The 71349-nt window shown below is 45.1% G+C and overlaps 2 protein-coding genes and 1 long non-coding RNA gene across 6 annotated transcripts; 2 read left to right on the top strand and 1 right to left on the bottom strand.

The window, feature by feature from the left end:
- Nucleotides 1-39311: 39311 nt before the first annotated feature.
- LOC120872833 lies at nt 39312-46144 on the bottom strand. Of its 3 annotated transcripts, none has more exons than XR_005723353.1 (3): nt 45872-46144; nt 43744-43855; nt 39312-39465 (listed from the first exon to the last, which is right to left on the bottom strand). It is a non-coding gene; the product is annotated as an uncharacterized LOC120872833 (long non-coding RNA). The 3 variants fall into 3 exon arrangements; XR_005723354.1 differs by lacking the exon at nt 39312-39465 and adding an exon at nt 40784-41132; XR_005723352.1 differs by lacking the exon at nt 39312-39465 and adding an exon at nt 40784-41054.
- Nucleotides 46145-46374: 230 nt separating this feature from the next.
- Nucleotides 46375-58204, top strand: MON1B (MON1 homolog B, secretory trafficking associated). 2 transcript variants are annotated; one of them, XM_040253488.1, is made up of 6 exons: nt 46375-46536; nt 46952-47109; nt 49418-49747; nt 50298-51117; nt 51490-51637; nt 54244-58204. In XM_040253488.1, exons 2-6 carry the CDS (start codon nt 46962-46964, stop codon nt 54451-54453), a joined length of 1656 nt encoding a protein of 551 aa, XP_040109422.1. In that variant the 5' UTR covers nt 46375-46536; nt 46952-46961; the 3' UTR covers nt 54454-58204. The 2 variants fall into 2 exon arrangements, with proteins under 2 accessions (XP_040109422.1, XP_040109423.1); XM_040253489.1 differs by lacking the exon at nt 46375-46536 and adding an exon at nt 46546-46734.
- A 5426-nt stretch (nt 58205-63630) lies between these two features.
- Nucleotides 63631-67934, top strand: SYCE1L (synaptonemal complex central element protein 1 like). Its single transcript, XM_040254138.1, has 6 exons — nt 63631-63693; nt 63778-63852; nt 64677-64756; nt 67227-67427; nt 67558-67642; nt 67790-67934. Exons 1-6 carry the CDS (start codon nt 63631-63633, stop codon nt 67868-67870), a joined length of 585 nt encoding a protein of 194 aa, XP_040110072.1. The 3' UTR covers nt 67871-67934.
- Nucleotides 67935-71349: the final 3415 nt, after the last annotated feature.

Here is a 71349-nt window from a genome sequence, read left to right as displayed (position 1 = left end):
CATTAAACAATCCTTGGATGAGACCTTTCAACAACACCTAGTTTGACTTTGAAAGGACATCTTTTGCTTTAGTTCAAAATTTTGGATGTTAATTATTCTTGTTATTTAAAATTGCTCTTGTTTTCTCTTTAAAGTCATATGTCCCTATTATATTTTGACTCAAAATCTTTTCACCTATGTCTCTAATTTCCTTTTCATGTCTTTCATTTATATATATATATTCATAATATATTTCATTATATAACTTTTATAAAGAAACAAGATCTTAAATTACCTTTACTTGCTCTTTTTAATCTTATCAATATATAAATGACTACAGTGAGACTGGTCACCAGACTATCTCCCATTCTAGAAGTGATTCCATCAAAACATAGTGATTAGTTAAGATTCCTGTCCTATTGTTACTTTTTGCATATTTCTCTAAATTTCCAGCTTAGAATAAATTCCTCTGAGGCTCTATCCCACCCTCAAGAACACATAAGATTCTCATGTGTCCTAATGCACTTCTCACACTACTGGAATACACTTCCTGGCTACCTGCCACCACCGATACACCTTCCTATTAACTTGCAATCCGAAATGGCAAAGACTGTCTTCGTCCCATTTCCTCAGGCCCTGGCTGATATTAGGCACTCAGTAAATAACGGTAGAATCAAGGAGTGATGTATTGACACTATTTGTATGGTGAATGAAGCAAATGTGAAAATAAAAATGAAAAATTAATTTAAAACTTCCTTCCTCATCTCCCCAACCATAGTTTTGTATTAGTCATTCTACCAAACTATGTCACTGAACTTAAACATAATAAAACTCCATCTTTTAATGTTTTAATTAGTGCTTTTGCCTTTACTCAGATTATTTACTACTCTTTAGGTAACATAGTAAGATGGTCAAATTCTGAGTTTCTCAACTCAAAATTGAGTTCAGTTGTTCAAAATCAGCTTTCCTGAGTGTTAACACAGATTTAACTTTTGCTCCGTAGTCAACAGTTATAAAAAGGATTTTTCCCTTGTAAGAGCTAAAACCATTTAGCACAGCATTTTAATTTTTAGTAAAGAACTAAATCAAAATGAGTTTTCTTATCATAAATATTAGATGCCACAGTAACCAGTTGGGGTGTGTTGTCCAGCCAGTGTGTTCCTGTGTAACCCTGCCCATCTTCACTCCAAAACAAAGCATGGATATAAGAAGTGACAGATCACAGTTAGAGGATACTTGCTACACTGATGAGCTTTTCAAGGACCAAGGATCATTGGTGAGTTAGGAGTAATACTTAAACCACTGGGCAATCTCATACTGCTGTAATGAGAACTGAAGGATGCTAGAGAGCTGAAATAGCAGAAAGCCAGCCTAACCACATTACTAGTATCACTAGCAGGCAACCTAGTGAGCACTCAGTAAATACCTGTTAATGCTGCTGCTCTCTCTTCTGTGAAAGGCCCAGTTCCCAATCCCCATCTTCCAGTTCTTACATACACACTGACCAAGCAAGAAGGAGCATTTTTCCCTAGGTCAGTTCAAGAGATCAGAAGTGAAGTCTCTAATGGAGGAACTGTCCAGTGTTGCAGTCATAAGGAATTAATAACCAACACTTGTGGGTGCACTTGATTTCTAACATTTGCCAGTTTCCATGTTATAAATACTTTCATCATCCCATCACCAATTTCAAGCTACAAACATGATTTCACTTAATCATATTCTATGATATTACATGAATTATATATATTAGATATTTCAGCTCCCCCCTTTGGCTTCCTATAAGTAAAAATAAAAAATGAGTATTTAGAACACATAAGCAATGCTATCAACTAACATGACCTACTGGACAGATTATTCTGCCAAACAACAGCAGAATACTATTTTTTTCCATTTCAAATTAAACATTTTTCAATCCTGATGATATGCTGTGACATAAAATAAATCTTAATTATTTAAAAAGGCTCAGATAAGACAGACTATGCTTTCTGACTGCAGAGGGTTGCATTTACAACAGAAGTTATTCAAAAATCTCCAGATATTTAGGAATTAAACAGGATACTTTCAAACAACCCATGGGTCAAAAGAGAAATCACAGAGGGAATTGAGATATCTTTTGAATTGAATAAAAATTGAACCAAAACATTTCAAATTTTTTAGAACTGAGCTGGAAGGGTGTTTGAAGTATAACTTACATCTTTAAATGCTTATATCAGAAAAAAAAAAAGAAAGAAAAGTCTTATATCAACAACACAGCTTTCACCTTAAGATGTTGGGAGAAGAAGGGCATATTTTACTAAATCTCAAGAGAAGAAAGGAAATACATATGAAAAAAGTAAATATAAAAATAGAGACTATCAATTAAACCAGAGGGTTGTTTTTGTAAAAAGGCAGTCAAATTGACAACCTAGTAAGTATATTAATCAAGGAAAATGAGAAAATGTGTTGATTACCATTATTTGGAATAATAAAGGAATACCACTACAGATCTTACCTTAATAAAAGTAGAATAAGGAAATATTATAAAGAACCTGATGCTAATAAATTTGAAAGCTTAGGTGAACTAGACAAATTCCTTGAAAGATAAAAATATCCAGCATACACACAACAAAATAGTAAACTTCAATAGCACTGTATTTTAACTTTGCATACTGAATTTTTCTTACAATCCAAATAAGCTTTGTTTCACTGGTTAATTCTAACAAACACTAAAGAAAAAATAACACATTTCATTCACAAAGTGCAGTTAACACTGCACACCTCCACCACAGGGGTCACGGTTTGACCTCTGGTTGGGGAACTAAGATCCTGCAAGCCATGTGGCATGACCAAAAAGCAAAATAAAAATGAAGAGGTTATCCCGGCTCATCTGAGTAGAGCCTAAGTAATCACAGAGATCTTTGAAATGTGGGAGAAGAAGGCAGAAGAGTCAGTAACATGTATTGTGATGTGAGAAAGACTTGACTAGCCATTGATGGCTTTGAAGATGGGAAGACATCATGAGCCAAAGAATGGGGGTGACCTCTAGCAGATGGGAAAAAAAGAGAAAACAAAAAATCTTCTTTAGAAGAGTACTGGTGCATTTCAAACATATACAGTTATGCTTTAAGGTCTCCATAACCTGGTACTGATGAAGGAATGGACACATAGATAAACTGAATAGAATAGAAAATTACGTCTCAAATGCCTATGGAAATTTAGTATGTGATAAAGGTGACATCTCAATTAAGTACAGAGGATCTTATCTTTGTAATAAATGTACTAGGTTAATTGGATATATATCCAATAAGGACCAAGGTAAAATTGTGTTCATCTATCATACTCTGAGAAATTCCAAATGGGTTAGAGATCTAAGTATAAAAAGTGAAATTATGTAAAAGATAGAAGAAATCGTGGATAAAAATCCTCTAATCTCCCTTACCAGGGGAAACCATTGCTAACAATGACTCAAATTCCAAAAGCAGTTAATCAAAACATTGTTAAACTGATTATACTAAATAAAATTTTTTAAACTCAAGAGGAGTAAATCATTACATGAGGAAAATTTGCAATCATTCTGTGAAGAGTTAATATGTTTAATACACAGTTTTCAAAAACAGAGGAAAAGTCAGTCAACTCTATAGCAAAAAAAAAAATAGACAAGATATGGAAAAGTCACAGGAAAAAATTCAAATGGCTCTTAATCTCAATTCTATTTTTTTTTAATTTATTTATTTTTTATTTTACTTTACAATTCTGTATTGGTTTGGCAAAACCAAATCAATTCTATTTTTAGAAATCACTTCTAAAGACACATGGTCAAACATAAAATATATTAACATGCCTGTTCACTGAAGTACTATCTGTAAGAGAAAACAACAGGAAACTGTTGAAATGATCAATCATTAGGAACTGGTTGGATAGTTCAGAGCACATCAACGTGGAGTATTATACAACTGTATAAAGAATGAGGAATATGTATCAGTCTGATGTCATCTTAGGATATGCCATATAATAAAAATGACAAGATGACAAAACATACATATTTGTTATATATATATATATATATATACACACACACAATGCTACAATTTTATCTAAGAGAGGGTATAAATGTGCTTACGTCTATGTTTATAAATGTTTCAATTAGAAGAGCAATGGGAGGATAAAGCATAGTACAATGATTTAAAGCCTAAGGGAGTAGGGCAGAGAATAGAGGTGTATGTGAAAACAGAAGTTAGGTGACTGAATAAATCTTGTTTGGTAGATCTGGTATTGGGGCTGATTTTGTCTTTCCAAAATCATAATGCAAATTTAAATTGTAAAAAGGTCCTAAATATAAAACATAGGAGCTTTTTCATTTTCTAGGGCTGCCATAACAAAACAATGCATACTGGGCAGTAGGAGATAAACAGCAGCAGTTTATCTCCTCATGGTTCTGAGCCCACGGGTCTGAGATCAAAGCATGAGCAGGACTGTTTTCTTCTCAGAGTACCTCCTTGGTCTGTGGGTGACCATCTTCTCCTTGTGTCTTCACATGTCTCTCTATGTGAGTCTGTGTCATCTCTTCTTCTTATAAGGATACCATATAGGATTAGGACCCAACCAAATGACCTCATTTCACCTTAATTCTCACTTTAAGGACGCTATCTCTAAACACAGTCATATTCTAAGGACTGGGAGTTAGGACTTCAGCATGTGAATCAGGGTACACAGCTCAGCGCATAATACTGCCCAGGAAAATATGTGGAGTTGGTGGCTTTTTGAACAGCCATACAGAGAAGGATTCCAAATGACAAGGGCACTTGATAATCAGACCGTGCCTACCAGTCTGGTTGATATGGCTGAAGGATGAAAAGGAAATGCAGATGAGAGAGAAAAGGTTCCAAGGGACTAGTACACCCAGTAATCACATTGTACCTCCCTGATGGATACACCCCAGGGTGAAAGGTGCAGGCGACTATTTACGCTTGCGGTGCTGGCCATTCTACAGAAGCTGTGACACACCTCGGCTCAGCCCAACCAAGGTAAGGCGTTCTAGCTGTGGGCCACGGATCTTGTGCCTTCAATCCCCAAGATCACGGGAGCTGGACCAATCTGCTCATGACCCTGGAGGTGAAGGGAGGTAGACAGTCTTCCAAAGCCAGCCTGGTTTCTGTCTAATGGTGGATGGGGGAGCTGGGCCAAAGAAAAAATTCATGGTTTCTTTCATACCCTCTGTTCCCCAGGGACCACCATGGGCCTTGCCTTCCTGCTGGTCTTTCCTTTGCTGCTGGTTCTGTCAACACCCTGCGATGCCTGTGAGTGTAAAGTTCAGCATCCTCAGACATTTTACTGCATATCAGACATCGGTGAGTCAAGGAGACATCAGAGAAGCATCCGTCAAGGAGGGTGGTGGGTCTCACAATGGAGTGTAGAAATGCAGAGGTGGGAGAGCTCTGACGATGGGGAACAGGTCTCCAGGAGATTTAGGATGGGGGACTCTTAAGTCAATGACCCATTTCTTTCTCCTACCAGTTATAATAGGTAATATACTGGAACACAGAAATGACACCGCATTAAAACGAAGCTACAGAATCAACATCACTCAGGTGAGACCCAACACCTCCTTGCTTCTTATCCCCTTCCCTCAAAATCGTAAGCTTTCCAATCTGTGCTTGCTGAGGGAGGTGGTTGTTTTCTGGATACCAGCAACTTCTATGAGAAACTGAGGCCCTGCTCTTTCGATCCCTCCCAACACAGATACTCAAGTTTCCCAAGAAGACCCCCCCCCATCACTTCTATATACACACCCAAGGACTGGGATAGCTGTGGTTACGAGGTGAGGACTTCTCAACAATCACAATTACTTCTTGCAGGTGAGTACCCTGTCCACACTCAGCCCCTCCGCCTTGTGACCCACTCTACTTCTGCAACTCTAGCACCGCCAAGGACCAAGGGCCCCTTCTCCACGATCTGACAGATTTTTTCCAGGGAAGAATGCTGGCTGACTCTGTACCCTGACAGCCTCAGGATTTCCAGACCCTCTGGGGCTGACTACCTGGGGGCCAGAGCGTGACTCTCCCTGGGGACACCCACACATGCTGTGCTGACCCTCAGGGTGTGCTCTCTGATCACTGCAGGCTATCTGAGAAAGGGGGCACTGTACTTCACAAGATGCCACCTGGTATATTTCTGGTACCGTCTCACCAACGAGCAGAGGTTAGGTTTCCAGGAGCTGTACAAAAGGGGGTGCAAATGTCAGGTGAGTGGCCTCCCCAGCCTTTTGGCTCTACTGCCCAGACACTGGTGCATGACTTGCCCCATCGTCTGGTGCCCAGAGTTCCCTCCCACCCACCTCCTTCAGTGGATGACCCCTACTCTCTCACCTTCCTCCTCTTCCCTGGCCTCCTCTCCCAGGTTCCATGCTGTCCCCCACCCCCTCAACACCTTTAGACTCTACCTGTATTCAGATCCCTGTTGCCCTCGTGTTTTCAAGAGTGGGGTTGTGAACAGGAGAAGGCACGGCATTGCGACAAGCCCTGGATCTCCCTCTCTCTCCAGATTCAGCCGTGCCTTCTCTGCTGGCGCCATTGCCCCCAGCCTGATAACCGAGAGTGTGTGTGGGAGCAGAAAGACTGCAATTACAAGATATGGGAAGGAGACCAGTCCCTGTACTCCATGTGTGCCCCCAGGCACGATGGCCAATGTGGATGGACCAGAATCGACACCGTAAATTATCGCCCCGAGACCACTCCTCCTCCAGAAACAACCCCCGAAATGATGCCTATTATATGATAGGACTTTAATATTCTGGGTTTTGACCTGGCTATTCTTAATAGAACTGAGTCAGTTTTGTATATAATACATTAATTGATAGGCACACTTAAGTTTCATTTACTTTCTGCAAGTAGTGTATGGATCAATAAAAGTATAAAAATAAATCCTAAGTTGACAAAACCAACCCTGGTAATAAATTCCTTTTATCTTCTCAAGATTCTCCAATCATCTTTTATTTCTTATTTGTCCAGCAACAGCACACCTGACCCTATTCCTTCTCATTCCAGAGTTTCCAACATTTCCTCATCTGACCAAAAGCAAGAGCCCAATGCCCATACAAAGGGATAAGTCCAGAAATACTCGAATCAGACTCCCCCTGACATGCCCTAATCCTTTCCCACATGACAAGCATGAGCAAGAATTACTGGGAGAGGGAGGAAGAATATTCCTCAATCCCATGAATCAAGACGCCTCTGCAAATACAAACATCTTTCTTTGTCATATTAAAGTCCTGAAAATAAAATATAAAACTCAAACTTCTATAAGGCCACAGAGAGGAATATGTTTCAGAACTTCAAAACCTAAAAGGTACACAATATGAAGGAAAATATTAATAAATTTGACTGTAAAAATAAAATATCCTTCCAAAAGTAAAATAAAGCACCACAAACACTGTAAAAATAGGTAATAAAGTACTAAAAATATAAGATGAAGACATAGATTGGAATTATAGAGGACTTAACAGCATTATGGTAAAAATGAGGTCTGAACAATGAATGTTTTAAGAAATTAATTGAAGTTTGAACTCAAATTTTTCAACTTGAAAATTTTCCATGGTCCTTCTGAAAACAGTGTCTTCTCTCTTTGTTCATTTTATTCAATTAACTGTTTTAATTTTGGAATAATTTGGGGTTTAAAAAAAAGCGGTGCCAAAATGATAACAGAAAACTCATACATATCCTTTACCTAGTTTGCCCTAAAGATAACATCTTCCATAATAATGGTACATTGGTCAAAACTAAGTAATTAATCTGAGCACAATACCATAGACTGAAACCTCAACCCAGATATCCCATCCCCAGTGTCCCTGGCCCAGGGCAGCAATTCTGTAGTCCTCATGCTGGCCTGATTTCAGGATATTCAAAGGTTCTTTCATGTGGTTGAGCTTACTGCTGTTGACACCACTGTACTCATCCTTGGGCCCATATCTCCATTCACTTTCATCTCTTTTCCTACATGAACAGCAATCAGAGGGTGAGGTGAGTCCCTGGGAAAACACATGAACTGGATGTGTATGTATTTGGGGGCATATCTTTTAAAATTAATTTTTAAAATATGTACGACATAATGTACTTTATGCCGTTTTTTCCCTATGATTTCAAGTGTGGAAATATTCTCAGTAGGTCATGTTTGATATACCTACAAGAAGTGCTTTAATGGTGTATAAAAAAAATAAATAATGCCCTATCCTGGTCAAGAGTGTACATTAATTACCTGAGTATAAATTAATTGCCTCAATTTACCAATGGTTTCAATTTGCTCCAGAATATTTATTACTGTGGGCCTAACATCACTGAACTGAAGATTTCTTGAGATGGTAACAAGGTAGAGATGTACTCTCACCTCACGTGACAATGCTATGAACAATGGCTTTCAGGAGCATCTGGAGAAGCTTTAATCATTTCACAATTACTCTAGGCCTTCTCTTTATTCCCAAAAGTAGTGTCTATATTCTTCTCTTTTCCCTTTAGTGCTTATCGTTTGCTAACTTTAGTTTGACTGCTGCTAAAGACGCTTACTCCTTGGAAGAAAAGTTATGACCAACCTAGATAGCATATTGAAAAGCAGAGATATCACTTTGCCAACAAAGGTCCATCTAGTCAAGGCTATGGTTTTTCCAGTGGCCATGTATGGATGTGAGAGTTGGACTGTGAAGAAAGCTGAGCGCCAGAGAATTGATGCTTTTGAACTGTGGTGTTGGAGAAGACTCTTGAGAGTCCCTTGGATTGCAAGGTGATCCAACCAGTCCATTCTAAAGGAGATCAGCCCTGGGATTTCTTTGGAGGGAATGATGCTAAAGCTGAAACTCCAGTACTTTGGCCACCTCATGTGAAGAGTTGACTCATTAGAAAAGACTCTGATGCTGGGAGGGATTGTGGGCAGGAGGAAAAGGGGATGACAGAGAAAGAGATGGCTGGATGGCAGCACTGATTCGATGGATGTGAGTCTAAGTGAACTCCAGGATTTGGTGATGGACAGAGAGGCCTGGCGTGCTGCAATTCATGGGGTCGCAAAGAGTTGGACATGACTGAGCAACTGAAATGAACTGAACTGAACTGAAGTCTCTTCAGTCATGTCCAACTCTGTGCAACCCCAAGACGGCAGCTCACCAGGCTCCCCTGTCCCTGGGATTCTCCAGGCAAGAACACTGGAGTGGGTTGCCATTTCCTTCTCCAATGCATGAAAGTGAAAAGTGAAAGTGAAGTCACGCAGTCATGTCTGACTCTTAGCAACCCCATGGACTGCAGCCTACCAGGCTCCTCCATCCATAGGATTTTCCAGGCAAGAGTACTGGAGTGGGTTGCCATTGCCTTCTCCGAGTTTGACCGTTAGTGGCTCTTAAATATGCCTTTCTCCTTATTCCAAGTCCACGCTTTCTCCCTCAACAGATTTAGCTCTTTTTCACCTTTGCTGTAAACCTCAAACCAGGGTCCAGTGCAGACTTACACAATAATTCTATATGATGAGTTACCATTTCCAGGTCCCTGTTAGGGACAGTGAAGACTCTGAGATTAGGCAGGGGAAAAATTACTTTTAACAAAATACCAAATGCAGAGGAAATGAGTCTGGACAAGAGGTGACTCTGTGAGGTTCGAGTTTACAGTTGTGATGAGGTTCTTAAGAATTGCTGCTTATTACCTGAGGGCTTCTTCCTTCCTATAGATACCTTGCCAGTTTTAAAAGGATTTTCCCATACACTTCATGGTCAGTACTAAAGGCTGTATTTTCGGGGTGAGAGGGGATGGCAGCCTTACTCTCATTAGTCAAACACCTTGGTTGTTTCCTTGTTGCACTTTAAAGTGAAGATAAAGATGCTTCTATGGTCCTTGAAGTCTTTTACATTTACCAATTTTAAAAAATTCCATGAAACAAGAAAAATCTGAAATCAACAACCTAATATACCACGTAAAAGAATTAGAAAAACAAAATCCAAAGTCAGCGAAAAGAGGGAATAATTAAGGTCAGACAGGAAATAAAATAGAGATCAGAAAAATAACATGGAAGATAAATATAACCAAGACCTGTTTTCTTTTTTTTTTTTTTGAAAAGATAAAGAAAATCAACAAACTTCTAGCCAGGCTCACTGAGAAGAAAAGAGAAAGGCCCCAGATAAACAAAAGACATGAAAGAGAAGCAATAACAAATGATAGCCCAGAAATACAAACTTCAAAAACAAACTTATGGAAAAGGAAAAGGTAGCAGGGAGGGATAAATCAGGAGTTTGGAATTAACATATACATACTACTATATACAAAATACACAATCAACAAGGACCTACGGTATAGCACTGGGAACTCTGTTCAATATTCTGTAATAATCTATATGGGAAAAGAATCTGGACAGGAATAGATATATGTGTGTGTATAATCAATCACTTTGCTGTACACCTGAAACGGATACGACATTGTAAATCAACTAAACTCCAATATAAAATTTAAAATTTTAATCATAATAAAATACTATGAAGGGTTATATGCCAACAAATTGGAAAATCTAGAAGAAATGGACAAGCCGCTAGAAACACACTGTGCCAAAACTAAGTCAAGAAGAAACAGATCATTTGAACAGATGCCCCCTACGTCTTCCTGTTGGTAACCATAAGTTTGTTTTTGAAGTTTGTATTTCTGGGGTATCACTTATTATTGCTTCTCTTTCATTTCTTTTGTTTATTTGGATCTTCTCTCTTTTCTCTGATTGCTAGAAAGGAATAGAATCTGTAATAGATAAACAAAAAACTCCCTGCAAACAGAAGTCTAGGACCAGATGGCTTCACTGGGGAATTCTACCAAACACACAAGGAATATACCTGTCCTTCTCAAATTATTCAAAAAGATGGAAGCGGAGGCAACACTCCCAAAGTCATTCTATGAAGCCACCAGCACCCTATACTAAAACCAGACAAAGACACTTAAAAAAAAAAAAAGATTACAGGTCAATATCTTTGATGAAATTAGATGCAAAAATCTTCAACAAAATATTAGCAAGCTGAACCGAACAATACACAAGAGGGATCACACGCCATGATCAAGTTGGATTCATCCCAGGGTCACAAGCCTCATTCAACATATGCAAATCAATCAGTGTGATACACCACATTAACAACAACAAAAACAAAAGCCATACAATCATCTCAATAGATGCAGAAAAAAAACGATCATTTCAATAGATGCATAAAAAAGTATTTGGTAAAACTCAATATCCATTCATGATAAAAACTCTCACCGAAGTGAGTATACAGAGAATATATATCAGCATAATAAAAGCCACTTGTGACAAACCCACAGCCAACATAATACACAATGGTGAAAAGCTGAGAGCCTTTAGGCTAAATTCTGGAAAAAGAGGCTGATGCCCCATCTCATCACTTCTATTGAACATAGTATTGGAAATCCTAGCTACAGCAACCAGACAAGAAAAAGAAATAAGAGGTATCCAAATTGAAAGGGAAGAGGGAAAGCTGCCACTATATGCAGATGACATGATACTATATATGGAAAAACCCTAAAGACTCCACACAAAAACTATTAGAATAAATGAATTCAGCATGACAGCAGGATACAAGATTAATATACAGAAATATGCTGAATTTCTTTTATTAACAGTGAAGTATGAGAAAGAAACAGTTTTTAAAAGAGAGAGAGAGAGAGTCCCATTTAAAGTCATATCAAAAAATAAAATACCTAGGAATAAACCTGACCAAGGAGGTAAATGGCATATACGCTAAAAATCATAAAACAGTGATAAAGGAAACTGAACATGAGTCAAAGAAATGGAAAGGAGTCTTAACGCTCTTGGACTGAAAGAATTAATATGGTTTAAATGGCCATACTACTCAAAGTAATCTACAGATTTAATGCTGCTGCTGCTGTTGCTAAGTCGCTTCAGCCCTGTCTGACTCTGTACGACCCCATAGACGGCAGGCCATCAGGTTCCCCCTTCCCTGGGATTCTCCAGGCAAGAACACTGGAGTGGGTTGCCATTTCCTTCTCCAATGCATGAAAGTGAAGAGTAAAAGTGAAGTCGCTCAGTCGTGTCTGACTCTTAGCAACCCCATGGACTGCAGCCCACCAGGCTCCTCCATCCATGGGATTTCCAGGCAAGAGTACTGGAGTGGGGTGCCATGCCCTCCTCCATGTGACCTTCCCAACTAGGGACCGGATCCACAACCTCTGCAACTCCTGCATTCACAGGCAGGTTCTTTACCAATAGCGCCACCTGCAAAGTCCTCAGACATAAATTGCGGCAATATTTTCTTAGATTCAACTCCTAAGGCAAAAGAAATAAAAGGAACCTATTCCAACTTACAATCTTTTGCACAGCAAAGGAAACAATCAACAAAAGGAAAAGACAACCCTTTAAAGGTGAAAATATTTACAAATGACGTGAACAACAAGGGCTTAATTTCCAAAATTTACCAAAAAACTCATATAACTCAATATCAGAAAAACAAACAGCCAGTCAAAAAAGAGGGGGGCAGAAGACCTAAATAGATATTTCTCCAAAGAAGAAGTACAGATGGGCAACAGGTGCAGGAAAAGATGCTCAATATTGCTAATTATTAGAGAAATGCAAATCAAAACCAGACTGAGATATCACCTCATAACAAACAGAAGGTTTAGCATCAAAAAAGTCCAAAAATAATAAATGCTGGAGAGGGTGTGAAGAAAAAGGAACTCTCCTACACTGATGAATGTAGGTGGGAATGTAAATGGGTGCAGCCTCTATGGAGAACAGCATGGAGGTCCCTTAAAACCTAAAAATAGAGCTATCTTATGATCCAGAAATCCTACTCTTGAACATATACCTGGAAAAGGTTAAAGCTCTAATTCAAACAGATGCATGCACCCCAATGTTTATAGCAGCACTACTTATAATAGCCATGGAAACAATTAGAACTATTTATAAAAGACATGGAAATGATCGAAGTGCCCATCAACAGACAACTGGCTTAAGAAGATATGGCATGTACATACATAGACAATGGATTATTACTCAGCCATAAAAAGTGAAATATTGTCATTTGTAGCAATATGGACAGACCTAGAGATTATCATACTAACTGAAGTAGTTTAGTTCAGTTCAGTCACTCAGTCTTGTCTGATTCTTTGTGACCCCACGAACTTCAGCACACCAGGCCTCCCTCTCCATCACCAACTCCCAGAGTTTACCCAAACCCATGTGCATTGAGTCGGTGATGCCAACCAAACATCTCATCCTCTGTCATCCCCTTCTCCTCCTGCCCTTTATCTTTCCCAGCATCAGGGTCTTTTCAAATGAGGCAGCTCTTTGCATCAAGTGGCCAAAGTATTGGAGCTTCAGCTTCAACATCAGTCCTTCCAATGAACACTCAGGACTGATTTCCTTTAGGATGGACTGGTTGGAACTCCTTGCTATCCAAGGGACTCTCAAGAGTCTTCTCCAATACCACAGTTCAAACGCATCAGTTCTTTGGCAATCAGCTTTCTTTATACTCCAACTCTCACATCCATCTAGCCTTGACTAGACAGACCTTTGTTGGGAAAGCAAATTCTCTGCTTTTTAATATGCTGTTTAGCTTGGTCATAATTTTCCTTCCAAGGAGTAAGAGTCTTTTAATCTCTTGGCTGCCATCACCATCTGCAGTGATTTTGGAGCCCAAGAAAATAAAGTCTGACACTGTTTCTACTGTTTCCCCATCTATTTCCCATGAAGTGATGGGGCCAGGTGCCATGATCTTAGTTTTCTGAATGTTGAGCTTTAAGCCAACTTTTTCACTCTCCTCTTTCACTTTCATCAAGAGGCTTTTTAGTTCTTCTTCACTTTCTGCCATAAGGATGGTGTCATCTGCATATCTGAGGTTACTGATATCTGGCAATCTTGATTCCAGCTTGTGCTTCTTCCAGCCCAGCGTTTCTCATGATGTACTCTGCATATAAGTTAAATAAGCAGGGTGATCATATACAACCTTGACGTACTTCTTTTTCTATTTGGAACCAGTCTGTTATTCTATGTCCAGTTCTAACTGTTGCTTTCTGACCTGTATACAGGTTTCTCAAGAGGTAGGACAGGTGCTCTGGTATTCCCATCTCTTTCCAAATTTCCCACAGTTTATCGTGATCCACACAAAGGCTTTGGCATAGTCAATAGAGCAGAAATAGATATTCTACTGGAACTCTCTCACTTTTTTGATAATTCAGTGGATGTTGGCAATATGATCTCTGATTCTTTTGCCTTTTCTAAAACCAGCTTGAACATCTAAAAGTTCATGGTTCACGTATTGCTGAAGCCTGGCTTGGAGAATTTTGAGCATTACTTTACTAGAGTGTGAGATGAGTGCAATTGTGTGGTAGTTTGAGCATTCTTTGGCATTGCCTTTCTTTGGGATTGGAATGAAAACGGACCTTTTCCAGTCCTGTGGCCACTGCTGAGTTTTCCAAATTTGCTGACATATTGAGTACAGCACTTTCACAGCATCATCTTTTAGGATTTGAAATAGCTCAACTGGAATTCCATTACCTCTACTAGCTTTGTGTAGTGATGCTTCTTAAGGCCCACTTGACTTCACATTCCAGGATGTCTGGCTCTAGGTGAGTGATCACACCTTGTGATTATCTGGGTCTTTTTTGTAGAGTTCTTCTGTGTATTCTTGACGCCTCTTCTTAATATCTTCTGCTTCTGATAGGTTCATACCATTTCTGTCCTTTACTGAGCCCATCTTTGCATGAAATGTTCCCTTGGTATCTCTAACTTTCTTGAAGAGATCTTTAGTCTTTCCCATTCTGTTGTTTTCCTCTATTTCTTTGCATTCATCACTGAGGAAGGCTTTCTTATCTCTCCTTGCTATTCCTTAGAACTCTGCATTCAAATGGGTATATCTTTCCTTTTCTCTTTTGCTTTTCACTTGTCTTCTTTTCATAGCTATTTATAAGGCCTCCCCAGATAGCCATTTTGCTTTTTTGCATTTCTATTTCTTGGGGATGGTCTTGATCCTTGTCTCCTGTACAATGTCACAAACCTCCGTCCATAGTTCATCAGGCACTCTGTCTATCAGATCTAGTCCCTTAAATCTATTTGTTCCTTCCACTATATAATCTTAGGGATTTGATTTAGGTCATGCCTGAATGGCCTAGTGGTTTTCCCTACTTCCGTCAATTTAAGTCTAAATTTGGCAATAAGGAGTTCATGATCTGAGCCATAGTCAGCTCCTGGTCTTGTTTTTGCTGACTGTATAGAACATCTCCATCTTTGGCTGCAAATACAATCAATCTGATTTTGGTGTTGACCATCTGGTGATGTCCACGTATAGAGTCTTCTCTTGTGTTGTTGGAAGAGGGTGTTTGCTATGACCAGTGCATTCTCTTGGCAAAACTCTATTAGCCTTTGCCCTGCTTCATTCTGTACTCCAAGGCCAAATTTGCCTGTTACTCCAGGTGTTTCTTGACTTCCTACTTTTTCATTCCAGTTCCCTATAATGAAAAGGACATCTTTTTTGGGTGTTAGTTCTAAAAGGTCTTATAGGTTTTCATAGAACCATTCAACTTCAGCTTCTTCAGCATTACTGGTCGGGGCATAGACTTGGATTACTGTGATATTGAATGGCTTGCCTTGGAAATGAACAGAGATCATTCTGTCATTTTTGGACTACATCCAAGTACTGCATTTCAGACTCTTTTGTTGACTATGATGGCTACTCCATTTCTTTTAAGGGATTCTTGCCCACAGTAGTAGATACAATGGTCATCTGAGTTAAATTCACCCATTCCAGTCCATTTTAGTTCACTGATTCCTAAAATGTTGACGTTCACTCTTGCCATCTCCTGTTTGACCACTTCCAATTTGCGTTGATTCATGGACCTAACGTTCCAGGTTCCTAGGCAATATTGCTCTTTACAGCATCAGACTTTACTTCCATCACCAGTCACACCCACAACTGGGCGTTGTTTTTGCTTTGGATCCACATCTTCATTCTTCCTGGAATTATTTCTCCATTGATCTCCAGTAGCATATTGGGCACCTATCAACCTGGGGCGTTCATCTTTCAGTGTCCTATCTTTTTTCCTTTTCATACTGTTTATGGGGTTCTCCAGGAAAGAATACTGAAGTGGTTTGCCATTCCCTTTTCCAGTGGACCACATTTCGTCAGAACTCTCCACTATGACCCATCTGTCTTGGGTGGCCCTACACAACATGGCTTAGTTTCACTGCATTAGACAAGGTCCATATGATTAGACTGGTAGTTTTCCGTGACTGTGGTTTCAGTCTGTCTGCCCTCTGATGCCCTCTCTTAGTGCCTACCATCTTACTGGGGTTTCTCTTAGTGTGGACGTGGGATATCTCTTCACAGCTGCTCCATCAAAGCATAGCCGCTGCGCCTTATCTTGAATGTGGGGTATCTCCTCTCGGCTACTCACCGCTCCAGCACCACGCAACCACCACTCACCGCTCCCCTCTGCCACGTAAGTCAAAGACAAAATATCATGATATCAGTTATATGCAGAATCACAGACATAGAAAACAAATGTATAGTACCAAATGGGGAAAGGAATAGAGGGAGAGATAAATTAGGAGTATGGGACTAACAGGTACACACTATTATGCATAAAATATATAAGTATCAAGGATTTGCTTTATAGTTCCAGGGTCTATATTCAATATCTTATACTAACCTACACTGGAAAATAATCTGAAAACACATATATATGTAACTGAATCACTTTACTGTACACCTGAAACTAACACAATATTGTAAATCAACTCTACTTCAATTAAAAACAGACTCCATGGAGGAATGTGTGTGTGTGTGCATTTCCTAAGGCCACAGTTCTATCAAATTCGACAGCTCCAAGTATTCCTATTACAAGAATCCAGATCAAGAAAGAAAATACACACTTCAGTGCTACTAGATCTGAGGAGGTTGGCATGGCATCTATAAGGGTCTTATTCAAGTTATTTAAGAACTGACTGTTCACAGAGTTGAGACAGCTGCTGCATTTCATACATTGGACTCCCTAAACACAGGGCAGGAGAAACCCTGCCTGTACGACTGTGTGAGTATGTGTAAGCAGTGACCACCATCCCTATGGAAATCTCTCTGGAGAGCACAGAAACCAAAGCAAAGTTTACCACATCTTTTAAAAAATATTTTGTTGTATTTATTTGGCTGCACCAGGTCTTAGTTGCAGCACATAAACTCTTAGCTGTGGCATGTAGGATCTAGTTTCCTGACCAGGGACTGAACCCGGGCCCCCTGCATTGCGAGCATGGAGTCTTAGCCACTGGACCACCGGGAAAGTCTCTACCACATCTTAATTCTGTGTCCTGTTCCAGGAAGACAATAGAAGCAAGATGGAGCAGAAGATGGACTGGCAGAGTCCTGGGAGCAGAGGCAAGGAATAAACAAGACAGTGTGTGGAACAACAGTAGCAAGTAAAGCAGGAGGCAGTGACAGAGAAAGGGGAAGATCAGGAGCTCACGGAATAAAAATAAAGGACAAAAACACATGAAAACATGGGGTTGAGGAAAGGCCAAGGGTACAGAGAGGAGAGGAGAAAAGGAAGAAGGAGGGGGAGGCAGCAAGGCACACAGAGAGTGAGTGCCAGGTCCTGGGTTGAAGGAACAGCAGGTGGGTCATTCATGGTAGAATGACCTGTCCTGCAGACATCAAGAAGGCATTTGAGTTACACTCTTTTCAGCATTTCATGCTATATCTATTTGATTCTGATCTATTGTTACTCAAAACTGCTCATGAAGACAGAAGCCAAACTTGGAAGGTGAGCATGGTGTCTCCACCCTGGGGTTTAAGTGAATCTAGCCCTGAGGGCCCCCAGAAGCCCTGGGCAGGAAAGCAAACCACCATGGATAAGCAGTCCCAGGAGGGAGCACAGTGTTCCAAGTTACTACAGAGACACCACGGCTGTATTTCTGGTCTGTTGGCCAAAGTCGAGGGTTCCATGCCAGGGAAGTCAGAGAAGGCAAAGGGCTCAGAGTGTGTGAGCTCCTCCTAAAGGAGGTATTTTTGCTGGAAAGTCCTCTCAGGAATGTAACCATGGTATTTTTCCTCATCACTTGCCGAGACAAATTTGGATTTCCCCTCAAGAGATCTGACCATTTTCAGAGGAAAGAGAAAGGATGGTATGGCACTTGGGAGTATGTATGCGGTGGGGGAATGGGTTTTCATATTGAATGAGGACCTGTCCGACTCCAGACACCCTGCATGTTCTCTCAGACAGAGGAGGGTGGAGAACCTTCCATTTTCTAAGGGAGATATACATGGGGCCAAGTTGGTAGGGCTTCCCTGGACAGGTGCTCTCACAGGGTCGAATTCTAGAATAAAGCAGTAATAGCTGAGTGGAAAGAGACGCATGCACCCCTCATGTCTAGGAACTCAAGATCCCACTCGTGTACCTCCAGCCACGTCTCAAAATCACAAAATGTGCAGTCCCAATGCACCCACACCCAGGATCTGTCCCTCAACCACCTGACCTGGGTGAATTCTCACCCCTGAGAACCCAATGTTGAAACACCAGAGCAAAGCACCCTGCATTCTTAACAGACCCCTCCCCACAACTTCTAAGTAACAATCCAGTGGTGTAACAGTGCACAAGAGCAGGCCTGCCCCAGCAGGGTGATGAGGCACAGGGAGGTGCACAGACCACCAGGAAACGCGGGAGGCGGGAGCATGGGGGACTTGGAAGGGTTTAGGAAAAGACCTTCCTGCAGTTTTCCTGTCTTTAATGATGCAATAGTGACAGAATGCAGATAAATAATTCTAGTGACTTATATTGCTTTAGACTCCTCAACCATGAGATGCAGATAATCACAGAACTTCTTTTACAGGATTATTGACAAGGTTACAACATACTTAATGCACAGAATTCAGTTGAGGTTACACCTGAAACCAAGCAAACATTCAATAAATTTGGATTTGTACTGTATACTCCATGGTTAATAGTTTTTGTTACTAACATTGCTCCAAGAAATAAGGATCAATCTCTTTTACACCTCACAATACTCATAGAAATATATATTTCCCCCCAAATTTACAAGTATCTTTTCATTCCTAATTATAGTGTTAATTTCAATTATACTGCTAGTATAAAAGTAAAAAAATAATATCAATGCATCATGGTGGTGGTGGTTCAGTTGCTAAGTCGTGTCCAACTCTTGTGACCCCATGCTGGTAGCCCACCAGGCTCCTCTGTCCATGCGATTTTCCAGCCAAGAATATCGGAGTGGGTTGCCATTTCATAACTATCCCAATTTTGTACATATTAAAAGCCAACAACAGGATTCACCAGGGTATACAGTATTAATCATGGTTATATTGTTATTTAATGCAAATTAACAATGTACTGAAATCATCCCATGGGCTTCCCAGGTGGCGCTAGCAGTAAAGAACCCATCTGCCAACGCAGGAAAGGTAAGAAACTTGGGTTCGATCCCTGGGTCAGAAAGATCCCCTGGAAGAGGAAACAGCAACTCACTCCAGTATTCTTGCCTGGAGAATCCCGTGGACAGAGGAGCCTGGCGGGCTATGGTCCATAGGGTTGCAGAAAGCTGCACATAACTGAAGCAACTTAGTGCGTGCGCACACACACACACACACACACACACACACATGCATAAATCATCCCCATTTCCTAAAGGGAAACCAATATTCCCAAAGAGAATGCCAGCATTCTTATGACTACTTTCTTGGCCCTGGTTATGAGGGTCCCAGGATAAGGAAGAACTCTGTAGGATGTCACAAATTGCAGAGATTAATCCCCACAGTCATTATTCCCCATTTTCCTTCACAGTTGGCCATACATTTTCTTGGACATAGGACTTCTCCCTACACCCTTATCTCATGCTGGCCTCTCTGCAGACTGAGGCCACACCCTGGTCTTTCCCCTTCCTCTGAGAATGCCCAAGTCCAGGCAAGCACAGAGCCAAAACATACCCCTAACAAACAACATGCAATCATTTTTAGGTTATAACCACACACCCTGCCTTTGGCCTCAGGAGAAAGCCACAGTTAGGTTAAGGATCAGCTGCTTGTCCCCATGCTCTCTTCCAGGGCCTCTCAGTGCCACCAATGAACTCATCTGACCTCACCTGCATAAGCCAGGGGTTAGAAATGGTACACTGTATTCCGTGGTGACGTAATAGTCAGAGATATCAGTGCAGTGACAATTCATGTCTATTTCACTATATACTCAGATACACAGATGCAGCAATAATTATAGTTATGCTTATATACAAAGTTAGCTACATATATAATCTACTTATTAAATAGAAATTTGCTGAATACTTATTTATTCATTTGTTTGTTTCTTGGCTCTGTTTCCTGAGCAAACCTAGAAGCACTGACACCCTGAAAACAATGAGCACATTTAGTGCCCAGATTGTGGTTTCCAAACACCATAATGCATTAAAAAGAAACCAGAGCCCTTTAGAAAAAGGGTTGAATACAGGGCTGGGGCAGGTAAAACAGGACATGAACTCATCTATGTTAAAAGGACACACAAATCAATATGAAAGGGCTCCCAGTGTTCAAGGCTGGAAAAATTTTCCTAGAAAACTACAGAACAACTGGAACAATTAAAATATGGGACAATTTTCTAGAAAACTAAATTTATAATATTGAATTATACCTCAAAGAGCAAAACAAACATCCATCAGCCCATACCAATATTAATAAAATATTGAATAAGCTAAATAAATGGGAAGAGGGGGAAAATATTCCGTTTAGAAGAATTCCAAATAACATGTTGAGACACCTGCCTTCTAAGAAGTGGAAATTCATTTACTTCCCCTTAAGTATGAGGTGGACTTGCCATATCCCAAAGAATAGAATATAGAAAGAAGAAAATAGCAATTTTATAACAGAGAAATAGAGAAGAAACCATCTTAACCAAGCAATCAAGACTAATTTCAGCAGTGATAATTTTTACTGATATCACACATCCCCTGACATAATGCAATGAGAAAATAACTCTAACTTTGAGTATACTTTAGAAATATACTTTTCCTCTTTTCAAAGTGAAATTTACTTAAATATGTAATGAATACATTATATTTAAATTACAATTCTTTGTAAACCTGTTATAACACTGTAGTTGTCGTTCTTGTTTAATCTCTTAAGTTGTGTCTGACTCTTTTGTGACCCCATAGCCCACCAGGTTCCTCAGCTCATGGGTTTTCCAGGCCAGGATACTGGAGCGGGTGGCCATTTCCTTCTCCAGGGGATCTTCCTGACCCAGGGCTCAAATCTACATCTCCTGCACTGGCAGGCAGATTCTTTACCACTGAGCCCCCAGGGAAGCCCCTGTTATACTAAACTTATATGACTATATCTATAATCTCTAACTTTAACGCAATAAATAAATAAATAAATGCTGACAGTTACAGATTTGCCCTCATTTTGTTGTTGAAGTTTCTCTTCTAGTATCCACTAAGTTAATGCAAAAAAATTAATCTCGAAATTTGACTACTAGAGTGTAGGGGGTCTTGCCTTCTGGTCTTTCAGGATGTTTGATGAGAATGTGACCAAATGAGGTTCTTCCCTATGAGACTGCAATTCACACTGTTAATGACAGGAGACGAAGAGGTCTAAACCTTCATGATGCATATACATGTTGAAAAATATTCTTAGTTATTTCCAGATTTTCTTATAAGCATGTTCCAAATTTCCTTCACACACTCCGAGCTCAGTTTTCATTTTTGCAAGCTAAGGCAGGAGTCCCTAACCTTTGGGCCACAACTGGTACCTCCTGTCAGATCAGCAGCAGCATGAGATTAGAAATAAAGTGCACCGGGGGCTTCCCTGGTGGCTCAGCAATGAAGAAGCTGCCTGCCAGTGCAGGAGATGTGAGTTTTCGCTCCCTGGGTTGGGAAGAGCCCCTGGAGAAGGAAATGACAACCCATTCCAGTATTCTTGAAATCCCAAGGACAGAGGAGCCTGGCGGGCTACAGTCCATAAGGTTGCAAAGAGTCAGACATGACTTAGCAACTAGACAACAATAACAAAGTGCACAATAAATATAATGCACTTGAGTCATCCTGAACCACTCCTCTTCTTCCTGGTCTGTGGAAAAACTGTCTTCCATGGAACCGGTCCCTGGTGCCAAAAAGGTTGGGGACCTCAGGGTGAAGGAGATTTTAGGAATCTGTGTCACACTTGGTTCATATCACCACTGCTTGTCAGGGAGGTGAGTAAGGCACACAAAGGATAGGGATCAGATCTAACTTAAGTGATCTGGGGGTACGGCTAACTCCTGCTCCTGTCAGCACAACACTTCCGTGTGGATGTAACTATTCCTGTTTCCACCTATGGTTCTGTATTTATGCTTTAGGAATGACTCAAAGAGTGAAGAAAATTTAGTGGACTTTCCCCTCAAGCTAGGCAATTGCCTTTCTAAATATTATTTCATGATCTTGGCCCTAAATGATTCGCTTAAGAGAAAACAGACAGCAAGATAGCATCACTAAACCTGTGAATTCATCCATGATGCCGCACCAAATGTTACTAGTCCCAGCACCAGATGTGCGGCTACTTTGAAGGGTGATGAAGGGTGACGTTCTGGGGCTCTGTGGCTGGTGAGTTGGATGCTCTTCTTTGAAGATCTTTACAGATAAAATAAACAACTATTAATGAAATGATTAAATAGGGCCCGTGAAGATCCTCAGAGCCTGGGGTCTGGGTTTAGGCAAACAAACCGATCCATTAGATTCTAAGTGACAGAAAACTAACTCGATGTAACTTAAGCAAAAGAGGAAGAATTTATGGGATCTCCCAATTGGGAAATCCAACACTGTCTCTGGCTTGAGACCTGGTTTGATGCAGAGACTCAGCAGCTTCAGGGCTCCGGTCCACCTCTCCACCTCACACTCTTTTTGAGTCTTCTGGTATCTTTCCTTAGATGGGCTCCCCTCTGTCAGCTCAGCCACCCCACTGACAGAAGGCAGTCTTTGCTCTCTGCTGGCATAGAAAGTTCCAAGGAGACTGTCTGCCAGGGTCACGTGCCCTTCACTGATCAATCACTAAGGTCTGGGCTGAGATGCTCTGATTGGACTGGCTTGGCCCAAGCCTTGGCTCCTCTGTCCAGGGGAGGGTGGGGCTGGGTGATTCAGGGACCAGAGGGGCCACATGGGTGAGGGAGGAGAAGAGAAAAGGGGAGCACCACCTTCAGAAGACAGGGGATGGAAATCAGAGCCCGGACAGCTCTCTGAAGCAACAGTGTTGTCTGAGCAGAGAAACCCATGACCACAGGATGGCCATCCACCAGAGCTAACAGAAGACCCCAAAGGGGGCCTCCCGTGCCATCCGTGGCCCTGATAACATTCTGAACAAGGTCTCCCCATACACAGCTATGCAGAGACGCCTCTCCGTCTGCTGGAGCCTTGTGGATCTGACCCCTCAATCTGGAGCTCCTCTCTCTCTCTCGGTGGGGACAGGCTTCCAGAAGCAATGCGTGTACATGACCCAGCCCTACCTACAGCTGATCAGTAAGAGACAAGTCTCAGAACTGAACTTGTCAGACATCAGATGGGGAACCTTGAACTGGGGCCACCAAGGCAACTGTTCCTATGTGGCTGAACACAAAACATAGGAATTTGAGAGCTTGCTGTGGCTTGGGTTTTCATTCAGAATCAAGAAAAGCTGGGGACTCAGAAGTAAGTAACAGAGATATAGAGAGAGGTGTGGAGAGAGGTATAAAGACGTTTGTAGAGAGAAGTAGGCAGAGGGAAGAGAAGGAGATCTCAGGATCTTTCCAGTTTCTGATTCCATCCCTCTTGAAGTTCAGCGGCTCTCCATCTGATGTGCCATGAGGTACGCTCTGATTTCTCCCCTCTCTTCCTAATGAGCTCACCAGCGTTCTCTTACTTTCGACCAGCGTCCTAACCACCACAGCAAGTGTGAGGAGACGGGCCAGTGAGCAGGGAGGCTGTCTTCTAGGCACAGGAGTATGATGCTACACATCTCTGACAACACCCGCTCGGTCCCAGGGGTGAGACGGAGCAGTTTCACAAAACCCTTAAGCACCAAGCCAGACCACCACAGAAACATGTCAGGTTGGAAGAACTGAGTGATCTTCTCCTTGCGCAGGTGGGAGAAGATGAACTCAAGACGGTTCTTGGCTGCTGGGATGTGGCACTTATCCACTCCATCATACTAAGAGAGGGCTGAGTAATCTGCAGGCAGCAGGACAGTCCAGGTGGTTTTGCAAATCATCGTGTATTTCTTCAGATCTGTCTGGGGGCTATCTGTAAAACTAATGCAAGTTCCTCATTTCTGTTTCATCTAACTTGGAAGCCAGCACAACAAAGCAGAGCAGAAAAGTAACGGGTATTCCTCAAAACCACTGCAAGGCCTATTAACAACCCTCAGATGCCTGACACAAAAATACTACCTTCAAAACATTCAGTAGATTGCTTAACGCCAGACAGCATTTCTAGGAGCCATCCTAAAGACAGGTTGACACCACCTAAAACAGCTCCTGCCCTGGTCTTAAATCCTGGATCCTTGGGGCTCCCATCCACGTGGAATCTTCAGTACCACCTGGCCAGCAACCTCAGATTCTAGTTCTGTGTCCACTCCCCGGCTCTTGATAGCACATGACATCTAGGCATCTGCCACTGTATTGAGATATTGTCTCTATTTTCCTAGCAGGCTCAACGTGCCCCTAACTGGGATACATTATGACCTTTTCACTGGTATTGACTTAGTAGGAAGGCCTTGGAAGACTCTGGGGTTAGGAAAAATATTTGGTAAAATGTGACAAAAAGCATAGCACCAGGAAGAAATGGCTGATTCCAGGACTGAAGCAGGGAACATGCAAAATGATCCCAGGGCATTGTCCTGTACCACAAATCAAGAATGTAGTTTCTTCCAGCTTTATTGAGGTATAATTGATAAAAATGATATATATTTAATGTGTCTGACATGATGGTTTGATATATGTATATATTGTGAAATGATAACCAAGTCAAACTAAATTAATACATCTATTACCTCACATAGCTGCATTTTCTTTAAACAATGATTCTGGTGCTGTGAGAACACTTAATATGTACTCTCAGCAAGTTTCGAGTATACAATACAGTCACCATGCTGCACACTCTATCCTTAGAACTTATAACTAAAGTTTGTTCTCTTTAATCCAACTCTCCCCCATTTTCTCCACCCCTAGTGACCATGGTTGAAAAGAATATACAATTTTTAAATGAACACATAAAAGTTACAGATGTACTGAGAAGATATAGGAGTTGATCTCAAAGAACACTCAGTGGCTCAGTTCAGTTCAGTCACTCAGTCGTGTCTATTTGTGACCCCATGGACTGCAGCACACCAAGCCTCCTTGTTCATCACCAACTCCTGGAGTTTACTCAAACTCATGTCCATTGACTCAGTGATGCCATCCAACCATCTCATCCTCTGTCGTCCCCTTCTCTTCCCACCTTCAATCTTTCCCAGCATCAGGGTCTTTTCAAATGAGTCAGCTCTTTGAATCAGGTGGCCAAAGTATTATAGTTTCAGCTTCAACATCAGTCCTTCCAGTGAATGCTCAGGACTGATTTCCTTTAGGATGGACTGGTTGGATCTCCCTGCAGTCCAAAGAATTCTCAAGAGTCTTCTCCAAAACCACAGCTCAAAAGCAACAATTCTTCTGCACTCAGCTTTCTTTATAGTCCAACTCTCACATCCATACATGACTACTGGAAAAACCATAGCCTTTACTAGACAGACCTTTGTTGGCAAAGTAATGTCTCTGCTTTCAATACACTGTCTAGGTTGGTCATAACTTTTCTTCAAAGGAGTAAGCATCTTTTAATTTCATGGCTGCAGTCACTATCTGCAGTGATTTTGGAGCCCAAAAAAATAAAGTCTGACACTGTTTCCACTGTTTCTCCATCTATTTCCCATGGAGTGATGGGACCAGATGCCATGATCTTTGTTTTCTGAATGTTGAGCTTTAAGCCAACTTTTTCACTCTCCACTTTCACTTTCATCAAGAGGTTCTTTAGTTCTTCTTCACTTTCTGCCATATGGATGGTATCATCTGCATATCTGAAGTTATGGAATAATTTTCCCAAGATGGGAAGACCAGAGAACCTGACCTGCCTCTTGAGAAACCTATATGCAGGTCAGGAAACAACAGTTAGACCTGGGCATGGAACAACAGACTGGTTCCAAATAGGAAAAGGAGCATGTTAAGGCTGTATATTGTCACCCTGCTTATTTAACTTCTATGCAGAGTACATCATGAGAAACGTTGGACTGGAAGAAACACAAGCTGGAATCAAGATTGCCAGGAGAAATTTCAATAACCTCAGATAAGCAGATGACACCACCCTTATGGCAGAAAGAGAAGAGGAACTAAAAAGCCTCTTGATGAAAGTGAAAGAGGAGAGTGAAAAAGTTGAATTAAAGCTCAACATTCAGAAAACGAAGATCATGGCATCTGGTCCCATCACTTCATGGGAAATAGATGGGGAAACAGTGGAAACAGTGTCAGACTTTATTTTTTTGGGCTCCAAAATCACTGCAGATGGTGACTGCAGCCATGAAATTAAAAGACGCTTACTCCTTGAAAGGAAAGTTATGACCAACCTAGATAGCACATTGAAAAGCAGAGACATTACTTTGCCAATGAAGGTCCATCTAGTCAAGGCTATGGTTTTTCCAGTGGCCATGTATGAATGTGAGAGTTGGACTGTGAAGAAAGCTGAGTGCCAGAGAATTGATGTTTTTGAACTGTGGGTTGGAGAAGACTCTTGAGAGTCCCTTGGACTGCAAGGAGATCCAACCAGTCCATTCTGAAGGAGATCAGCCCTGGGATTTCTTTGGAGGGAATGATGCTGAAGCTGAAACTCCAGTACTTTAGCCACCTCATGTGAAGAGTTGACTCATTGGAAAAGACTCTGATGCTGGGAGGGATTGGGGGCAGGAGGAGAAGGGGACGACAGAGAATGAGATGGCTGGATGGCATCACTGACTCGATGGACGTCTGAGTGAACTCGGAATTGCTGCGATTCATGGGGTCACAAAGAGTCGGACACGACTGACTGAGCAACAGAACTGAACTGAGTATAGGATTATGCTCCAAAAGAACAAAATAAGTATTAATAACTATATGGATATAAAGATTGAATATAAAGAAATAGATGAGGCAAAGAGGCAAATCTTCCCTACAAAAATATTCCACGTAACACATGTAGATACCCATAGAGGATTTCGCTTCCTTCTTAGAGTGCAGGCTGGACTTAGTGACTCACTCATTTTCAAAGAATAAAGTATGGAAAGGTATAAGTAGTGACCTTACAATGCAGAAACCTGGTGACACCTTTGTAACCACGTGATCAAGGTGAATATCACCAGTGATGATGTCAGGTATCACCTGATATGATACAATGAGAAGGGGGAGACACCTCTGTGGTATTCTAAAAAACCTGTTATTACCCAAATCTACACAAGAGAAAACACCAGACAGACAACAATGAGGGACACGCTACAAAATGCCTGACTAGTGCTCTTCAACACTCTCAAGACTATGGAAAACTAGGAAAGGCTGAAAACTGCAACATACCGAGGAAGACTGCCGGCACATAAGGAGACAATGTCACCTGTTATCCAGGATTTGAGCAGGGAAGTGAAAAAGGATGTGGGTGGCAAGACTGAGTAAACATGAATAAAGTTTACAGTTTAGCTCATAAGTACCAGTATTAATTTCACAGTTTTGACAAATGTACCATGGTTAAGTGCCATGTACTTCCCTTGTATTTATGTACTTTCCTTGGGGAAACTGGGTGAAAGGTATACAGGAACTCCATACTGCCAAAACCAATACAGAATTGTAAAGTAAAAATTAAAAATAAATAAATAAATAAATTTAAAAAATAAATAAATAAATTTCCAAAATTAAAGTTCATTTAAAAAGTTAAAGTGTAAAACCAAAATTGTGAAAAAAAAAAAAAAAAGGCCCTTTTTACGGATAACCAAAATAAAGCAAAGGAGTCAGGGCAGGTAGAACTGGTGACGAGTATCAGGTAACCTAAGAATGACTGCAGTTAATTTGTGAACCCATCATCAGTCTTTATTTCTCTCACAGATATGCCCAAAAGACCAAAATAAAATACAGTTGACTATTTATCTCCTAAGGATCTTGAGAGCCCTGCAGAAACTGTGGAATGTCTCAGACATGAACACCAAAGGGGAAGTATTTTAGAAGGGTGGCCTAGGCTAGGTATATCTCGTCCATAGTGTGTAGGAGTAACACTGCTCTGTTTAACCTATTCTGAATTTATTGAACTTCTTAAATACACATATTTTCCTCAAATCGGAGGAGCTTTCAGCCATTAAATTTCTACTTCCTTCCTTCCTCCCTCCCTCTCTCCTTCCCTTCCTCTTCTCTCTGGGATTAGCATTATGTGTTTAATATAATATGTTTAATGGTTTCCCCAGTGTCTCTTAGGATTCACTGATTTTTCTGCATTCTTTTATGTCTATCAATTGGACAATCTGTATTGGTCTAGCAATAGATCTACAGACTCTTCCTTTTACAAGCTCACATTTGCTGTGGAACTTCTCTAGTGAATTATCCATACCAGTTATTGCATTGTACTTATTTACTCCAGATATTCGTATTAGTTTATGTGTATTATTCATATTTATCAATTTCCTGAGTCATATAATTGTATTTTAATTCTTCAGTTTTTAAAGCATATTTATAATATCTGTTTTGATGTCCTTTTCTACTAAGTTCAACACATTAGCCCCCTCAGAGAACACTTTTACTGACCGATTTTTTTCCTATATATGAGAGTCTGATGTGACTGAGCACATGCACGTGTGCACATGCGCCATGCACACACACACGGCTTACTTTCCTATTTCTTTGCATGAATTCTTGAAAACATGGCATTTTAGATAGTCTACTGTACTGACTTTAGATTCTGTTGCTGCCTTGTGGGTGGTTGTAGTTGATGGATTTTTGTCTGTTTAGTGACTTCACTGGACTAATTCTCTAAGGTCCGTTTCTCCTTCAACATGTGTATGATTGCTGTCATCTTGTTGCCCAGAGCTTGAAATTCCATTCCTACATCCTCACTGCTTCCCTACAATAACAAAATGGCATTTCTCCCATCTCAACTAAAGAGTATGGGGAGCTTTATGGAAATGATGGTGCAGGAGAAAGGGATTCAGTAAATCTGCATTTGATGTCCTTAGGAAATGTATGTATGAAAATGGCCAGAATCAACACAGAAGAAGGTTTGAGAAGTGAATTACAATACAGAAACCAAACAGGTTTCAAATTGTTCTCTGGGAGCACACAAGTGAGGCAGAAAAGAATCACACTGCAAAGCCTTTGAAAGCTAAATTCATAGCTGAGCCACAGTGCCTAAAAGTAGGCCAGAAGGTGTGCTCCAAACTCAAACAGGTTGGTCACTTACTACAATGGAAGATTTTCAAAGGAACCATGTCCAAACAGAAAAAACAAACTCATAAAAAGAGAGACCAGATTTATGGTTACCAGAGATAGGCATTGGGGGAAGGGGAAATTGGAAGAAGGCGGTCAAAAGCACAAACTTCCAGTTATAAGACAAACACCTGAGATATGATGTACAATATGAGCAAATATGATTACCACTATTGCCGGGAGCCAGCGTGAGGAACTCCGCCCATGGCAAAGGTCATGAAGAAGGAGGCTTCGGGATATGCAAAGGCGGGATCGAGCCTCAGGAAACCCTCTGTTCTCAAGCATCTACCCCCCAAACCAGAGTCTGTTTTATGCTCTCACCTACACCTCTGACTTTACGGGGGGCTCTCCCCCATCACCATTTCTCTCAGAGAAGGAGTTAACTTGCAGCTCCAGTTAATAAAAATTCCTGGGCGTGACAAGAGTGTTTCAACTTACAAACTCCTCTGAAGTTTCTCTAGCCTGCCTGAGCGGGTTCGTCCGGCCACATGTGATTGTTTACAGCCTCCCAACCGTGAGAGGCATGAGATGCTTTAAAGCTTTCTAAATACAGACTCTTTTGAGAAGTTACAAAATTATTAGTATAGTATAGTGGGTTGATTAGAAATTATATTGGTGAAGGGTTATTCATTTGTTGAGCCAATATTTGCTACTAAATCTCCATATTCCCTGCCCTTATAATGAATATAACTAGCATATAGGAGAAATAAGTGTTAACCTTTAAGATTAATCATGTAAAACTTTAGGCTAAGTAAATTCCTTTCTTAGTTGTAACCCACTACATCCTCACCCTATAGGAATGCAACTTTATCTGGTACCTTCAGAGGGTGGTGCCTGGCTTAAGAAGAAACACCCTTGGAAAAAATAAGTTTCTTGGTTATCAGAAAGAAAGGATCATAAAATGTCAGCAGGCCTCATGGCCAGAAGATGATGTAAAACCCATAAGACCTTTTTGTATACATTTATGTGAAGCACCTGATTTTGATAAAGGTCAGGACTGCTGACCCCCGTGTGACTTTAAAATTTCCATTCATCCCTATGTATAACGAAAAGTATATAAGCAAACCTGAAAAATAAAGAAATGGGATCAGTTTCTGGAAAGACTGATTCCCCCGTGTCATTCTTTCCCCTTCTGGCTGGATTCCCATCTGGAATGTGGGGACTCACCAAGCCTAATTCTGCCTGGGCTTCTAAGATCGGACCGGGGAGGCCTCAGTGCCTCCTCTCCTTCAGGAGAATGGAAAGACTCCTGTGGCCTACGTAGGTGGTGATTGGTATTCCACGTAAACCAAGTTATTCAGCCTCTTTTTCTCCACTAATTTTCCTACTACCCTATCCGTTTCTAATCTCTCTATATATCTGTAATTAAATAAGTTTTTTCCTAGGATGCCGATTCTGTCTCCCCTTCGAATTACCCTGGATCCACCGGGGCTGGACCCTGGCACACTATTAAATACAGTGTTTATATATGTTATATATTAAGGTTGTTGCAAAAGTAAACCTTAAGAATTCTCATCACAAGGGAAATTCTTTTTCTATTTCTTTAATTTTGTCTACATGAAATGATGGATGTTTACTAAAGTCATTTTGGTAATCACTTCATGATGCATGTAAGTCAAATAATTATGCTATACCTCTTAAACTTATACTGTGCATGTGTGCTAAATCACTTGTCATGTCTGACTATTTGCGACCCTATGAACTGTATCCCACCAGGCTCCTCTGTCCATGGGATTCTCCAGGCAAAAATACTGGAGTGGATTGCCATTTCCTCCTCCAGGGGATCTTCCTGACCCAGGGATTAAACCCTCATCTCAGGCATCTCCTGCACTGGCAGGCAGATTCTTTACCACTAGCACCACCTGGGAAGCCTTTATACTGTGCTATGCATCAATTATATCTCAATACGATTGGAAGGAAAAAATAAAGCAAATTCAGCACAGTAAAATAAATAAAACCATGTCATGTAATATTCAACACGTCCATGACACAGTCTAAAATAGCATAGCACAGGAGTGGACATGTGTGTATCTGTGGCTGATTTATGCTGATGTATGGCAGAAACCAATACAATGTTGGAAAGCAATTATCCTGCAATTTAAAATAAATATATTAAAAATAAGTAAATCAATAAACTAGCATAGTCACAATCTCTCTTGATGACCCAGAGTGTGACTTGTTGCTGCTCCCAGCTAGAACACTTTCCCAAAAATTCCTGCTGCATATATTCAGTCTTAATTCCTTATGGTTCAGAAAGGTTTGTGGGAACAGAAGTCCTATCCTGGAGCCACCCTGGTGTGTGCAGATACCCACAGAAAAGAACACACTGTGGTTTCCAGGTAGTCTGTTCCAGAGGCTCAGGGCACCTTGGGGCAGGTTTAGAAGGGATAGGGCTGATCAGTCCTGGGAGGCTCATTAAGAATAATGTGCAGGGAGGGGGACCTTTGGTCCTGGGAAGATGGGTGGGGAACAATTTTGAGGAATTCCAAGGGTTAGCAGTAGGAGTCTGGACAACGGTCAACTTACCCTAGATGAGGAACTAGGGCAAGTGCCTCCTGAGAAGTTCAATTTCTCCTGCAATGTTCACTTTTGGATGTAAAGAGTTAGCCTCCTTAAAAGTCACACAAATGAACTGAAATAGTCTTTCACTTGTCTTGATCATCTGTAATTAAAAAAAAAAAAAACAGGACTGAGGCATGGGCTTGAAGAGTATGGAATGTTTTACATGGCTCGAGGTGCTATAATGAAACAGCACAGACTGGGTGGCTTAAACAGCAGGCATTTATTTCTCACAGTGATGCAGCCTGGGAAGTCCAAAATCAAGGTGATGACAGATTTGGTTTCTGGTGAGGACTCACTTCCTGGCTTGCAGACCACTGCCTTTCTTTCTGTATTCTCACATGGTGGAGAGAGAGCAAGCTCTCTGGTATCCTCTTAGGAGGCCACTAATTCCATCAGGAAGACCCATCCTTATAGCTGTCTAAACCTAATTACTTCCCAAAGGCCCCCATCTCCAAATACCATCATGCTGGGGGTTAAGGCTTCGACAGACAGATTTGGGTGTATGTTATAATTCAATTGATAGCAGGTGGGCAGAATAATGCTCCCTACAAAGATGTCTGTGTTCTAACCCCTGGAATCTGTGAATATGGTACCTTACATAGCAAAAGGGGCTGGCTTTGTTGGTGTGATTAAATTTAATGAGACTGAGTTGGGGAGGTTCTTCTGGATTATCTCTGTAGGCCCAATTTCATTGTGTAGATCTTGAAGAGTAGAGAACCTTTCCTGGTTCTCAGTCAGAAAAGTCAATGTGGCTACAAAGTAGTAGTCAGGGAGATGAAACACTGCCAGCTGTGCAGCTGAAGGCAGGGGATCATGAAGCAAGGATTATAGGAAGATCACAGAAGCTAGGAAAAAAAAAAAAAAACAAGAAAACAGGGTCTCCTCCAAAACCTCCAGAAAAGAACACCAAATGATATCTTGATTTGTAGCCTGATGAATGAAATCCATGTTGAATTTCTAACCTACAGAACTGTAATAAGAAAACTCTGTATTGTTTTAAGCTACGAAAGTTGTGGTAAATTGTTAAAGCAGGAACAGGTGATTAGTACAGGGAATTTGTGGGAGCCCGGAGTCTTACTATTTCAAGAGAATTTGTTCTGCTCCAGGAATTCACCCAAACCCATTCACTCAGAGCTGTTTTTTAAAGCCCTTGTATTTTGGTGGGGGCATGGAGGTGGGATAAGTTCATTTGTTTAAATGTTGAATTCATGAACCATCCAGTCTCATGGAAGGGACTCAGCTACTGATGCAGCCACACATTAGGTCTTGGCAAGGCCCTGGCTAGATCTTGTGGAAGGTCACACAAAGATCTAAGGTCAGTTATGAAACTCTCAGGTCCTCCACTGGGCCAATTATCTGCAACAATAACGGCTTCATTTTCATCCTAAGAATGACCAAGAGCTGTCAGGCCCTCATCGGAAGGTCAAGCACAAGTCAAGGCTTAATACTCATGACTCCTACCCCAAACTACAGGGCTGGCCATACCTGAGCCATTAGCAAGGCCAGTCCACGCCTGGTCATCGGACGGGGAGAGAAGCAGGTTTTCTCTTACCTAAGCCTCTGAGGCCTTGACTAGCTCATCTGGTCTGCACTATGGCTTGCTGGCTTCCTAAAAGGTCTCAGGTCCCCCTGACCCTGAAGACACTATGTGCAGGAGTCACAGGAGAGCACAAGTCCAGCAAGGAGACGAGCAGGTGGAATCAAGGACTGAAGAGCCTAAGCTACTCCATCTTGTAAAAGAGCTCCGTTTTGCAAAGGTATCGGGCAAATAGACTTAGACTTTGGATATTGCCTAAACTTGCCCCATTGTGCACGAGCCAATCAGCCTTTAGGTTAAACCTCCTCACGTTAAGTTCAAGAATTTGTGATTTACCTCGGAACTAATGATTTACCTTTGTGATTTACCTTGGAAGTAATGATTTACCGTGGAAGTAAAAATACCAATCAGAAATCCACACACAACCCTACAGAAGAGGGTAACCAATCAGTAGTCCTTCAGCCTGAACACCCAGTTTGTTACCCTTTCACCTGAATATTCCCTATATAAGCAATGTAACCCAAAACTCGGGGCTCCTCTCCTTAGCCGCTGCGTCGGTAACGGTGGGAGCCCCAGCTCGAGCTTGGTAATAAAAACTCTCTTGCTTTTGCATCGGATACTGGCTCCCTGGTGGTCATTGGGAGATTTCGCGACTTGGGCATAACAGGACTTAGTGAGAGGGCAATTAGGTGTCAGAAAGCAGTTACCACGTCTTCATAAATTGTGGATACACACTGGTCGTAACCAGACCATTAGCTTCTTCCCATAGGAAGGCTCAGGAACAAGCAAGCATTTGGCTGGAGAACACAAGCAGGTCAGGCACTGGTGGCCCTGTTCTCCTCCAGGGCTTTCCTCCTGGGCCGTGACCCCAGGTCATTACCATTCCCAAAGCCCTTCTCTGTACACAGCAGGTTGATCACTCTCTTCAGAATTAAATCCATTTGATCAGGCACACCCCTGGTTCTCTCAAAGTCCCCAGGGTGTTTTGAAGGAGACAGGGCTTGGCAGCCTAGCTCCTCTAGTCTGCCAGTATTACTCCTGAACTCCCAATGTGAGCGCTTCCTGTTTTGAGCAGTGTGGTCCCCACAGAGGTGCTCTGAGAACAGGAAACCAGGAAGAGGGAAATTGGGCCATTCAGAGGAAAGCCAGATTCTAGACTGGAGGAGGAAATAGGCAACACAGGGCATTCTCCCCACGCGTCATGCCCTTCTCTACAGACTTGTCCATTACTCCATAAGCCATAGCCCTGCCCCTGACTTGGATGGGGAGCCAAGCTTACAGGCCCATCAGAGAAAAAGGGTCAAGCTGCCAAAGGCATCTATGAGCCACAACCCTACTATTCACAGACTCACATTCCAAGACCATCTCTGGTATGTGGCTAAGACCTTGTGGGATTTAACAGTCAAACATAACACTCAACACTCCAAACAGGCCAGACACTCCCCCTGCCTCCCTCTCATAGATGATTCCTGGGTTCCACAGTCTTTAAGAGAGGTTCACAAGACATAAGAAGTCTTCTTACCCCAGCGCATTCTGCTTCTGGTGAGGTTTTATATGAGTAGAGACACAAACTGTACTTGAGACTGAGGAAAAAACAGGGCCAGGAGTCTGACTTGTGGGCGAGGAAGAATTCAAACAGTAAAGTAAGTGGAATGAAGAGGGGGAGGGGAGATGACAATCGGGGTACCTATTTACCCTGTCATTGCTGATTTATGAACATTGTAAGCATACAACTCCATGAACTGTAATAAAAGTAGTGCCCAAATGCAGATAGGAATTCATGTGCTTGATGAGCTTTGAGGGCTTTGAGGAGGAGTGATGGGATTAGCAAGAATCTGTCTGGGATGACTGGTGAGCCTGGGAGTCCTAAGGTGTTTGGGAGTGTTAATGGGCTTGGGGAGTTACATGAGTGAGTGTGAGAGTGTATATGTGTGTGTGTGTTAGTTGCTCAGTGGTGTAAGACTTGGAGACCCATGGACTGTAGTCTGCTAGGCTCCTCTGCCCATGAGATTCTCCAGGCAAGAATACTGGAGTGGGTTGCCATTCCCTTCCCCAGGGGATCTTCCTGACCCAGGCATCGAACCCAAATCTGCTGCACTAAAGGCAGATTCTTTATCATCTGAGCCACCAGGAAGCCCTCATAAGCCTAGAGATGAGGACAACTCACTAGTCAGGTGATGTGGAGTGACGGGCAGGAGGCTCTCGCTTTGGAGTTTCATTGACAGTGACCAGGTAGAGAGGGCAGCAGGAGCTGGTCATGGATAAGTGACTGAACTCAATGTTTTCAGACAAATGGGGCTTCTTCACAGGACAGGAATTCAGGGAAGCAGCAACCCGTGTCTGTTTTGGAAATCTGTCTCTGAAGTTCAAAAGACAACAAAGTCTCTGCTCTCCATTACAGGAGGCTACCCCAAACAGAGAAACAAAGTAAATCAAATGTTTGAGAAGAGGAAACAGAGTCTTGGTTCTTGGGGAAGTAACAGGACAGAGAGATGGAGACAGGATGAGAGTGAGGCGGAAGGGAAAGGGAAGAAAAAACAGACAACAGATCACACAGAGAAGGGCAGTGGGATCAGAAAGCAGAGTGGGAACAGGAACAGGCATTGAGGAGGAGGAAGGAGCACAGGGTCAGGGAGCGAAGGCGGGAAAGAGAGAACGCAGAGAACAAGGACCACGGAGAATCAGCAGGGAACACGGAGGGAAGGAGAATCAGCAGGGAACACCGAGGGAAAGCAAGCCACAGTCCTGGAGCCACAGGCTCAGCTTTGGGGCTGATCGTGATGCAGTTCTATCCTCCCTGCAGTCTACTAGGAAGCCTGGTATTGCTCAAAAAGCCATAGCCCTGCCCCTGACTTCGTGGCAAGAAAACTGGAGTGCGTAGCCATTTCCTGGAGGATGGCCTCTAGGGGATCTTCCCCACCCAGGGATTGAACCCAGGTCTACTGCAAGCAGATTCTTTACCGTCTCAGCCACCAGCAGAGCCCAAGTACAAAGATTCAGATAACTTGCTATAACTTTGGGGAAGCACACGGCACACTATCAGAGCCAGAACGAGTCCAGATGCCTCTGTAAAAGGACACACTGTAATTCACAGAGGCCAGTTCTAGAAGCTCAGAGGACGCTCAGGCAGGTAAATAATCCCCTAGGACTCCTAGTTCTGCAGCTCAGGGTCCTGGGGACAACACAGAGGGCATTAGACCCTACATGGGAGGTTCCGTGCGACCAGACCCATGATGGGCCCCAACTAGAGAGAGTTGTGCAGGACAAGGAGATCGGCATGGGTCCCAAAGCCCACGTGAGGAAATATCTGCTTGGGGCTCTGGCCTCAACGGCTGTTGTCAAAAAGACGCAGCTAATTAGAAGATAGTAAATGTCTTCCCAAAGCTTTTGATCATCTAGGAGAAGAAAGGCATGAAATGGTACAGAGTGGCTTCTGTGGGAAGAGAGGAGTCTTGCTATTTCAACAGAACCAGGAGACGGGGGTGAATGGGGGGATAGAGTGTTGTGGGGCTGCAAGTGGGAGGAAACACTGAAGGATCTATCTTTCTAATGAAGAACTCATGAAGTGGGTTTCATCAGTGACCTTGCTGGCATCGCCACCAACACTGTACCATTATTATGCGGGTGACGCAGAGATCCTAGAGGCTTTAACAAGTTTCCGTAAGGCACAGCATCCCAGAGAATGGAGCCAGATCCTAGAACAAAATCAATGATGTTTACCTTCTGACTGAAGAGTCTGGCTGGATGTTTATCTCCCAGCTTTAGGTCAGGTGACCGACTTTGCATCACGCACCCAGCCCTTACCTCAGGTTTCTGGCTTTATTTCCGGTGCCCCCAGCTTTACTTCACGTTCCCATCTTTGGTTCACACCCTAGGCTAAACAGCTGCTTGCCGGGCTTTATGGAACACACCTGGAACTGTGATGGTCCCAAGGCTTTTCACCTCAGTTTCCTGGCATTTACCTCACGTAGACCTGCTTTAAGTCATCTTGCTGTGCTTATGGCACCTGACCTTTCCCAGGGTTCACGTCACTCTTGAATGCTTTACGGCACTGTTGAAGCTTCATTTACATCATTCCCCATCTTTACATTACTTGGCCCAGCTTTACCTTTGTCTATACCAATTTCCAGCTTTGCATCTGCAGACCTTGCTTTACCTCACCTGACCCTGCTTCAGGGTATTTCCCAACTGGCCTGATCTCAGGTTTTTGGACTTTTCAGCCAGTGATCTGGCTTTCTCTCTCCTATTCTAAAATATTCTGACCCTGCTTTTCGCCAGGAGCCTGGCTTTATCTCATGTGCCCTACTTTATACCAGGACTTATTATAGGGAAGAAAGGAAGAATGAATCTGACTTCAAATGACATTTGTTTCTTTGCTTTTTTAAAAAAAAATATTTATTTACTTTTGGCTGCACTCATTTCTTGTTGCTGCACACAGGCTTTCTCTAGTTGCAGCAAGCAGGGGCTACTCTTCCTTGAAGTGCACAGGCACCTCATTGCTGTGGCTTCTCTTGTTGCAGAGCACACGGGTTGCAGTAGCTGTGGTGCAGGGATTAGTTGCCCTGAGGTGTGTGTCATCTTCCCCTGGCCAGGGATCGAACTGTCCCCTGCATTGGTAGATGGAGTCTTAACCACTGGACCCCTGGGGAAACCTTGTTTCTTTTAACTTTTCTTTCTACTGTTTTTACAAGGTAGTCACTAAAGGAATGTCGCCTATTGCCGAAAATATTCATAATGGCCTATCTCCAACCCTGTTCCCCCATGCCTGAATGTTAAACTAAAATACCTTCGTTAAGCTCCCAGGAAACGTCCTGAACCAGCCCACCTGTGACTAGCTACATGAAAGAAAAAATTAACACATCCCCTCCCACAGTCTGGCCGAAAACACATCTTTGCAACAACTCATGGTCTTTTTATCCTCACCTCACCTTTCTTTGTTCTCTAAAAGAAACTAGCTTCCAGGCCCTGGTAAGATGCTTTTCTAGGACACTGGCTCACCATCTTCTCAGAATCCCGGCATTATGAACAAAGTCCTCATTCCACGCCCCAACACCTGGCTCCTGATTTATTGGCCTATCGTGTGGAAAAGAGAATGAGCTTGGAGCTGGGCAGTTTCCCTTGTGCTGCTATTCCATGGGAAGCATTACTCCAAATGGCCAACCAGCTGGATTTCTATGGATGCACAATCCATTCTCTTAAGATGTGCTTAACTGGAGAGACCATAACTTTGCTTACTGAGCAGACCCTGCATGGCTGAACGTTTTATTTCTGTCTTTGCCACTCAACCTCCCAATGGGTGGACATTCATACTTTCTTGAATAGAAAGCTTGTATGTATTAGTCTCTCAATCTTACCTGACTCTTTGTAACCCTACGACCCTATGGATTGTAACCCGCCAGACTACTCTGTCCTTGGAATTCTCCTGGCAAAAATACTGGACTGCATTGTTATTCCCTTCTTCAGGGGTAGGATGCTTCCCGGGGACAAATAGTTAAATAGTTCAGTCGCTCAGTGGTGTCCAACTCTTTGCAACCCCATGCACTGCAGCACACCAGGCTTCCCTATCCATCACCAACTCCTGAAGCTTGCTGAAACTCACGTCCATCATCTCCTCCTCTGTCATCCCCCTCTCCCGCCTTCAATCTTTCCCAGCATCAGGGTCTTTTCCAAAGAGTCAGTTCTTCACAGCAAGTGGCCAAAGTATTGGCGTTAAGCTTCAGCATCACTCCTTCCAATGAACACCCAGGGCTGATCTCCTTTAGGATGGACTGGTTGGATCTTCTTGCAGTCAAGGGACTCTCAAGAGTCTTCTCCAACACCACAGTTCAAAAGCATCAATTCCTCGTGATAAATGGAGGATAAATGGAGGATGGCTTTTGACAAGGCTACAGAGGAAGGCTTCCCTGGTGGCTCAGACAGTGAAGCGTCTGCCTGCAATGTGGGAGACCTGGGTTCAACTCCTGGGTCAGAAAGATCCCCTGAAGAAGGAAATGACAACTCAATCCAGTACTCTTTTTTTTTATTTTAATTTATTTAATTGGAGGCTAATTACTTTACAATATTGTGGTGGTTTTTGCCATACATTGACATGAATCAGCCATGGGTGTACCTGTGTTCCCCATCCTGAACCCCCCTCCCACCTCCCTCTCCATCCCATCCCTCAGGGTCATCCCAGTGCACCAGCCCTGAGCACTCTGTCTCATGCTTTGAACCTGGACTGATGACCTGTTTCACATATGGTAATATACATGTTTCAATGCTATTCTCCCAAATCATCCCACGCTCACCTTCTCCCACAGAGTCCAAAAGACTGTTCTTTACATCTGTGTCTCTTTTGCTGTCTCACATATAGGGTCATCGTTACCATCGTTCTAAATTCCATATATATGCATTCATATATTGTATTGGTGTTTTTCTTTCTGACTTACTTCACTCTGTATAATAGGCTCCAGTTTCATCCACCTCATTAGAACTGATTCAAACAAATCCAGTTTTCAATAGAACTGGAAAATTCCATGGACTGAGGAGCCTGGCAGGCTACAGTCCTGGGGTCAGAAAGAGTTGGATACTACTGAGCGACTTCACTTTCACTTTTCACAGAGGAAGCACACCAGCTCCATCTAGTGTGCTTCTGAAGATCCATCTTCAGAAGCAAATCTGGCAGTTTCTATTGCTGAGCCTAGGGGCTTTCCAGATGGCTCACTGGTTGAATCCACCTGCCACTGTTGGAGACTTGGGTTCGACCTCTGGGTCAGAAGTCCCTCTGAAGGAGGAACTGGAAACCCACCCCAGGCCTTGCCTGGAAAATTCTATGGATAAAGGAGCCTGGTGGGCTACAGTACATGGGGTCCGAAAGAATCAGACATGACTGAGTACAACACAACAGAATTGCTGAGCGTAACTAGGATCCTAATAATGGAGGCCTAACACACCCAGAACATTATAGAAAGTGTATCTTAGCAGGTCCTAGGCAAAAGAGCTTAAACAAAATTCAGGAGATACAACAACAACTTAATGAGGCTCCATCAGAGTTATGGCTCAATCGGTAAAGAATCCGCCTGCAATGCAGGAGACACAGGAGATGCAGATTCGATCCCTGGGTTGGGAAGATCCTCTGGAGGAGGGAAGGCAACCCGTCCAGTATTCTTACCTGGGAAATCTCATGACCAGAGGATTCTGGTGGGCTACAGTCCATGAGGTAGCAAAAAATCAGACACGACTGAGCATACACACAAACACACGCACATAAGCACACAAAGTCAAAGAATTTATCAAGCTCATAGGCACTATAGGAACACAGACCCTGAGGCCCCCGAGAATATCAGGACAGTAAATATGACCTTCATTGAACAAACTATCCCAGATATAAGAAGAAAATTACAAAATTCAGATGGTGCATTTGGAATGAACACTTCTCAATTGGTAGATGTTGCTTTTAACATGTTCAACAACAGGGAACAATGACAGAAGAAAGAAGACGCAAAGTGGAACACCACTTTCCTGGCAGCAGTGTTGGATTCCTGGAAAGCGCATAACCCGAAGAGAGGTAAGTCACCACTGGGGAAGGAATGATGTGTTTACTGTAAGCAGGAAAGACACTGGAAAAAAGATTCAGTTCAGTTCAGTTCAGTAACTCAGTCGTGTCCGACTCTTTGCGACCCCATGAATCGCAGCACACCGGGCCTCCCTGTCCATCACCAACTCCCGGAGTTCACTCAGACTCACGTCCATCGAGTCAGTGATGCCATCCAGCCATCTCATCCTCGGTCGTCCCCTTCTCCTCCTGCCCCCAATCCCTCCCAGCATCAGAGTCTTTTCCAATGAGTCAACTCTTCTCATGAGGTGGCCAAAGTACAGGAGTTTCAGCTTTAGCATCATTCCTTCCAAAGAAATCCCAGGGCTGATCTCCTTCGGAATGGATGGGTTGGATCTCCTTGCAGTCCAAGGGACTCTCAAGAGTCTTCTCTAACACCACAGTTAAAAACATCAATTCTTCGGCGCTCAGCCTTCTTCACAGCCCAACTCTCACATCCATACATGACCACAAGAAAAACCATAACCTTGACTAGACGGACCTTAGTTGGCAAAGTAATGTCTCTGCTTTTGAATATGCTATCTAGGTTGGTCATAACTTTCCTTTCAAGGAGTAAGCGTCTTTTAATTTCATGGCTGTAGTCACCACCTGCAGTGATTTTGGAGCCCAAAAAAATAAAGTCTGACACTGTTTCCACTGTTTCCCCATCTATTTCCCATGAAGTGATGGGACCGGATGCCATGATCTTCATTTTCTGAATGTTGAGCTTTAAGCCAACTTTTCACTCTCCATTTTCACTTTCATCAAGAGGTTTTTTAGTTCCTCTTCACTTTCTGCCATAAGGGTGGTGTCATCTGCATATCCGAGGTTACTGATATTTCTCCTGGCAATCTTGATTCCAGCTTGTGTTTCTTCCAGCCCAGCGTTTCTCATGATGTACTCTGCATAGAAGTTAAATAAGCAGGGTGACAATATACAGCCTTGACATGCTCCTTTTCCTATTTGGAACCAGTCTGTTGTTATTGCCCTGGGCTAAAACATAGGATTGCCAACATCTGCTGGATCATTGAAAAAGCAAGAGAGTTCCAGAGAAACATCTATTTCTGCTTTATTGACTATGCCAAAGCCTTTGACTGTGTGGATCACAAGAAACTGGGGAAAATTCTGAAAGAAATGGGAATAACAAGACCACCTGAACTGCCTCTTGAGAAATCTGTATGCAGGTCAGGAAACAACAGTTAGAACTGGGCATGGAACAACAGACTGGTTCCAAATAGGAAAAGGAGTACGTCAAGGCTGTGTCAGACTATTTTGGGGGGCTCCAAAATCACTGCAGATGGTGACTACAGCCATGAAATTAAAAGACGCTTACTCCTTGAAAGGAAAGTTATGACCAACCTAGATAGCATATTCAAAAGCAGAGACATTACTTTGCTGACTAAGGTTCATCTACTCAAGGCTATGGTTTTTCCTGCGGTCATGTATGGATGTGAGAGTTGGACTGTGAACAAAGCTGAGCGCCGAAGAATTGATGTTTTTAACTGTGGTGTTGGACAAGACTCTTGAGAGTCCCTTGGACTGCAAGGAGATCCAACCAGTCCATTCTAAAGGAGATCAGCCCTGGGATTTCTTTGGAAGGATTGATGCTAAAGCTGAAACTCCAGTATTTTGGCCACCTCATGCGAAGAGTTGACTCAGTGGAAAAGACCCTGATGCTGGGAGGGATTGTGGGCAGGAGGAGAAGGGGATGACAGAGGATGAGATGGCTGGATGGCATCACCGACTCAATGGACATGAGTTTGAGTAGACTCTGGGAGTTGGTGATGGACAGGGAGGCCTGGCACGCTGCGATTCATAGGGTCACAAAGAGTCAGACACGACTGAGCGACTGAACTAAACTGAACTGAAAACATAGAGGAAGCCAGGAGCCTCTTGTATGGTAGAAAGAGAGGAACACTCAAGGTAAATGCAGAGATCTAGGGGGCTCCGTTTAACTAGAGGCATGCATGCATGCATGCAATTCCAATTTCCCCATAGGAGCTCCGGGCTCCTTTGACCGTGGGGAACAAGTTGATTGACTTACTAATAGATACGGGCACAACATTCTGTGGTAAGCACCAAACCGACACAGAAAACATCTCAATTCACCCCAGTTACAGGAGTCCCTGAAGAAGCACAAAATCATTTGTTCTTAAAATCTCCAGAATGTCAACTAGTGGACCCCACCCTGAAACAAAGTTTCTTATGATATGCCAGGGTGTTCAATCCCTCTTTGGGGACAGAATCTCCTTCGCAAGTTTAAAGTTCGAGTAACATTTTTGCCAGAACAGCTTGACATCAGGGGCCCACCCACCACAGCATGCTTTGAGCCTACAGATGGCGCTCATGGAAACCTCAGAAAAGGAGTTGGAGCTCTTTCTCCCCTGAGCTATTTGCTTTTACGTGGCAGGACCCAGAAACACAGGTAGTTCAACAGTGTGCTTGGATGGACCTCCATCAAGGATTTAAGAATTCCCCTACTGGAAGCAGCTCTTTGCAGGAAACTGCCCTCAGGAGGAAGCCCCTGTCCGCGTCACCTTAGCAAAGCTATATTGTAATTCACTTTTAAACCAGGGACTCCCATGTTCTCAACTCCAACCCAAGCACACTTTTCAAATCTTGTAATCTCACAATACCTTGCCTAACTTGTTGGTTCTTTCCATGGATCAAAGCAGTAGACATGAAGAATAAGTAGTTAACAGGTGACCAGATCTCTTCTCTAGCTTCCCCTTCAGTAGCCTGAACACACTGCGTGAACAAGAGTAACGTGTAGGGGAAGATCATGAGGAGTCCACAAGCCTGCACACAGTGGAGGACGGCCACGACTCTCACTCCCCACCTCAGAGATGAACTGAGATTATTTCCGTTTCCCTTTCAAAACTTTCAGGGCTGAAGAGAATCTTCAGAAGTGGCTTTCCGGGACGCTGAGTCCACCTTCTCCCCAGATTGCTGCCATTCTGATTCAAAGCATCTTTTCTCTGGGCATTGATTTTGTAAGGAGTGAACAGCAGGACCCGATTCACTGGGTATCACTACTTTGGGGAAACCTTGGCTAGGGACCTTAGAAACTTAATATTAGACAAAGGATTCTTACTCTAATATGTGGACAGTTTGCTCACAGCGAGCTCTGCTGCTGCTGCTAAGTCACATCAGTCGAGTCCGACTCTGTGCGACCCCATAGACGGAAGCCCACCAGGCTCCCCCGTCACTGGGATTCTCCAGGCAAGAATACTGGAGTGGGTTGCCATTTCCTTCCCCAATGCATAAAAGTGAAAAGTCAAAGTGAAGTTGCTCAGTCGTGTCTGACTCTTAGTGACCCCATGGACTGCAGCCCACCAGGCTCCTCCATCCATGGGATTTTCCAGGCAAGAGTACTGGAGTGGGGTGCCATTGCCTTCTCCGCACAGCGAGCTCTACATATGAGAAAAGTCTACAAAATACCATCAGAACTCTGAACTATTTGGCCAATTCTGGATATAAGGTCTCCCAGAAAGAGGCTCAGACATGTCAGCAACAAGTCACCTATCCAGGCTTTTTCCTTTCCTAAGGACAGTGGGATGTTTTGCCCAATAGACAACAGGCAGTTCAGACTTAAGAACACCCAAGACCCACAGGCACCTGAGGGTCTTCCTGAGAATGGCAGGGTTCTGTCACATCTGGATCCCAAACTATGGGCTCAGAGGAAAACTCTTCTAGGAGGCTTTAAAGGGACATGATCTTGAGTCCCTTACTTAGACTAACGAGTACCAGACAGCCTTTGAAACAATAAAAACAAAGTTAGCCTCAGCCTAACCTTTCAAATTGTATGTCCAGGAGAGACAAGGCCTGAGTCTGGGGGGGGGGGGGTGTTAATTCAAGCTCTGGGGAATGACCCCCTGCCTACTTTTCAAAACAACTAGTATAGATTGTTAAGGGGTGGCTCCCTTTCCTTCCAGCTGTAGCAGCTACAAATGACAGGCTTCAGGAAGCTGAGAAGTTTAGCCTGGGGCAATCCACCACCGTGTATGTCCCTCCTCAAATCTTTTCTTTACTGGAACAAAGAGGGAGCTATTGGCTGACTTCTGAGAGAATTCAGGAGTATTCTCTTAGACAATCCTAACTTAAGACTTCAGGTCACTTCAGCCTGAAATCCAGCCATTGTTCCATTGTTCACACCCCTCAATGCACAACTGCCTACAGGTCATTGAGCTAGTGTACTGTAGCAGATGGAACTTAAGGGACCAACCCTCCACTGAGCCTCATGTTGGACTGATCACCGATGGAAGCAGCTTCATGGACCAGAAATCATTGCTCTGACAAGATCCCTACTAAGCACTGAAGACAGGGAGTAAATATACGGACTTTCACTATGCATTCTCCCTGGTGCACACTCACGGGCAATCTGGAAAGAATAGGGTCTCCTCAGTCAAACCGTCAAGACAGAAAGCATGCTTCTGAAATCCTGTCATTATTGGAAACGGTCCATAAGCCCTCCCAAGTGGCCATAAGGCCACCAAAAGGGTGAAACTCATACAACAGAGGGTGAATGGTTAGCTGCCCAAGCTGCAAAAAAGCCAGCAAAGAAGGTGATGATCAAGCCTTGCTGGAGTCAAGGAGGAATCAGGAGCCTGCCAAAGGCACGCCCACAAGCGCCCCGGATAGGCCTGGGCTCCTAACCTGCATAGTCTCGCCCACAGAGACCCATCCTCGGAAGTGAGGTCAGCTCCGCCTTTCGCGCGTTTGGGCAGGGCCTGGTCAGCCTACACATTGCCTTTGCAAACTCACCCCTCTGCGCCATAAGCTTCCCTTTTTCCAGAGGCCGCCAAGCCCTTAGGCTGCCTGAATCCCCAGACACCCACAAAAACTTCCTGCCTCTGAGAGGCCCGCCTCTCGCCTTGGCAACCGAATTCTTAAGTTGGCCAGCCTGCGCACGGTACTCCGATTGCGGGCGGCCCTTGTCCGTCAAGCATTTTCTCTCTGTCCAGTGTCCACTCCACCTTCCTGCCCCTGCCTTTCCTGGAGGATAACGGAGGATGAAGTTTCCTCCGTTCTGGCGAGTCCCACCTATCAAGACAAAGCTGCGAGCTTCCTCCAGGGCGGAGAGGAATAGGCCCCAGCCTGCCATTGGGTCCGGAGAAATGTCAGTCAAGGGATGGGCGGGTCCAACAGCGACATGACGCAAGGTTTCTGTGGCGACACTACTCAGACGGAATGGGGCGGGACGACCTCAGACCGGCTTCGCTGTATTGGGCCAGAGGCGAGGCAGTCCGCCCTCCGTACTCCGGATTGGCTGAGCGCGAGCCGCGCCCCCCTCACGCCGGCGGCTTTCGCATGAGAAGTGGGTCCATTTCGCCTCAGTTGTAGCACACGTGCTCTCGCGGAGAGAGTGAGAGCAGACCGGGCCGGCCAGATCCGTCGTAGACCCGGGAGCAGCGCGGGACACTTCAACGGTGAGGGAACACGAGTGGGCGGTGGGAAGGAGGGGTCTGGCGCCCGGAGGGCGACTAAAGCTCAGCAACCGGAAGTACCTTCAGAAAGGCGTCGCACCCGGAAGTGTGGCAGGACGGCAGCCACACCCGGAAGTGTGGTGCTTCCGGGGCTACGGGAACTAATGGTACCTGGCCAATTGAGATGCAGAGTTAAAACAGGTGTTTGTATATCTTTATTTGCTGAGGCTTGGCAGAGCCTTCCTTTGCGGGAAGTGTTGGAGGTTGCAAGTATGTGGTCGTGTTTTTGAATGTTTCATCCTGTTGAAACGCCAGGAGAGAACGAGCCCCAGGAGTGTGTGCAAGGAGGCCAGGCTGAGTAAAAGCTTTTAAGAAGTTTCTTTTGCTGCGGGTCGCCCTCCATCCCACCCCCCCACAGGGATGTGCAGATGGAGGCCGGAGGAGACACTGCTGCCCCAGTCCCTGGGGATGCGGAGGACTTGGAGGAGATGCGGTTCCCTAGTGAGGAGGATGAAGACGGTGGAGGGGTTCACAAGGACTTACCCGATCCTGGAGATGCAAGCTTGGAGAAAGCAGGTATACATTCCCTTCACGAGGGTCTTGGAAGGAATTCCTAAGGGGTGTTATTCTTGGAGAACGTTCTTGGGGGCCAAGAGAGGAGTCTTTGGGACTCAGGGAAGTAGTTTAAACCATACTTTGGATCAGTGGGAAGTCATTGGGAACTCGAGTTGTAGTTTAAATCATTGAGGAATGAAAAGGAAATCAGCGAGGGTCAATGGATGTTCACTGGGGAGGTGGTGTGAATATAGGCCCTTGAAGAATCAGAAAGGGATCAGTTGGGGTTAGAGAGGGACCCAGGGGGTTTAGGCTGTTTAGATCAATGATGACCAAAAGAAAGTTAATATGGTCAGTGAAAGCCACTCAGTCCTGTCGGACACTTTGCGACCCCATGGACTGTGCAGTCCATGGCATTCTCCAGGCCAGAATACTGGAGTGGGTATCCTTTCCCTTCTCCAGGGGATCTTCCCAACCCAAGGATCAAACCCAGATCTCCCACGTTGCAGGCGGATTCTTTACCAGCTGAGCCACAAGGGAAGCCCTAATATGGTCAAAGGGGGACTATTTAGAAGTTAGTGTCTTTGGGGGCTTTAAATCACTGAAGTGGGAAAGGGGATCTGTGGAGGCCAGTGGACACTCAGTATTTACATCTTTGAGGAGTTGATGGCAGTTGGAGGGAATCTTTAAGGAGCCAGATCTTAGTGGATTTAATGGGGATCATTGTTGGAGAGACAGTGGACATCAGTGAGACAATTAGAGAGTCAGAGGACCAGTAGGAAGATCTTTGAAGACCCCAGCGTATATGTAGTGGTATAAAGTGGAGGATTAGCAGAAATCATTGGGAAATGAGTGCTCATTGACCACTTTGGAATTAGTGGATGTTGATGGAGTCGTTGGAAAGGATCGTTGAACATTACTGAAAATCAGTAACAGGGGTTGTCTTTGAGAACTTGGGAAGTATTGGGAGGAGGTAACTGGGGACTGTCAATGAGAGAGTGAGGGAATATGAGGTCATTGGGACTTTATGGGGAAAGTATTGATCCATAGTTGCCAGTGGATAATCCTGGTTGTCAGTGGGGATCAGTGGACATTGACTGAAATAAATGGGAGGGTAGTCAGTAGAGGGCAATGAATTTGTGGATTTCACCGTTGAATGTTAATAATGGCCATGGGGAAGCGCAATAGAGGTCATTAAAAAAGGCGACGGCACCCCACTCCAGTACTCTTGCCTGGAAAATCATGGACAGAGAAGCCTGGTGGGCTGCAGTCCATGGGGTCGCTAAGAGTTAGATACAAATGAGCAACTTCACTTTCACTTTTCACTTACATGCATTGGAGAAGGAAATGGCAACCCATTCCAGTGTTCTTGCCTGGAGAATCCCAGGGATGGGGGAGCCTGGTGGGTTTCCGTCTATGGGGTCACACAGAGTCGGACACGACTGAAGTGACTTAGCAGCAGCATGGTGGTTATTGTAGGGAGGAGGTGGATATCAGTGAGGATAAAGGAGAGTCATATCAATGAGAATAAAGGTCAGGGGAATCAGTAGGGATCATTGGAAGCCTTGGATGTTAATGGAGGTCAATGGTGGTCATTATTGGGAATGCAGTGGACATGGAGTAGATTAAATTGTGGGTTGGGGCAGTCACTGAAGATCATTGAAGATCTAGGTATTAGTTATGTTAATGTGGGGTCACTGAAATGTTACCGAGCAGCGGTGGGAACGAATAGGAAGTTGGGGGAGTCCTAAAGATCTGGATGTTAGTGGATCATCATGGCAGTCTTTAGGAGAATTAGTGGTCTTCCCCAAGAATATAAATGGGTGACCAGGAGAGTCAGTAGTGTCGTTAGGATCAGTGGACATCAGTGAAGATAAATAAGGGGTTGGGGTAATGAGGGGTGCATAACTGCTGACACAGATGATAGTAGATATAATGGTGGCCATTAAGTAATGAGCAGATATCAGGAGAGTAACTGAGGGGTCAGATTAACTGGGGGTTCACTGAAGATGAAGATATCGATGGTCATTCACAGGTGTTGGGGTGCTTTGCAAACTTGGGAATGGCAGTTATTGAAAGGGGAATAATTATTTGGTAGGGAAATAGAGGGTTCAGTAATGAAAGTTAGATGGGCTTATTTGAGTTTTTGTGGGGGAGGTCATTGAAACCTAAGTGTTAGTAGACATCACTGAGGGGCAGAGGAGACACCTGGAGGTGTGTGTCAGTGGCAGGGATCACTGCAGGGCTGGTAGGGATTTGGTGGTTCTGTGGACACATGGGGTTAGTGGGGGCCCACAGGCAGATGACTTACTGGGGGGCTCCCTTTCAGGATCCAAGACCAAGGACCAGTCAGACCAGTCACCTAGCCTGCTGCTCCAGTCAGAGGCTCCATCATGCACCTATGGGCTCTGGAGCCCCGCAGCCTCCGAGGGCAGTCCTCTGGGCGGCCCTGAGATTGGCTCGGGGGGCCCGGGCGGGGACCCGAGCGACGAGGACTGGCGCAGCAAGCGGAAGCACGTGTTTGTGCTGAGTGAGGCCGGCAAGCCCATCTACTCGAGGTACGGCAGCGTGGAAGCCCTGTCGACCACCATGGGTGTGATGACAGCCCTGGTGTCCTTCGTGCAGAGTGCAGGAGATGCCATTCGCGCCATCTATGCTGGTGAGCAAAGGGGCAGTAAGCAGAATAGCGATAGTGACTGGGACCTTGGCTGTCTGGCAGGAGGGCTGGCTGGCTGGCTGGCTGCCTAGGGTACTATGGAGCTAGTTAGGAGTCAGTCAGTGTGTGTGGAAGCTGGCCAGGCGTCTGTCCAGGGGGTCTATCTGTCCGTTTACCCTGCTGAGTTTTGATTGATCAACTCACTGGGATATAACTGGCTGGATACTTGCTTGTTGCCTGAGAGCCTGAGCATGGGAGCTGTGTGAGTTGGGTGTTTTTCTAGCTGTTAGTTTTCCTTTCTCCATCTTCCCCACTGCATGCTGTATGCCTGATTCTTGACCATCCCATCTCATATCTCTGCAAATGTCCCAACTCCCCCAGTTTGTCCTTACCCTAGTCCTGGTGTCTCCTGAGTGACAGAGTGGGCTTGGACCAATTGTGTGTGCCTTGGTGGGGGTGGGGGTGGGGGGTACTGTGGAAGAGCCCCATGTGACCCCCTCGTGCCACCACTGACCCATCTCCCTCCGATCGTCCCTTCCCTCCCCTCCCCCAGAGGACCACAAGCTGGTGTTCCTACAGCAGGGCCCGCTGCTGCTGGTGGCCGTGTCAAGGACTCCTCAGTCAGCCGCCCAGCTGCGTGGGGAGCTGCTGGCCGTGCATGCACAGATCGTGAGCACCCTGACGCGCGCCAGCGTGGCTCGCATCTTTGCGCGCAAGCAGAACTACGATCTCCGCCGCCTGCTGGCCGGCTCGGAGCGCACCCTGGACCGACTTCTGGACAGTGTGGAGCGGGACCCGGGGGCCCTCCTGCTGGGCGCCGTGCGCTGTGTGCCTCTGGCTCGCCCACTGCGGGATGCACTGGGCGCGCTGCTCCGACGCTGCACAGCGCCTGGCCTGGCCCTCTCGGTGCTGGCGGTGGGCGGTCGCCTGGTGACAGCCGCCCAGGAGCGGACGGTGCTGGCTGAGTGCCGGCTGGACCCCGCCGACCTGCAGTTGCTGCTGGACTGGGTAGGGGCACCGGCCTTCGCGGCAGGCGAGGCCTGGGCACCTGTGTGTCTGCCCCGCTTCAATCCTGATGGTTTCTTCTATGCCTACGTGGCCCGCCTCGATGCCATGCCCGTCTGCCTGCTGCTGCTGGGCACCGACCCCGAGGCCTTCCATGACATGGCCACCTGCCGGCGTCTGGTCGAAGAAGGCATGCACTCTCTTGGAGCCATGCGTGCCCTCAGGGAGGCTGCCAGCTTCTCAAATGCTGCATCGGCCAGTGCCTCGGCCTACAGTGTGCAGGCTGTGGGCGCTCCTGGCCTCCGGCACTTCCTCTATAAGCCGCTGGACATCCCTGACCATCACCGCCAGCTGCCCCAGTTTACCAGGTGGGCTGTGCCCCCGTGAGCATTTGGCTGGGTGGGGAGGCTTATCTAACTGGAAGGTTCAGCCGCTCAACAGACAAGACTCTGGAGAGAGAGCCGGCCATGCTCTTGAGAGATGCAGTAGTATGGGTCTCTGCCTGATGTGGGAGTCAGCCTCCAGCCTCAAGAAGTCCTCTGTCCTGATGGAGAGGAACACCCCAAGACTCAAGGAATCCCCATGTTTGATGGGGAGGTTAGGCCCTAAGTAGCCTCCAGTCTAACGGGGGAGGAGGCTCAGCTCCCTTACTTTAATTGAACTCCCTAGACAGAGGGGAGATGGGCCAACCAAGAGATCTCTAGACTGACCCTATCCCCTACCCTCCTCCATCAATGCAGCCCCGAGCTGGAGGCCCCCTACAGCAGAGAGGAGGAGCGACAGCGCCTGTCTGACCTGTACCACCGCCTGCACGCCCGGCTGCACAGCACCTCCCGGCCGCTGCGCCTCATCTACCACGTGGCTGAGAAGGAGACCCTTCTGGCCTGGGTGAGTTGAGCAGGGCTCTGAAGGAGTCGATTCCCACGCTGCAAGCCTTCTTTCCCTCCGCTATATCCTCTCCAGCCACAGCAGCCTCCTTCAAGCACACTACACCTTTGCCTGGGCTGTGGTTTTGTATCCGTCACTGTCCCTGTCACTCCACGTGTCTTTGTTTTTAAATATTTGTTTGGCTGTGCTGGGTCTTTGTTGTGGCATGCAGAATCTTTCTTTAGTTGTGGCCTCTGGGATCTAGTTCCCTGACCCGGGACCCAATCTGGGTCCCCAGCATGGGGAGCTCAAAGTCTTAGCAGCTGGACCACCAGGGAAGTTTCCATGTGTCTTTGAAGCCCATCAGTCTCAGTGTCTGAAACCTCTTAGACTCATCCTTCTGTTGACCATTCCCTCATTAATGTCTTCCCCTCTCAAGAGGTCCCATTAACTACAGTCACTTTGCCTGTCAACTTCACATCAGCCCCACCCTCTGGCCGTGGGTACCGGTTGAAATTTGATTCTGTCTGTCTCCAGCACTTGAGCACTGCAGGCTTGGTTCCATGCTGTGCCTTCCACTTGGGGTATCCTTCCCTGTAGTCTCTTCAGAACTGCTGTCCACACTTCTGGTAAAGGTCAGCTGTCCAGGGGGTTTGGTGAGCGTGACTCCATTGGAGATGGCTCGTCCCTTACATTCTGACATTTAGTGCACATTTTTTAACTCATCTATTGCATGTCTATTATGTATCAGGCATTATTCTGAGAATTTTGTTAAAAATTTTTTTGTTGTTTTCATTTTCAAGCAACTTTAAACTCAAAAAGAAGTTGCAAAAGATTATGTGAAGTAGGTCTTTTGACAGTTTCTCCAGATGTTAACATAACCAGAGGAACTCATCAAAATCAGGGAATTAACATCAGTGCAATCACATCTTATCCACAGGCTTTCAGACTTCACCAGTCGTCCCACTCATGTCCTTTCACTGGCCCATGATCCAGTCTAGGAGCACATGTTCAGATTGATTGTGTCATCCTAGTCTCGTTTATTCTGGAACACTCCCTTGGTCTTTTTTGTCTTTCACAACCTGGGAATTTTTAAGAAGTACCAGCCAGTTAGTTTGTAGAATGCCCCTCAACTTGGTTTTTTCTAACAATATTTTGTCAGGTCATGCATCTTGAGCAAGCCTCTTGTAGAAGGGTCAGATGTCTTTCTCTGTGTTGAATCAGGAGGGCCATGACATCACTGTGTCCCAATGTTGACATGACTCCTGTTCACTTCGTTAAGGTGGTATCTGCCAGGTTTCTCCACTTTATAGTTAGTCTTTTTGCTGTTTGTAATTAGTCAGTATCTTGTGGTGATTAGGTCAATGTTTTCTTTTTCACCATATTTTCATCCACTAATTTTAATATCCATTAATGATTTTTGCCTGTGACAGCTGTTTCTCTGGCATTTACCATATGGTGATTTTTTTCTCATTTCATCCTAATGTCTATGTTTATTGGTTGAGATTCTGCTATATGAAAGAGCTTTCCTTGCTCTTGTTTATTTGTTGAATTTTAAACTTCATATCATGGATTTTTTTAAATTCAATGAGCTAAAATCTTTTCCTGTCTTTTATTTTTGTGCTCAAACTCTCGCTTATTTAGTCAGCAGAAGCCATGGATTTAGCCAGACTGGCCCCTATATCTTTTTATTTTTTTCTTTAAATAAAATTTTTGACTGCTCTGTGTAGGCATGTGGGATCTTAGTTCCCTGACCAGGGATCAAACCTGTGTCTCCTGTGGCGGAGTATGAACCACTGGACCACCAGGAAGTCCTCCCCTTATGTCTTTTTGACACATCTGTATCACTGCTTAAGTACTTCTTACTTTCTGGCAAAAGATAGTCCAAGCTTATTTTGTAATTCCTCTGTGCCTGTCCTGAAATCCACCATCTGTCCAGTGAGTCCTTGAACCTTTTAGTAGAGGATGGTATTTCAGCACCGGAATCTGGTAGTCCCAGGATTTTAGATCAGGCAGTCAGGAAATGACATCTGAGTGGAAGGGGAGATCACAGGGCATGTGGGTGTCTCGAGGAACAGTACACCTGGCAGAGGAAAAGGACCGTGCGAGTGCCATGAGCTGAGGCTGAGCCTGGCTGTGTCTGAGGAACAGCGGGCAGAGGCTCGAGTGGCTGGCACAGGAGGAATGAGGGGGAGAACAAAGGCGGTGTGGAAAGTGCTGGTGACCGGATCGGGTTAAGCCTCTCAGGTTGGTATGAAGATTAAGTTGAATTAGTCCTCACATCACACCAAGGCTACAGCTGATAAAAATGTAAGTGTGTGGAACTTAGAACAGGACTTTGTCTACAACAATTACTCATTAAATGTTAAGCACTCTTGTCATTATCTCCAGCCCACAGATGAGTGAACTGAGGTCCAGAGAGTATATACACACACACACATAGCTTGCAGTTGAAATCACTGGTTCTGGCTGATCCCCTGGCCCACTCATGATACAGAAGCATCAGCTTACCTGCTTTAGCCGGGGCCAGGTTGAACAGAAGACAGGTACGGGGCTAGGGGAGGATGGACAGCACTGAGCTTGGCCGGCTCGGGACCAGCTGACCATGTCTCCTCTCAAACCCACAGGTGACCTCCAAATTTGAGCTGTATACCTGCCTCAGCCCCCTGGTGACCAAGGCAGGTGCCATCCTCGCAGTGACCAAACTTCTGCGTTGGGTGAAGAAAGAGGAAGATCGGCTCTTCATTCGTTACCCACCCAAGTACTCCACACCCCCAGCAGCCCCAGCGGCTTCTACGGACCAAGCTTCCCACAATGGCTTGTTTCCTGGCCCTTGAGAGGCAGAGCTTCCAGACTGGGCAGTGTTGAGAACCACCACCTTAGGCTTTTACCTTCTGTCTTCACCCTGGAAATGGGGCGGGGTTGGGGGGTTGGTGCTGGCAGTATGTCTGTGTGTGTCCAGTCGCTCAGTCAAGTCCAATTCTTTTGCAACCCCACAGACTGTAGTCTGCAAGGCTCCTCTGTCCTTGGAGTTTCCCAGGCAAGAATACTGGGGTGGGTTGCCATGTCCTGTGGCTGGTCCCAATCTCCCTGGGCAGTGCAGCAGGATCTGGGGGGCTGCTCACCAAAGACACATGGGTGGCAGTGTGATTGCAGACAGGTGAGCAGGCTGCCTACCCAGCCCCCTCATGCCCCTCCACCTCTGGGAAAATCCTTAAGACTCCCTCATCCCCTCCCTCTGCCTTCACCTCCTCCACTTGGATGGTGTTCCAGCCTCTGTCAGGGACCGTCTCCACGCTCGCTCCTGCGACAGGGGCCTGGCTCCTCCCTGGGATCTCAGCCCAGAGTGTCTAGGGCTGGCCAAGGTCTCCCTTGGTGGCCCACGGCAGTTCTGGAATTGGAAATGTAGAACCTAGTCTGTGCCCTGAAATGGCCTGAGGATATTTTTAAACAAAAGAGAACTGCACATAAAAGGCCTAAAACCGATATCCACAAGGACATTTCCTTTGCCCTTCATGTGCTTCATCTTTACCCAGTAAAAAATGACCCCATCAGTGCTGGCTGCTGCTAATATTAATAAGAAGGTGGCCTCCAGCGTCCACCTGCCTATGTAACCCGGGGCAAAGTACCCGACTTCACACAGTGACTGAGATCCAGAATTTTTACACAGATCCACTTAGCTTCCACGGCCCATTCTGTTCATTCGTGAGCTGGAGATAACCGCTCATAGGCTGTTAAATGAGGACTTGTGAAAGGGGACTGTACCACTTGTGCACCACCACACAGCACCTGCACAGTCGTCCGACTCACAAACCGCACGACCCAAGCAAAGATGAGAGCGAGAGAGCGAGTCCTGCCTGTAATATCTACCTGTGTGTGCAACACTCAACACCCAACAACCAAGACCCTAGTCCTGCCTCGGGTTTTGCTAAGCTGGAGCTTGGAGCCTCGTGCTGCACGTGTGCGTGCTAACTGTCGCTCAGAGATCAATGGGTGGTCCACTTCGGTGAGCTGATCACCCGTCGCTCTTCACCCTGGTCAACTGATGCGCAGAGACGCACTGGACACGTGCACGCTGTACCGCCTTTCTGCCGTCGCGTGGTTTTGTTTTGTTTTTGTTTAAACCAATCACCAAAGCGCACGTGTATCAGCTACGTGCTGGAAAATGGCGGGGAAGCTGGAGCCTCGGGAAGTGAAGTTGCCGGAAGTCGAGGATGGTGAACGTAGTGAAGGCAAGGGGCCTCTGGCATCCAGGGTCGAAGGGAGGGAACCTTCGTCCCCTTGCCCTAGCGCAGTGGGTAGTCACTCCGTCGTGTCTGAGTCTGCCACCCCATGGACTGTAGCCCTCCAGACTCCTTCGTTCAGGGGATTTCCTGGCAAGAATTCTGGAGTGCGTTGTCTTCTCTAAGGGATCTTCCCAACCCAGGGAAGAAACTGGGATCTGCATTGCAGGTAAATGCTTTGCCGTCTGAGCCACCAGGGAAGCCCTTTGTCTCCCCACAATAATGAAATACTGGTACCAGTACTAAAAAAAAAAAGAATTATAAACTGCTGGCCAACAAAGCGGAGATAAAAACATAATTCTCAGCATCTAGATTAACTTGTCAATTTTTTTGGTTATACGTGAGTTAAATAGATAAAATACCTCAGTATTCATCTTTTCAAACAATAAAGGGGTGGATCTCACAAAACCCACTCAACTCCTGCCACATCTAAGAAAACTTAACTAATTCCAATACCGTCATTTCACACCCTCCCAGCACATGCTGCACTTTGCATGGACTCTTAAATATTAATCGTGGATGGCCACTCTCAAGAGAGCTTCTTTTCTCCCGGGCATTTTGTTAATACTGACGCCCCCTACCCCAGTGAGAGGAAAGACAAAATTGTTCTAGAGGGAGTTGGAAATTGCAGTCTAGGCAAAAGAGGAAAATTGTCTTAGACGATGATTCCCTGCTATGCCACTAGCACTTTTTTTTTTAACTATAAAAAATTTCAAAATGTACTTAAGCACAGGAAATAAAATGAATGCCCATGTACTGGTCACTGTGTATTAACAGTTGTCAACTCCTTTCATCTATTTCTGACCTTCCTACACACTCTTTAGACCACCTATTGATAATAAACACATTGGATTGCATTTTTCCAAACACATCTATGCAGATGCCAACAATGATTATGATTATGTATTTGTATATTGTCTGCCCTAGGTTGTGAGCTTCTTGAGAACAGACCATTCATTACCATTCCCCAGCACCTAAAACAGTGCCTACTTGGCAAAAGTAGGTGCTCAGTAATTTTCTTTTTTTATTGTATGAATAATGAAATAACACTGAGAGTTCTCTTAGATTATGGCCTCATGTTGAGTGCAAACTTTCAACAAGAAGATGCCAATAAATTGCCCTTATTAAGCACTTAATATAGCTGCCACTGTGGGGGGAAAAACCCTAGTATTATTACATTTTTTTAAAAAAGGAAGTTACGAAGTTATGATTAACTTCACCAGCAATGGAGAAAATTGAAAAGCATATCAAGTTGCCTTTTCTAAACCATCCAAATTGGCTTTAGAACAGGACGAATATCTGCTATTGATTACTCTGGCAGAACAGGACTTCTTTTGCCTTGATGGTAGAAGTGGCCAGCAAAGCCTTTGCTGGAGGCAGTTTGTCAGAATACGCAAAGCATCTAAAACCTATTTCTTATCTTTGGTCACCGTGCTTGAAAATCATAGAATACACAGATGTGTGGACCAGGCAGGGTCACTGGAATGTTGATGGGAGCAAAACACAAACAATCATGGAAATGGCTAACTTTAAGTATATTCATGCATTACGGAATGCCTATGTGGTGGACGTTATTTTTTTTAAAGAGGCAGGAAGAAATAAATTCCAATTTAATTCATTACAGTTAATTTTCAAAGGAGAAGATTATAGGAATTCCCTGACAGTCCAGTGAATTAGGACTCAGCACTTTAACTATTGTGGCCACGGTTCAATCCTTAGTTGGGGAGCTGAGATCCTGCAAGCCTTGCAGCACGGCCAAAAAAAAAAAAAAGGGCGAACACCATGATTCGTTAACACAGAGTAAGCTTCATAGGGATCATGTTCTTATGAGGGAAAGAAAGTTAGAATTAAGAAAGAGAGGCAGTTCAGTTATACAATTATAGCTCTATGTGTGTTACATAGAAAAATGTCTGAAGGTTAAAGGCCTAACTGGTGACTCTGAACAGGGACTTGAATTTTGGAGGTTGTGCAGAAGTGAAAGCATTTTTTTAAATTTTAAAGGAAAATGCCAGTAGTAATGAATAACTTTAAAATATAAGAGGGGAAACTGTTGAATGGCATCTGGGGATTGTACATTAATATTGGTCAAGTTATTAACACCTCTATTTTGATGGTTATACTGGTAGAGTTCCCTTAGAAATATGTACTGGAATATTAAGAAATAGTGGGTTATGATGTCTGCAATTTGTGTGCAGAAATGCTCTCAAATGTGGAATCTGATGCAGAGGCCAATAGCACTGTGGCCTATTTCTACAGTTTTCATGTACATCTGAAATTATTTCAAAATAAAATGTTTCAAAGGGGCTCATACTCCATAGGCTGTTTTGTTTTGTCACACTGATTTTTTAAAATTTTTGTCAAGGTGTTACTTGAACTATTTAAAAGATTTACCGATCACTCATGATCTTACTTGGAGAAGGCAATGTCACCCCACTCCAGTACTCTTGCCTGGAAAATCCCATGGATGGAGGAGCCTGGTAGGCTGCAGTCCATGGGGTCGCTAAAAGTTGGACACGACTGAGCGACTTCACTTTCACTTTTCACTTTCATGCATTGGAGAAGGAAATGGCAACTCACTCCAGTATTCTTGCCTAGAGAATCCCAGAGATCGGGGAGCCTGGTGGGCTGCTGTCTATGGGGTCACACAGAGTCAGACAGGGCTGAAGCGACTTAGCAACAGCAGCAGCATGATCTTACTGTGTGACTAGGACTCGAAATGCAGTGGAGAGGAACAACGGAGCTTTCACAGAAATGGTTGAACAAGCCAGCTGTAATAGACATATGGGGACAATCAGGGGAAACCAGATGTGTTGTGGGTATTTGGTGATATAAATGATCCAATGATTAGTGATGATTGTTAATCTTGGTGAGACTCTTAAACTGCAGTCATCTAAGAAAATGTCTTCTAGTAGTTGAGACTGGTTTTTTTGAGATTCTTAATGAATTTCATCTAGGGATGAAATGTCATGAAGTCTGGGACCTACTTGAAAATATTTCAGCACACACGTAAAATAGCTGAAGCAAATATCAGTGGATATTAATGATTGTTAGATCTGGGCAGTGAGTAAACCAGAGTTCATCATGGTATCCTATCTAATCATGTGCATTTGAAAATCCTCATAATATTAAAAACAAAACAAGTAATCACAAACACTTCCCTTTATTATTAAAGTAGATTTAATTTTTTTTATTCCAAATACTAAGAGTATTTGAAGAACTTAAAAGTATCCAGAGGAGACATACCAACCAGTGATACCAGAGAAAGACAGTAAGATTTAGAGCTAAGAAGAGAAGGGAGTTGCATTTTACTTTACATATTTCTGTAGTGCTTGAATGTTTTTAGAATGTTACTTGGGTCAGTGAAAATTAAAGCAATACCTGCAATACATCTTACCAAGTTCTGAGTGTCTTCCTCAAACTTGGAGTGACTTGGATAAGGGACTGTTGGTGAGAGGAGACTTTTACTTTTTACTCCTTGTTCTTCTACAGTTGTTTATTAAGTAATTTAAAAATTCAAATGCAAAATTAAATGAATACATACTAATATAAGGGGAAAAGATGTAAAGAAAGTGAACATAATAACAAATATTTCAGCAAAATTTAATAAGCTCGAGTTAAGAGCCCCTGATTTACAGCATGAGTTTTAATGGCTGCAAAGAATTTTAGCCTATGAACGTGCCGTAATCAACTAAGGTATCTTTAAGTTGCTTCCATATTTTAAGATTATGGACAATGAAACAGTCTTGCCCACCATTCCTTAATTATTTCCTAAAATAGATGCCTTGAGGTGGAATTTCTGATCCAGAGGAGTTGAGTAAGTTTTTGGTATTTACTACCAGAAAGTTTGAAATGAAATAATGTTTTGGCCTATATGATTGGCAAAAGTGACAAAGGTTGAAAAAATATTTGAATGATAAGAGTGTGAGGAAGGAGTCTTCCATAGGCCTCTAAGGGGAGGGTAACTTCAAAATACCAAATTTAGTAACATACATGCCCCTTGCTCCATCCAGTAGTCTTCTAGGAATTCATTCAGTAACATTCCCATGCATGCACAAAGAAGAATGTACCAGGATCTTACATTAGATTGCATTGTGTCCCCTTAAAATTCATGTCCACTCGACCCTCAATATGTGACCTTATTTGGAAACAGAGTTTTTGAGACTGTGTTAAGTGTCGTGTAGAATAAGGGTGTACCCTAATCTAATAACTGGTGTCATATAAGAAGAGGGAAATTTGGACATACAAAGATAGAATTTAAGGTGAAAGACACAAAAGAAAGACCCATGTAGAGGTATTATTATGGCTTCTCAAGAAAACTAATGCAGGTTGTCACTGTGGCATTATTTGTAACAGCAAAAGCAGCAACCTAAATGTCCATTAATAGAGGACAACTTTAAAAGATCATTAGTATATATATTATCGAATAGAAAAATGCAGGGACTTCTCTGGCGGTCTACTGGCTAAGTCTGCACGTTCCCAATGCAGGGGGCCCGGGTTCAGTCGATCCCTAGTCAGGGAACTAGACCCCACGTGCCGCAGCTAAGAGTTGATATGCTACAACTAAAGATCCTGCGTGCCACAACTTAAAAAGCAGATGCCACATGCTGTAACTAGAGATCGCAAATGCTGCAACGAAGATTGAAGATCCTGCGTGCCACAAGACCCGATGCAGTCAAACAAATAAATATTTTTCAAATAAAAAGGAAAAATATGAACTGTGAAATGCCATTTGGGACATGACACCATCTTCATCAGAAAATGCTTATATGTGGTTTGCTTGTATGTGATTTGAATGCACACTGAGTGCACACAAATAGCCTGTCACACAGGTGGCCTTGCAGAGGGTAACTGAGGAACTTAGGTCTTGAGGGAGGGACTTTGCATTGTATACCAAGGTGGGTAAGCATTTCTTCCTTTACTCTTTGGCTGTCATGTGTTTTGTGAGCTTCTTTTCATCTTCTCTGCTTAATTTTTCTTAGAGAGCAAGCAGTGAGTCACTAAGAGTTGCCCTTTTCTCACTGATTTTACAGGAGTTTATGATGTTGGTATTTTTGCTGGTTTTGTTGTTGTTATAAGTAACACAGGCTCACTTTAAAAAGTACCTAGAAATATATGTGGCAAAATTACGTTTGAATCAAGACCTAAATAAAGTCTGTTCATTACAGTTGATTGCTATATGTCTCATCTCTTAATCTATAGAGTTTTCTCTTCCCCTCTTTTCCTTCTTTGCAGTTTATTTGTTGAAGAAACCACGTTGTCCTATGTGTGGAATTTCCCAGCATCCAGATGATGCTGACTTCATCCCCATTGTGTCATTTAACATGTTTTCCTGTTCCTCATATTTCCTCTGAATTGGTATTTAGAAATGGAAATCTGATAGTTTTCCTTTTTCTTTTTTTTCTTGGTTGGGGTTGGGGGACGGGGAGCAGAGTGCTTCACAGGTGGTGTTGTGTTCTTTCATCAGGAGGCTCACAATATCCAGGTGTCTTTTGTGGATGTTAGCAGCCATTGCTAAACCATGTCCTAAACCTGTCGCTTCTTTCCGAATTTGCAAGTAGTGGCCTACGATTATTGTAAAGAAATCCATATGAAATCATTCTGTCCTATCGCATTGCCTGCAACTTCATACTGATTGAGAACAGCAGCAACAAAACTGCCTCACTTCTCTCACCCCTGTATTTTGCTAAGGGTGGTGTCCTGCGACCTCTCAGGGACAGCTGACCAGTAGAGGTTCTGAGTCACCCACCTCACTCCCTCGGCCTCAGGGACAAAAGACAGGGGTCCTGTAGGGACCCTGCTTTGGCTAGGGGGCTGCCCCTTGGCCGACCCTTGGTTCAGCCCAGGGTGTTCTCAGAACCTGCTGAGACTTTCTTCCTCCCTGCCCAGGCAAATGTGGACCTTTCCTCAGTCCCCTCTCACTCTCACTGCATGCTGTAATTCTGGTTTTCATTCCACAGGTCAGACCGAGTCTTCAGAGAAGACTAAAGACTTGCTGGAAATGGTGAAAAAGTTGCAGAAAGGTCATGTGTTTCCTTGTGCCTGAGGCTTATCTTGAAGAGGTTTTAAGACAGGAAGATGTGGTTCAATCCCCGACCCCTCAACTCACAACCTTGGGAAATTATCCCATTGCACTTTCTCCCTCTTATAGCGTTTAGTTCTTTCAACCAAAAGCACAGCTTCGAAATTCAAGACATATAAGCTACTCCCCAACACACAAATGCATGTGTGCATACACACACACACACACACCAGTCATCCATTTCCTTGACCCATAGGCCAGCAGCAACTATTTTTAAATTTTCTGGTATTTTTCTGGAGATTTAAAAAAAAATCCATTTTGGGTGTATATTCTTTGTCCTTTTTTATATACAAATGGCAGATGGCAACACAAGCAGCTTTGCACCTGGCTTTGCTTGTTGATGGGAGACTGGGAGCCAGCCTGCATCCAGTTATCTACATCAGGGCTGGGGCAAAGTACTGGCTGGGTTTGAGGTCGGATCTCCCTCTCCCCTAGTCCATCAGCAGCTTAAAATACTAGTGTTCCAAATAAATGAAAACCTTCCCTTCTCTGACTGTGGCTACAGCATTGGAGCTTCTGCCTAGGCTACAATTAGGTAGAGGAATTGGAGGATTGAAAATGCAGAGTGACCCTAACCATCCTCAGTAAAACAAAGACCTCAGGGAGTCACGTCCTAATCAGCACCTCGGAGAGCACTCAGTCTCCAAGAAGTCACAGGAGCTGGGGTTGGTGGCCTCTGAAAAATCCAGAAACTGACCTTCAGGATGTCTCGGGGTGGTAGTGACACCCAGCAAAGGTTGCGCAGATTTTCCCCTCAATTCCGCACTTTCAACCTTGAAGCCAGAGAGGACGAGAGGGCTTCCGCATTCAGAGCACTGAAATTTGGACTGTGCGAAGTTAGAGATGACTCCCTAAAGAGGTAGTGATCTCCCTGTCACTGGAGAATTTGATAGCCGTCAAAATGCAAGTGGTATCTTCCTCATATTTCAACACCAGAGTCCAGATATGCAGAAGTGACAACCCACCCTGCCAGGCTTTCCATGCGGTGGGGGTTTTCAGGAGATGTCCACTGTCTCCCACCTCATTCAGAATTACATGCACAAGCCTCTGCCATGGCCCAGAAGGCCCTGAGCCATCTACCACCCCCACGTCTCCACCCTGCCTCCTGCTACTGTCCGCTAGCTCACTAGACTCACGCCAGCCCTCCCAGGCCCCTTAGCCGAATGTTTTAGGCATATGTCTCGGTCACTGCAGGGGCTTTGCATTCGTGGTCCTTCTGGCTGGCATGTTCCCCCCTCCACGCTCCCTAAGCCCTGCACCCCAGAACGACAGGGTTCCTTCCTCCACATCATTTGGGGCCTGTCCATATCTCAAGAGGCATCTTCTTTGATTCTTCAGCCCCTTGTTCCACTTTATTTCCTTTCGCAGCATCCACTGCCACCAGCATTGACATCACGAATCTTTGCTCAGTGTCCATCTTTCCCACCCAGAATGCAGGCCCTGCAAGGGTTTCTCTTGCACGCTCCATAAATGCTGATCAACAGCAGCAGAGACACAGTGCCAACACCCACCCTGCTCCTTCTGCCCAGGACAGCCAGGCACCTGCCGTCTCTGGCTCAGTCTTCTATTTCCTTCTGCAGAGGGAAGCCTGGAGCCACAGATTGGAGACCTGATTAACCGGATTCATGAGCTTCAGCAAGGTAAACTCCGGGATGGGCTGGGGAAGCCCCCGCTGCATCACCTGTAAGATCCAGGCCCCTCTGGACTGTCTGAAGGTGGGTGTGCAGCATCCCGGTCTGCAGGATACAGCAAGGCTGGAGGCCACCTCACACTGTGTCTTCGTCCTTTCTCTGGCCCAGCGAAGGAGAAATCCAGCGAGGAACTGGAAGAAGGCCAAGCTCTTTGGGAGGCCCTGCGTCGGGACCTGGACTCCTGTAAGTGGGACCAGCAGAAGGGCGCAGAGAGCTTGTGGCCAGTGCTGACCTCAGGGTCTCTGCGCAGGCTGTTCCCTCCACCTTTGATGCTTTCGTCCTACATAACCCATATCACCTCGCACTGTTTTGAGTCACCTTTCAGCTGAAATTTCACCCCAACAGGTCTACCATGGCGGCCCCTTCTAAACACCGAATACCACCTCATCTCGCACACACCCCCCAGTTTGATTTATTTCTTCACAGCCTTTGTTCCTGCTTGTCATGGTGTACTTTTGCATTTCTCATCCTCTCCATATTCTACTGTGCGTGTACTACACAAGGGAGTCCTGCAATCCTTCACCCCTTCTTACAGGGCATGTGGGCTCCCAGGGGGAAAAAGCTGAATCAAAATGGTCCCTAGTGGGAGATGGGTGCAGGGCCAGCAAGAAGACACTGCCCTCCCCTGAGGTTGTTTTATCTTCTGTGTAACCTGGGGCCTTCCCTTTGCATGAAGTTGCAGTCTGGGAATAGGATGAGGCCCCTGGAGACTCAAAGTGTCCCTGTGTTTTCCAGTGAATGGAGAGAAAGTGCACCTAGAGGAGGTTTTGAGCAGAAAGCAAGGTATTTACCAGCCCCTTCATCCTCATTATTCTACCCGCTCCCCCTACAAAAGCCTGAAGTTCCCAGGCAGCCAGGGGAATCCCCATGAGATTAGAGGCGAGGTGCTTCCCTCTCTGCTCAGATCTGCCCCTCAGCTGCCACCTGACTTGGAGTAAACACTGAAGTCCCCTCAGTGCCCTGGCCAGTGTGCTGTGAGGCCCCTTCTGCCCCATCTGATTCCTCAGAGCCCCCTGGTCCCTCTCCCCACAGAGGCACTGCGGACCCTCCAGCTGTACTGCCAAAGGAAGGCGGAGGAGGCACAGAGGTAAGAGGTCCTGCCCAGTTCTTCCCCACCTCATTTCCCGGCCTGAAGGAGAGGCGGGCAAGAGCTAGGGGAAAGAAATCTTGGACACACACTCATTTTCCCTTTGTATAAAATCAAGTGGCTAGATGAGAGGCTCTCCTGCTTATCTTTGATAAGTGGTAGTGTTCAGACAAACTCATTTAATCACTCATTGCTAGTTTCTTTATCAAGTGGATACTAAATTCCATCCATTGGTATTATTTTAGGTCTTCCCCTATGGTTTATCCAGCTCTTCTGCCATCCAAAACATTTGTTTATCTGTCTGCTCATGTATGCCCCCAGCCACCCATTTACACACCCATCCATCTACCAACCCATCCATCCACTCTCCCATACATCCAACCAACTATCCAACTCTGCAGCCAGCCAGCCAGCCATTAATCTTTCCAGCTTTCCATCTAATCATCTTTCATCCAGCCAGCCATTCTTTCTTTTCTCCACCTTTCCAGTCATCTATATAGCCATTCGTTTCTTTACCCAGCCATCCATCCAGCCAGCCATCTGTCAGTCTTTCCTGTATTTCTCCCTCCATCCATTATCCTTCCACTCATCATTTCTCTAACCAGACATCATCTCTCCAGCCTATCACTCACCTATGCAATTCACTGTCCAGCCACCTATCCATCTATCTTTCCATCCTTTGAACCTTTGCTTAACACATTCTTGTGACCAGAGGTCTCACACCCTGGGGCATCAAGATTTTAATAACGTGGGAAAACCTGATGACAGATAGTTAAAGTGTATATATGCTTAATCACACCACACCTACCACTGTCCCAGGAGCAGACAGTGTTCAGTTATCAACCAGTCCTCACAATGACAAGTCCCACCATTTTACATGTGAGGAAACAGATCCACAGAGATTGAATAACTTGTATAAGATTATAGTGGAATAGCAGATCCAGGCTTCAACTCTGGACTTTATAATGTATGAAACCAAACCAAGGTACCCTTCACAGGGATTTCTTGGAAAGGCACGGTTTGATGGGAGACAGAATGGACAGGGTGAGAGTGTCAATAAAGGCTTATAAGGTTCACATTTGATTAAAAAAAAAAGAATGATAAAGATTCTGAACAGACTCCCAGCCCCACTCCGGCTAGAAGGTTTGATGGCTCCTTCAGAGACTATAACAGGGTTTTCTTTCCTTTCCCAGGAACTACATGTTGGTGGAGCACACAGAGCAAATTTCTATCCAAAACTCTCAGATGACAGAGACTCAAGGACAGAGGAAGCTGGGGTAACCCTGGGGTGACCCTGGGTCTAGGGCTTGGAGTGGCCTGGTGTGGGGGCTGGGAGTGGGGCTTGCCTGAGGGAGAGCTTGTTGGAAGGCAAGCTTGTTGCAAGGCGAGCTGTTGGATGCAAGGCTTGGAGGATAAAACCCATGAAGGGATTCCTAGCAGAGGGAGGCCTAGGCACAGATCTGAAGCCCCAGACTGGGCCAGGCTGGGTATCAGTCCTACCCTGTGCTTGCTTATTCCTGGATGTCGACCCCTAGGTTGCCCATGGAAGAACAGCTGGAGGATTTGATAGGCCCACACAAGGACCTCTGGGAATTCCATGTGAGCCATTATCATTGTCTCTGTTGAAGCCCCTCCTCCTCTGGCTCCAGCATGTCTGCTGATGGGCCTAGGGTCCTCCTACTGCTCAGGCCCAACGCCAAGGGGTGGTCCTTGACTCCTTTCTTCCTGTCACCCGCTCAGCTCAGTCCACCCAGCCACCTCTCACCAACCCCCACTGCCGCACTCAGCCTCCGTTGCCCAGACTGTTGCCCTGGCCTTTGCTAACCTCGCTCCCCTCCTGCTCGCCTAGAGTACTCATCCTGCAGTAGTAAGTGGGAACTCTGACCCAGACATGGCCAGGCCATCCCTTCATTCAGCCAGTGTCTCTGGATGTGTCCAGCAGCACTCCAGAGGGGCCAAGTCTTTGCTGTCCCCAAGCTGGTTAAAGACACGGGGTGGGCATGCCCAGAGTCTAAAACAAGAAATTAAGTGATCCTGTAATGCCAGTGGGGAAGTCCTCTGTGAGCAGGTGTCTTCTGAACACAGACACGGATTAATAAGCAAGGAAGCCATGCAGTTGTCAGAGTGCAAACGTCCCTGGGAGGGAACCGTGCCTGGTGTATTTAAGGAAGAGCAAACCATGGGGCTGGAGGATGAAATAGTGGGAAGAGGTGAGGTTTAAGAGGTACACGGGGACCTGGGGAGTGACTGAGGGGGGAAGCATCTCTCCCCGAGCCCCCCAGGCCCCAGCAGAAGCTGCACACCGAATGAATGGGTAGCTGAATGAAGGCATGAACCCACTAATTCAGATAAGGACTTTCCGAGAGGCAGGAGGAGGAGAGGACCGGGAGGAGAGCTGCAGGGACAGGGTTCCTCCCTCTCCCAGCAGATGCTGAAGCGGCGACTGGCCTGGGAGATCCGTGCCCTGCAGAGCAGCAAGGAGCAGCTGCTCCTCGAAGGTGGGACTTGGGCCCGGGGCGGGGGCGGGGCCGGGGCGGCCCGCGGGAGCCCCGGCGCCGCCCACGACGCCCCGCCCGCCCCCAGAGAGGCAGGCGCTGGCCCGGCTGGAGGACGTGGAGCGGCGGCTGCTCGCGCAGCCCGAGGCCCCCGCCGCCCGGGCGGCGATCGGCGGGTGAGAGGGCCGGGGAGGTGGGGAGGGGCCGAGGCCTGCCCGCAGCGCTGGCTCGCTGGAGGGCGGGGCTCCCCCCGCGCCCGGGCCTCCCGGCTGGCCCCCGGGGGTCCTCAGTGCTCCTTCCCCGCAGGCTGAAGGCAGAGCCGGAGAAACTCCGGGGGGAGGCCCCCGCCCAGACCCAAAACCCTCCAGAGGACCCGGCCGGCGCTGGAGAGGTAGAGAGCAGGCAGGCGCGCCGAGACAGAGCGGGCGGCGAGGGCCCGGGGTCCCTGCGGGAGGCGCGCGTGCGGGCGCAGGGCGTCCTCGGCCGGTGGGGACCGGGCCCGCCGCAGCAGCCCTGACGCCCGCCCCGCGCACCCCAGCAGGCCGGCCCCCAGCTCCCCAGTGAGGGCGACCTGGCGCCGCCGATGGAGCTGGTCCCGACAGCCGCCGAAGGCCAGTAGGACCCACCTGGCCCCACCTTCCTTCAAGCTCGCCAGGAAATAAAGGCCACGTTTGCGGACCGTGCTCCTCCTTTGCGGGCTGAGTCTGTGCTCTGGGGTCTTTCAGGGTCGGGGTCGTGCCCGCCTCCTCTCTTCGCCCGAGGGGGTGGGGCGGCCAGGCAGCCTGGGCGGGGCCTCGGCCGGGCTCCGCCCACCAGCCCCTTGGCGGGCTCGGGATGTCTCAGTCAGTGTCTGCGTGAGTGTCAAGGCCACTCCATTTCCTCGGCCTCATCTCGGATTCCTGAATTTTATCAGTAAGGGCTAAGATGTGTGCTCAGTCATGTCCGACTCTGCAGCCCAGGAGCTGTAGCCCGCCAGGCTCCCCTGTCCATGAAGTTCTCCCAAGAATACTGAAGTGGGTTGCCCTTTCCTTCTACAGAGAATCTTCCCCAACCAGGGATCCAGGGAGTCTTTTGCGTCTCCCGCTTTGGCAGTCTGATTCTTTACCACCACGCCACGTGGGGAAGCCTCAAGGGCTAAAGGGGACGTGGCAAGAACTCACTGCAGGTCCTGTCAGTCTGCTGGGGTTCAGAGCAAAGTCCCAGCCTGCAGAGCCCCTGCATTGCCCCACAGCTCTCTCCCAAGCCTCCCCTCTCACATCTTCATGTGCGCTTCTGGCCGCACGGATGATTTTCCACTCTGCTCCCAGCACTTCGTCATCTCAGGGCCTCTGCCCTGCTGTGTCCTCATCTGGGTGGCCGTTTCCCCAGTCTTCCCAGACCGCAGAGCCCGTTAAGGATCTCAGCTGCTCAGGAGGCTGGCCTCGGGGCCCCACTTGCTACTTACCAAGCACTATGGGTTTAATAAGCATTTGCTGAACATCTGCTTGTGACCCAGGCCCTGCTGTAGGCCCTGCTGAGTTTAAATAGCAGGTGGGGGAAGATCTCAGTGAGGAAGTGGGCCAGATGAGGGAGGGTGCCCTGGGCAGCAGGGTTGGGTGGGCACAGGCTGAGTGTGTGGAGGGAGTGGGGGAGAGTAGCTGAGTTTGCTCTGAGGAGCATCTGGAGGAGGCCAAGTGTGGTGACGCAGAGGGAGGTGAAGAGGGATGGGAGATAATGTCAGAGAATCCCTGGGGGGCCAGTTCAGATGGCTCTCGTCTCTCTAGTCTATTCTGAGCACAAGACCTGGCGCACAGCAACTGTCAGTAAATGTTGGCGATCACTTATGACGATGATGAGTCATTATATCCCAGCCCACCTATGTCACACAAACGGGGACAGCCCAGAGTCCGCTGACATCCCTTTCCTCCTAAGATTCGAATCCTGGCTCCCCTGGTCACAGAGTGACCTCAGGCAAAGTGTTTAATGTCTGCAAAACTCAGTTAAACAGCAAAACTCTGCAAAACACCAAGTGCACAGAACTTATTATAAACCTGGTCAACTTCTCCTTCTAAAATCTCCCCTGAACCCTTAGCTAAGTGAAATTGCCCCTCATGTGAATACAGTGCAATACACAAGGAGATGGTTGGCACATGGGACTTCCTCTCTCAGACTGAACTCTGAAAGTGGAGACTAACTCGACCCAGTTCGAGGAAACTCACATCTCAAAAGGCACAGAGAAAAATGCAAGTTCCACCACAAATGGCTTTTGTTTGCTAAGTTCAGAGGTTTTACAAATATCTGCAAGGTTTTCAGGATGAATAGGGAATGTTTGCTGCTGCTAAGTCGCGTCAGTCATGTCCGACTCTGCGACCCCGTAGATGGCAGCCCACCAGGCTCCTCTGTCCCTGGGATTCTCCAGGCAAGAACACTGGAGTGGGTTGCCATTTCCTTCTCCCAGGGAATGTTTGGGACTTGGTAAAAAAGAATGGACCTAACAGAAGCAGAAGATATTAAGAAGAGGTGGCAAGAATACACGGAAGAACTGTACAAAAAAGATCTTCACGACCCAGATAATCATGATGATGTGATCACTAATCTAGAGCCAGACATCTTGGAAAGTGAAGTCAAGTGGGCCTTAGAAAGCATCACTATGAACAAAGCTAGTGGAGATGATGGAATTCCAGTTGAGCTGTTTCAAATCCTGAAAGATGATGCTGTGAAAGTGCTTCACTCAATATGCCAGCAAATTTGGAAAACTCAGCAGAGGCCACAGGACTGGAAAAGGTCCGTTTTCATTCCAATCCCTAAGAAAGGCAATGCCAAAGAATGCTCAAACTACTGCACAATTGCACTCATCTCACATGCTAGTAAAGTCATGCTCAAAATTCTCCAAGCCAGGCTTCAGCAATACATGAACCGTGAACTCCCTGATGTTCAAGCTGGTTTTAGAAAAGGCAGAGGAACCAGAGATCAAATTGCCAACATCTGCTGGATCATGGAAAAAGCAAGAGAGATCCAGAAAAACATCTATTTCTGCTTTATTGAGTATGCCAAAGCCTTTGACTGTGTGGATCACAAGAAACTGTGGAAAATTCTGAGAGAGATGGGAATACCAGACCACCTGACCTGCCTCTTGAGAAATCTGTATGCAGGTCAAGAAGCAACAGTTAGAACTGGACATGGAACGACAGACTGGTTCCAAATAGGAAAAGGAGTATGTCAAGGCTGTATATTGTCACCCTGCTTATTTAACTTCTATGCAGAGTACCTCATGAGAAACGCTGGGCTGGAGGAAGCACAAGCTGGAATCAAGATTGCCGGGAGAAATATCAATAACCTCAGATATGCAGATGACACCACCCTTATGGCAGAAAGTGAAGAGGAACTAAAAAGCCTCTTGATGAAAGTGAAAAAGGAGAGTGAAAAAGTTGGCTTAAAGCTCAGCATTCAGAAAATGAAGATCATGGCATCCAGTCCCATCACTGCATGGGAAATAGATGGGGAAACAGTGGAAACAGTGTCAGACTTTATTTTTTTGGGCTCCAAAATCACTGCAGATGGTGATTGCAGCCATGAAATTAAAAGACGCTTACTCCTTGGAAGAAAAGTTATGACCAACCTAGATAGCATATTCAAAAGCAGGACATTACTTTGCCAACTAAGGTCCATCTAGTCAAGGCTATGGTGTTTCCTGTGGTCATGTATAGATGTGAGAGTTGGACTGTGAAGAAGGCTGAGCGCCGAAGAATTGATGCTTTTGAACTATGGTGTTGGAGAAGACTCTTGAGAGTCCCTTGGACTGCAAGGAGATCCAACCAGTACATTCTGAAGGAGATCAACCCTGGGATTTCTTTGGAAGGAATGATGCTAAACCTGAAACTCCAGTACTTTGGCCACCTCATGAGAAGAGTTGACTCATTGGAAAAGACTCTGATGCTGGGAGGGATTGGGGGCAGGAGGAGGAGGGGACGACAGAGGATGAGATGGCTGGATGGCATCACTGACTCGATGGACGTGAGTCTGAGTGAACTCCGGGAGTTTGTGATGGACAGGGAGGCCTGGTGTGCTGCAATTCATGGGGTCACAAAGAATCAGACATGACTGAGTGACTGAACTGAA

This window comes from Oryx dammah, unplaced genomic scaffold (assembly GCF_014754425.2).
Source record: "Oryx dammah isolate SB20612 unplaced genomic scaffold, SCBI_Odam_1.1 HiC_scaffold_13, whole genome shotgun sequence".
In the NCBI taxonomy this organism is placed as follows: Eukaryota; Metazoa; Chordata; class Mammalia; order Artiodactyla; family Bovidae; genus Oryx; species Oryx dammah.
This window is presented reverse-complemented; position numbering and strand designations above follow the sequence as displayed.

What these genes read in the sequence shown, in the direction of transcription:
- MON1B (XM_040253488.1), top strand. Translation starts at nt 46,962, where the DNA reads ATGGAGGCCGGAGGAGACACTGCTGCCCCAGTCCCTGGGGATGCGGAG. An exon ending in CAGCTGCCCCAGTTTACCAG is followed by an intron (nt 51,118 to 51,489) that starts GTGGGCTGTGCC and finishes CCATCAATGCAG; the next exon opens with CCCCGAGCTGGAGGCCCCCT. An exon ending in AGGAGACCCTTCTGGCCTGG is followed by an intron (nt 51,638 to 54,243) that starts GTGAGTTGAGCA and finishes TCAAACCCACAG; the next exon opens with GTGACCTCCAAATTTGAGCT.
- SYCE1L (XM_040254138.1), top strand. Translation starts at nt 63,631, where the DNA reads ATGGGCTGGGGAAGCCCCCGCTGCATCACCTGTAAGATCCAGGCCCCT. An exon ending in CCCCTCTGGACTGTCTGAAG is followed by an intron (nt 63,694 to 63,777) that starts GTGGGTGTGCAG and finishes TCTCTGGCCCAG; the next exon opens with CGAAGGAGAAATCCAGCGAG. An exon ending in GCCCGGGCGGCGATCGGCGG is followed by an intron (nt 67,428 to 67,557) that starts GTGAGAGGGCCG and finishes CCTTCCCCGCAG; the next exon opens with GCTGAAGGCAGAGCCGGAGA.